The following is a 53,257-nucleotide window of genomic DNA, read 5'->3' on the forward strand; positions in this document are numbered from 1 at the left end:
ATATTTGAATTGGACTTTGTATTGTATTTCGCTAATATATATTGCAAAAAGAAATTTAAATAATGGTTATTGGAAAATACTTTAAGAAAAATTATTTTTTGAATATATGTATATTTTTAAATAAAGTTTTGATATAAATCAATTTTAAATTATTATTTTGATTTGATATATGTATATAAAGTTTAATATTATATGATTATTTTAGACAAATGATGTTTTTAGGTAATTAGATTAGTTTATTTTCGTATATTTTTAAACTGGTTCAAATAAATACTTTTTAATAATATAATAGATTTCCAATTTTTTTAGAAACATAAATCTATTATTATTTTTATTCTTAATATAATGATATTAATGTTTCAAAACTACACTATATTTCTTTTTTATACTACTATTCATGTTTCCAAACAAACATCCTTATTAAACTAATATTCATGTTTCCAAACAAACATTTTTGTTTAAACTGCTATCTATGTTTCCAAACAAATCTCCTTTTAAAAACTGTTATTCATGTTTCTAATCAAAACTAATTTGTACTTCAATTTTAATAATATGGATTACATACTTGATTACATAAATGTAGATTTCTTCAATTAAAAAATATTAAGATCTTCTACAACTTCAATTATCCAATAGAAATATGTACACTGTTAAGACATTGTCCATATGTACACTAGTTTATAAATGTGTACATGACACTTGGTAAATAAAATATTACCTACCTATAAACTTACAAATTACCTAGATTAAATTGTATGTTTCAACATTTATAAGTGTCCACATGTGCACTATATTTGTCAGTACTTAAATAAATTAACCAAATTTGTTTAATGAACAAGCTCTTAAATCACCTAATTCATTGTTATAACATAAAATATAAAACAACAAAAAAATAAAAATGTCTCAATATAATATTACAATGAGACGTTTCAAATGATTTTTATATTGATGGTGATAATGCAAAAAAAACACTTGTGGTTGTTGTATTTGAGAAATGAAAACACACAAAACACAAAACACATCAATGTTTGTGGAAAGGTTGTATGCATATGGGTGGATTAGCTGTTGTTGGATTGAAAGGATATTAATGGGAAGTCAGATAATGTGTTTTCATCGTTGAGATCAATAAGGTTCATGGGGTAAGGTGACAGTTAGGAGAGAAGGATGATGGATCAATAATGTTGTACATAGAATATAATCTACACGTGATGGTGAAGTTTGTACACACGGAGATGTACGGTGTACACATAGTGGGGTTGATTGGTTTGGTTGTAATTGTAGAAAATTTACTGTAGGATTTAGGCTGTAGAACTTTTTTGATTTAGCTTTAAGTGATGTAGATTTAAAATTTATTGCTACAGCAACATATTTTCTACAGCAAAATAATAGAGCTTTAGAAAATAAGGTAGTTACAGTCATTTTCTCTACATTTTTGTTGTATCTTTAAAAACCAATATAAAGCATGATTGGTGATTTTAAAGATTGTAAGTAAAAATTAAAGCTAAAACTAACTCCTACAACCCAACCAATCACATCCAGTAAACACACATTTTACACCTTTTAAATGTACATATGTTTAAACAAATAAAAGTAAATTACATATTTGATAACATAAATGTAGATTTTTTTCAGTTAAAAAATATTATGATTATCTACAAATTTCAATTATCCAATAGAATATGTACACCGTTAAGACATTGTCCATATGTACACTAGTTTTCAAATGTATACACGAAACCTTAATAAATAAAATGTTACCTACTTATAAACTTACAAATTAGCTAGATGCAATTGTATGTTTCAACATGTATAAGATACACAAAAAAGATACACAGAAAAGAAATATCTATACATTTTAAAAATATAGACATATATTATATCATAAATTACATATATAAAATTATTAGAAAAATGTATTTATCAACCTAAGAAAAAACTAAACAAAAAATAATTAAAAAATTATTCTTATTTTAGTCTAATTATAATCAAAATATGAATCATTTTAGAAGTTGATACAACCTGATATACCAAAATATAAATAATGAAACCAAATAAAACATGAACAATTAAATCAACCAATTATTATGATTAATCTATTATATTTTTTTTGTCATCAGCATAAACAAAACTCTCATCTAGACTCGGAAAACCAAGCCGGTAAGATTAATCTATTATATATATATTATCTGTTATATATATATATATATGCATTAATTTTGAAAATATTACAAGTCATGTTTATTAATGCATATCTGATTTAATATGTCTGTTTTCAATTTTTTAAAAAATATATACCAAACTATAGAAACCTTTATAAAATATATTTATAAATATAAGAAGATAAAGTTACTACCTATACTAATAAGCCAATTTTAACCTGATTCAAAAAAACATTGTCAATTTAAAAGAATAGAAACAAATCAACATAGAATAGTTAAACTAATATAACATATTATATATGAAATTACAAATTTAAATAAGATGTAAATATAATGCAGTTAGGCGTAGATCTTCAACATGGTGCAAATAAATTTGATCAAAAATTCTTCATAGGACGGCTCGGATGATGTAGTTAGGCGTAGATCTTCATAAGACATGTAGTATTGTTAGTTGTCGAATTTTTTATGTAAATTTTCTCATAATTGTAATATATCATAATAAATCAGCGTTATAAAAAAAAGATGGAAACATAAATGTACTTAATACAATTTTTTTTATCATTCATACAAATTACAAAATTATTTGAAACCTATAAACAAACCAAAACAAATATTTTTAATATTATATGTACTTATTTTGTATATTTTACCTAGTCTATATATATAAAAAAGAGTTGAATCTCTCCTGCTGACACATCAGCATCCACGTCATAAATTAGAAGTCTCACGAGTTGACACATCAGATACGCACCGTATCACTTAAACTTTGTTCTCTCGAAATGGGCTTCGCAGTGGGCTTCGTCCAGCGCAAATAAAATGCTCTTCGGCACTAGGCCCATCGACACTGTTCTACGGAATCTCTAAACAGATGTTCTCCTTCGTGTTCTTCGTCTGTTTTCATTTGGCGCTGAGACTTTCTAGATTCTGTAACGGTGTTTGTGATTTAATCTTAAATTGTCTTTATTCTCCATCCCACTACGAATCAACCTATTGCGCTCTTCGTCTGCTAGATCCTTATATATATAAACCTTCGATGCGTCGTTTCCGGCAAAATCTATAATCTTCCGGAGATCGCGATCTCTTCATCTCTCTGAAAAAGGCAGCGTCTTGTGGGGTTAGCAAGCTATTCGTCGGCGAGCAGGTGAGGCCAGCGACCATTGGCATTATCCGGAGCAACCACAACTTCAAGCTTTCTGACTATACAATGTCTATACGCTTATGGGTATTCTCAAACCTTGGATATATTATCAAATATATAAGATACTCCAATTTTTCTTTTTCTTTTCCAGCTTTAAAATACTCCAAATTTTGTGAGGCTCATAATCCGTTCGTGGAATATAATTATTTATTTTATGGTTATAGTTTAACTTGCAAATGTATGATTATAAATACCAACAAAAGTAATTTAAAAATATATATTATATTTTAACTATGTTTTCGCAAATGAAATTTCTATAAGTTCTATATGTATTAATGCTTTTAAAAATATTAATAAATTTTAATATAAATATAAATCACTGTTATAGAATAACTTACAAAATCCAATCAAATGACATAGAAGATTAATCTTATTTCTTCTAAGAATAGGAATAGATGAAGTAGAATAAAAAAACTTATATGATGTATAAATCTTTATAATTACACATTGTGAATGATATAGATGATATAAAAGGGAAAAACATTGACAATACAAGTTAGATCAAATATAAATAAACAAATAAAACATATTTGGATATTCTCATTTCTAAAATAAAACTATACTGTATAGGAAAATTGGTCAATTGTAATAAAATTATGTTTTCATCAAACTAAAAACCCACAACAAAAAATATAAATAATAATTATAATAGTATGGTCTCACAACATATACATCAAATAAAAATTAGAACACATCACATTAAAATAAGTATATATTAAATGTTAAAAAAAAAATAAAAATAGACATTTTAAACTAAATATTTATAGTATACATATATAGATATAATTATGTTTAAATATTTTAAAAATATATAACTGGTCCGGATCCGGATATACATGCCTAAAATTTCAGTATCCAGATCTTAATGTTTTTAATTTGTATATTAGCCGTTGAAATTATTTTATAGTTCACATCCCGTCCGTAGGGCGGGCCGACCCTAGTTAGTCATAAACAACAAAAAAAATCGTTTTCTCATCTTGAAAAAATCGTTTTCTCATCTTCAAAACATCATATTCCTCCATTGAAAATTCAATATGTTGCAATTCTCACCCAGACGATTATACTTCTCTACTATCGCATCTTCCGTTTCAGTTTATTTGTCATATCCGATGCTTTCTAAGTCGAGAATTATATTTTTGACTCTCTAAAGTACATTGCACTTCTTGGGATTGAAGCTCCTAATCCATGTCAAAGGTCAGTTGTATAGAAATAAGCTCTTAAATTACAAAAGTTTTTTTTATTAAAGCTTTTAAAATGGTTTATAGTCCTTGAAATTTCAGATCCATCGCTGCAAAAAAAAATTTGATCAAAATTTATACATTGACCATATAAGGTCTCTTGTTTCATAAAATCCTTATTCCCACATGTAAATATTAATATGATTTATCTTTATCCACGTCTAAATACTGTATTGATATAATATTACTGGTATAAATATCAATATAATATTATCCTCCCACATTTAAATATCCAAAACGCATTTGACGAAATTCACAACGCATTTTGAAGACGTCTCAAGAATTTTCCTGACTGGCAATCGCGTGAGACCTAGTAATTAAGGCATCCGAAAGTTTATAAATAGCGATTTCTTCTACCTGATCCTCCTACCAATGACTTCCCCAGATAGGAAAGGTAAGGCGACGACAGAAAAATCCTCCCCACTTCCTTCGCTCCCGGATGATTTGCTGTTGACTTGCTTCGCGCGCGTCTCCACATTGCACTACCCAACACTCACCCTCGTCTCCAAGAGATTTCAATCACTCATCGCCTCACCAGAGCTGTACAAGATCCGATCCACGTTAGGCCGCACTCAGAGTTGTCTCTATGTGGGCTTTGGTTCCGATCATGACCCTAACCCTCGATGGTTCACTCTCTGCCTGAAACCAGACCGAAACGTGACTAACGGGTCAAGTGGGAATGTTTTGGTTCCAACCGCGGTTCCCCATTCTGCTCCTCCGCACTGGTCTGGTCTTATTAGCGGACCTTCGAATGATATCTACAACATCGGCGGCCCGCTTGACGATGCGCCATCGTCAAGCGAGCCGGGAAACATGTGGGTGGACCCAATGGTCGACATCCTTGACAGAAAGATATATGTAACAAGAGGGTGCAATCCAAACACTCAAACTTGGGACGTCTCTGGTCCTCCCGCTTTTGTGAGCTTAGTGGTTAGAAAAAAAGTTTACACGTTTGGATCCTCTGGTGATTCGGCTTACAAACCCAAAGACGGTCAGTGGGAAAGGTTTTGGGGTTGGAAACCGAGTTTGGGATGGTTTTCTTGTTGCGTGATTGACAAGGTACTGTACCGTTACCGTTCTGGAGAGTTCAAATGGTATGACACCAAGGCAGGGCACTGGAAGAAGTTAAAGGGTTTGAAAGGACTGCCTAAGTTTGTCAGTTACGGTTTTCAGTTGGTTGGTTATGGTGGGAAGTTGGCGGTTGTGTGGGCTGAGCTTGTGCCTAACGGTGGCGATAAGAAAAAGGTTGTTTGGTGTGCGGTGATTACGCTTGAGAGGCCTAATAAGAGTGGCGATGAGATTTGGGGGGAGATCGAGTGGTGTGACGTAGTGTGTACAGTCCCCAAGTCTTATCAATTGGAGTATGCTCTTGATACTACTCTCTGATCAATCAGACAATCACATTACATAACAGGTTAATTTTTTATTTTATTTACTGATTGTTGATTCTCCTGCAATTAAATTCATTTCACTTGTATCTTCCATAGAAAAGAAGAACCAAAACAAGATATTCATTTGATTCAAGAGTGTTTTGCCTTGAACTGTACAACAAATAATTGTCTCTCTGTTTCTTTGTACTTCAATGAAAATTGTGACGTAATATTGGAGTCTAGATTGCTTCGTCTTACCATCTCACCATAAAATGCAAATGGTTTATATTCTTGTTTTTTTTGTGTGGTTGCTCTAATAAGTATGACCTCAGAGATTAGGTGTAAATACATGAAGAGGTCATCTCTACGGTTTTGTTAGTTACTGACATGAAGCAATGACTACATAAACATCACCAAGTGACCATTTTGTAAGCTTTGATTTATCAGAAGGATTTATAACAGCTTGGTCCATACCCGCAAGGCGATAACCGATTATGATTTCTTGTCTTTGACGAGCCCTTCTCATTATATCATAGAAGCAAACCTCTTCTTGGTCATATATGTAGAATTCTGCAGGTCTTATGCACAATTCGTTACCCTGCAGCAAAAAAAATGATTATATACTCATCAGAGAAAATTGACATCATCTGTCTACCTCTGCAGAAAGCAAAGCAAGTTCCAATACCTTCTCAGCGAAAAGCTCTTTTAAAACACGGTTTATTTGCTTATCTTCTGCGACCATCGCTAGAGCCATACTAACTAACTCGTTGGATAGTACGTAATCACTTATTCTGGAGACAGAGACAAGGTTCTTTGTTCTTGAGTCCAGAATTTCACTTATCACAATTGATTTATCTGAAGCTTGCTGCATTTTACGGATCCAACAGCTACTTGGGAACACGTTTGATTTTGTATCTTTGTATGGAAGCCGTTTAGACTGTTGATTAACATAGGAAAATATCAGCTCTCAGTAGTGACAGATTCAGACAGGCATACATAAAGATTTTCATATACTAGAAAAAAAAAATAACTGAAATGGTACATAAGACTTAGGATATGTTACCTGTATATCTCGAATAAGGAGAAGCGTGGCAAGAGATCGGGAGTCTGAATGAACAATAGAGTTTTCCAGTGACTGTTCTGCAAGAATTAAGATCTGCAATTTGATTTGGTAACATGGCATTTGTATTCTCAAGCTACATCAACCAGACAAAGCAAAAGAAACCAAACAACTTACCGAGTCAAAAGTTTCTAGGGGTAAACACTCTAAATGACGCCTAATTACTGCATTCCCCTGCCTATGCACAAGTCTTATATTCACCAATTTGGATATATTCAATCCTGAATCTGTCAGTTTTTTCTCTCTTTCCTGATCTGGAACCTCATTAAACATCCACAACTCAGATCCAGGTGCAAGCAGAGCTTCTAGCACCTATAGGGATAGAAAAGTATATAACACACAAGATAGTATATCTACCATCAACTTATTTATTATGCTATACTTCTTTTTTTTAATATAACATGCACCTTGATCATATCATCAATGTCACGGCGCCAACCACAAAATAGTATTTTCTCTGGATATTTTGGAGGATTCGGCATTTTTGGGAAGTGACACTTCCGCACCTATAATATGAACGCATCTCTATGTCAATGGCAAAGTAGATTCAGGATGTCGTATGCATATATATATTTACATAAGAGGAAGGAAGCAAACCTCTGGAAGTGAACCAGGAGCATAAGTGTCATCATCCTCGGCTATAACAAGTATTTCATCTCCTTCTTCCAAAACATAGTCGTCACTCGGATTCAAAACGATCTTCCCATCCACTGCAACCTTCACTCCGCAGGGAATCGCATTTGGAAAAGAAACGAGTACATCTTCAAAACGTTCACCATCAAGCTGAGGCCACTTCTTTATGTAAAATTCGGCATTCTCAAAGCCCAATATATCCTCCCATATCTGACAATGGTAACAATACAAGAAGAGTTAAAAGTATAAGTATGCATGCCTCATCTAGTTATAGCTTGAGAGGCTAACCTGCGCAAGGCCGGGCTGAAGAGCGCATTGTATCATTAAGCGTCCAATCACATCATGAGCTACAACTGTTTCAATGCGGTCCCCACCAACAAGCTTTACCAATGGCTCGTTGTCAAGATCACACATTTCAACCACAACATGCCCCTTCAAACCCTTTTTCACTCCTGTTAGACTGAGCACAACCCTTAAGGCACGTGCATCGCTCTGTTTTAAGTTATCCTAAAGCGATTAATAATACTTCACAAAAATTACCATAGTGATGGAAAACAAGAAAACAACCTGATCAGCGTTTTCATCAGATCCTAGTACAATGATAGCACGCGCGTTTGAAACTGAAACCTGTCAAAAAAAAAAAAACGTTTCAGTGTCAGATGTATCACCAAGAAGCATGACTTACTGCAGTTTTAAGCTTTTAGAAACTTGACCTTCTTTAAATCAGCGAGTATAAGTGGGCTACCACTTCTACATATAACTGATGTTCCCATCAAATCGAATTCGAGTTTGGCAATATCAGTCTCCATCTCTTCCTTGTCTCGTTCCGCTAGCACCACCACCACACCTCCACCAATGCTTTTATTTGCTATTGCCAGCTGCTTCAAAAGTGAACCCTATACACATGCATAAGGGCATGTTTATTGCATGGTTCTTAGGGTGGTAACCATCTCTTAACTTTTAAGTAAGAAAAACTAAGAGACGGTTCTTAAATAAGATAGGTAAGAGACGGTTCTTAATTTTTTAGTTAACACTAAGAGAGGATTCTTATATTACATTAAGAAATTCATCCTAAGAACCTGTAATAAATATGGCCTAATAATTTTGTCTGTTTTTTTTTAATTTATTTATTTATTTTGCCAACACAAATTACTAAATTGCAAAAAAAAAAAAGAGAGGGTAAAAAAAGGCACACACCAATTTGTCACTCCAACCAAGTATTAGTATATGATTGCTTTCAAGGACTTCGCTTTTGCCTTTCCTCAGGGAATCTACCATCTTTGAGATAGCATCCGAAATAAGTCCAAGCATTGTAGCGAATATCAACATCCCTCCTGCGCTTATAGCCACCGACACTATCCTTGCTCCGACCCCTACCCTATCAGCGTGGTTTCCCGAATCCGCCACAAAAGTCCACGAAAGCCAAAGGGCTTCATCGACCCCACAGTCGCTGACCGCATACAACGCTAAGCCACCGTATACTATAAGAACTACCGTTGCGAAGAGAAGGGCGAGTAGCTTAGCATATGGATACACCGAAAAACACACATCCAGTGAATAAGCTATTCTTTTCTTCAAGGGAACCTCTTCTTTCCTCTTCTTATTATTATTGTTTGTTCGTTTCAGTAGGTTCTTGACGTATGAGAGATCGTCAAGATACATGTACAACAAAATGGGTAAGGCTATAGTGATAATCACACTGTATAAAACAACAGCTCTGTTGTTAACATCTTCCAGCTGTAGATTTTCATTGTTGTCACTGCCTGGAACTCCGTTACTGCTTCTGCTACATTTTGTTAAAAGGATAGACTTCTCTGCCTGTAACAAGAAAACAAAATAAAACTCTTCTCTCTCTCTTCTAAATTTAATACAGAAACAAAAGTCTGAGGTGTTTTCTATAAAAGGAAAGAAACATTACCTCTAGTTTTGTAACTTTAGCTCGAAGAAACATCACATAGAGAAAAGAAAATGAACAAATGAATTTGAGCTGCAACAAGAGTTAAAAAAGAACATTAGAAAACTCCAACCAAGTCACTATGCAGGTATTATCAAGCAAGAGAGAGAGAAAAGCAGAGATCGCTATCAATGAATACAACCCTAAAGACAAGAAGATTTAGTCATAACTGAAGAAGACAAAGAAAAAAAAACATAACATACACAATGAGTAAGAGAGAAATGAGTCCACAGCCTAGTTATCCTTTGACTCGGTGATTGAGTCGCCAAAACTTGACTCGGCGCCGATTCAGAGGCGAAGTTAGTGGTGTCACTGTCGCAGCTAACACCACCACCGTCCTGTCGGAGATCAGTGGCGGATTCGTATCTGTAAGTTGGAATCAGAGGAGTTGTAAATCTTCGATATGATCCTGTCGGCAACGTTTTGGATCTTCGGAACAGAGATGACTTCTCCGAGCTTCTAGAGCTATGATTCGGCATGGCTTCGGGTATGAAAGTAAGAAAAGTGATCACTAACAATGAATCAAGGTCGCCATGGAAGAGATCTGGAGAGAGCTTCTTCAGTGTAGTTTTCTTTGTCTTTCCACTATTTTGTTAACAGTTTTTTTTTTAAACAAAGTAATGAAAAGGTAAATGGAGGGAGAAGGCTTTTGATACCCAATTTAGGATAAAATCTTGGCTTTTGAACTTTACTCATGCTGTAAAAATATCAACAAAAGAGTGCTAAAGTTAGCGTAAAAGAAGCTACAATAACATTGGTTTTACTCTATATAAACAACAGGTTTCATTCTATCAAAATAAATTTAGGGAAAATTGGCTTCTATGTCCATACGGAGACACCTAATTTGAGATGTACACATGACAAAACAGTATTATTTTTATTCTGAAAACACTCCTATCTTCCTTTCTCTTTCTTATGTTTCTCCTCCTTCTTCGTGTTTTTTCTTCTCTTCTCTTTTTCTGCAACTACATCTCTTCCTTCTTCAATTCTAAATTATTATCCAAATCACTATCCCTTTTATCAACCACTTAAATTATTGTTATTTTTATGACTACCGCAAAAATGATTTACTCAACCAACAACAACTACCTTTTCCACCATTACCTTGCCTTTGATTTTGAATCACAAGAAAAAAAAATCCAGATTTACGGATTGAGTTCTTCGCGTCGATATAAGTTCCTACATAATCTTCTAAAAATTCATTTTTGAGAAAACCTAATTGGTGAATTTGTCTGAGCCTAAAACAGAGAAGAGAAAAGTGAATCCGCAAAGTTGTTTTACAATTTGGATAAAAACAATGTTAACCGATATTTTCTTTTGTACCTGATAATAATTATGTTGTAGGAAAACCCTAATTTACATAGTTTTCTTTGAGATACATGTTTTGGTAACTGTTACTAAAGATTTCTCTTTACTGATGAATGATTAGTAAGATGTTCCACAAAATATTTTTCAGCTGATACATGATTTGTTAGGGATAAATAATATGATACATTGTTTGTTTGTCGTTTATTTGTTTGATATAATGATCTGTAAGATGTTACCAAATAATATAGCATCAGTTGATACATTCTTTGTTAACTGATAAGTAATTAGTTAGCTGATACATTGTTTGATATATGATTTGTTATCCGATACATGAATTGTTAATGATACATATTTTATTAGCTGATTCATGAATTTGTAGAAAAGAATAAGTATTCTTTACTATTTATGTTATTGTTTCTTTTAACATTTATACACATATGATAACATGTTAAGAAAATATGTATTATATTAAAAATTAAAATACTTTGATATATTTTTTTTCAATATTTTCAATCATTTTCATTATCCGTTACATTATTTGTTAACATGATAACAATTGATGTACCATGCTAAGTTAATCGTTAACTATTTTATTTCTAGATTTTTAACTGTTAACACTTTTTGTATCAGCCATTACGAAATTGTTGTCTCAGTGCCAAATATGATAAGAGGAGAAGAAGGTCCTCGTAAGAATGGTGTCGAATTTAAATATGGGCAGCTGGGAGATTCAAAAAAAAATTGATGAACCCAGATTTTTTAAAAGCTTTCAATATTGATGAATGTTGAAAAAAATTGTTGAGAATCCTATTTGTACGTGATTGAATTGAAGTTAAAGAATTATGTGAATTAATCTGTAAAGAAAAGAAGAATCTGAAACAATGAAGAAGAAGAAGAAAAGAATCGCAAGAGAAGAAGAAGAAAGAGAAATGAAAAAAGTTACAGTAAAGGTATTTTCGGAAGTTTGAGGTGAAAATACTATATGGATGTGTCTTTGTGTCTTGTCATGTGCATTCTTCTAATCCAACCCCCAAATAAGGGTATTTAGCCAAATCTCCCATAAATTTACTCCTTTTACCACAACTATAAAAATAAATTTATACCAAAAATATAAAAAAGAAAAAAGTCAAAAGCCAAGTTGATCCAGAATAGTCAATGATTTCTCTTTCCAAAAAATAATAGCACCAGGATTTAGTGAGATGATGATTTGTATCTCAAAGATTAATCAATCCTAAGATATGACAAAATTTAGATCGATCAGTTCGTGCAACATCACATATGAATTATTTTAAATTTATTATGCTAGTGCTTGAAGAAGATCTTAGTACTCAACTTCATATCTTAAACTCAGTTGGCATATCTTGCTGGAGAGATAGTTTATAGATAATATTTTGATAATTCAAAAAGATATTTTATGCGCTGTGAAGAATCCATGAGGATATCATAAGTGAATAGCGATAAAGACATACATGAATAAAGTATATGATATGATGGACTGAGATTTCACTTAAGCAGTAACGAAAAAGGTGGGATATTCACATTTGTGGACTCGTTGGATTATGGGATGTATTAAGTTTGTTAAGTACCTTGTGCTTTGAAACATCAAACCTAGAGGGAGTATATAACACCGAAGCGAGGATTATGTCAAGTAGACCCTTTATCTTCTTTATATTTATCTTACGCACAAAAGCTCTAGTTAACTTTCTAATCATGTAGAAATTTTGGGTAAGGTAACATGGATGCGTATTGTACGTGCTAATCCTCCAGTATCTCACCTAGTTTTTTTGCAAATGATGATAACATTTTATTTTATAAGGCAGATCCCAATGAATATGATAAAGTTATGAAATTATCCAAACTTATGAAAAGCATGGGGACAATGCATAAATTTTGATATATCATCTTTGGTCTTTGGAAAACGAGTTCATGAAACATCGAAGGAGTCGATTAAAACTGTTATATGGGTATTCAAAATGAGGGAGGTATGGATACTAATCTTGATACACATGGGAATATCAATGGATCAAAATTAAAGATCATTGCCTTACAGAAATATTATATAATAGAGTGAATGAATGGTCAAGTAGATGGTTGTCTGAGGGTCGAAAGGAGGTGTTGATAAAATTTATTGCTTTGGCTTTACCCATTTATGTTATGTCTAGTTTTCTTCTTTCTTTGGAGATCTGCAAGAAATTTGTTAGTATCCTTGCACACTTATAGTGGAGGCAAGCCCTCCCAAGAAAAAGGATTCATTGGGAGAAATGAGAAAAGATGTGTCTACCCAAAGAAAAAGGTATATTTAGGTGCTGACTGGTTTTCCCGCTACCACCCGCAAACGCAGCTTTTGCGGTTCATAGCGGTTGTTGGTGTTTCGAAACAATCATAGAAAACGCTACAAATCGCTTCAAACCGCTCCGAACCTCTTAAAATCAAAAGCTGGTTCCAGCTAGCGTTTGCGGTTGCGGGCGGTTGCGGGAGGGTAAACTTTTTTTCTTTAAAAACAGAATAAATAAAATAATACTAAAAATATCCAATAAAAATTTTAAATTGAAATAATAGAAATTGTAAAATGTATTCATATTATATTTCAATTTATATTATAAAAATTCAAAACTAAAATTTTTTCTATAAATTTTTAAAATTGAATAATATGATTTTATAAATATAAATTTTATATTTATCATATTATTATGATTTTTAATATTTTTATAATTACAAAAAATGTAAATATTGTTAAATTATTATTTAACAGATGTTGCGTTTGGTAGTTTACCAGTCATAAGAGTCCCGCAAACGCAACAATTTCTAACAGTTGTACCAGTCGTACAAATCTCTAGAAAACGCTTAAAACCGCAACCACCCGCACCCGCAAACTCCCGCAACCGCAACCGCAACCGCTGCGGTTACACCAGTCAGGCCCTTAGAATAATACATGAGTTTAATGTAGCTCTTCTGGCTAAGAAACTTTGGAGATTACTTCAGTTTCCAGATGCGCTTTTGACAAGGCTATTGAAAGGAAAATACTCTAGATTTAGCTTACCATTACAAACTACATCATGCAATAACCCTTCCTATGCTTGGACTAGTATTATAGCATCAAAGGCCTTACTCTCATTGAATATTTGGCAAAACGTTCATTTTGGCAATGAGATAAGAGCATGGGAGATTCCATGGATTCTTACGTTCCCAGCTAGATAGATTACTCATGTGGTCCATACTATGACACCAATTAGTTTGATATTAGGAGAGGGGAAGACTTGGGATGATATATTGTTGGAATCCGTTGTGGTTCCATATGATATCCTTTTAATCAAATTCCTTATCAATAAGTCAAGATAAGACATAGCGATGAAAACTGATGGAGTTGTAAATGACATGGTTGCAACACAATGAAATAGATATTGGGTGGTTTGCAACATTAAATAATTAATGGAGACTCAGAAATTTGCACTGATCCGAGTATACACGCGATTCAGTCTTATGCTTGTAAAGTTAGAGTTACAAAGAACCTAACATACAGAAACATGAGAGGTGATAATCATTACTCTAGATGTGGGAAGATGATGAACCAATAGACCATGCCCTTTTGAATGTCATCCAGCAGTGCAAACTTCAGCTTTGTCCTCTACACTATCAAAACTATCCGTCTTTCCTTCAGCAGGTGTTTATACAAATATGGAATATTTGTTAATTTAATACTCATATGATGGTTTCCCACTAAAAATATATTTATTGTTTAGAGATTACATTAAAATTATATAATTTAAATGATGAAATTTTTATTTGGAATCTTGTTGATATATATTTATATAGTGTATCTTATAAAACAATTAATTTGATAGTTTACAAGATCTGTGATAAAAATAAATTATAGTAATTTTATTTTAAAATACATTTTAAATTTTATATAACAATAGTTAACAAAATATAATCATTAATTACAGTTTTCATTTTTATTATAAGATATACATATTGTTTGGAATATGATTTCTTTCTTACATAACTATAAAAACATATTATAAATAAATACATATCTTAAAATATATATATTTCTTTTTTTTTTGTCAACATTATCATTTCATGAAAGCCCAAAGGGCAAGTTACAGTGATATCAATTTAAATAAAGTCCAACAAAGATTTTATACTAGACAAATACAGAAAAGTCCATTTTAAAGCGGTTGGTGATGATTCGGCTTGAACACGTGTCAAAATTCCGGGATACTAACACAACACGTGTTAGAAACGTGTCTTTCCTGCTGAGACTCGCTTTTCCGATCACCACGAAGCTTCTCCTCCGCATACTCCTCCGCAATCGCCTCGTATTGTCTCTTGTCATCCCTGACAAAGCTTTGATCCATCGCCAACAGAGATAACATCTTCAATTTCTGATATCATCTGTAGTTACTCTTTCCTCTGCAACAACCGTTGCTACCAAAGAAATATCTTGCCATTATCCAGATGTGAATACAACAAGAAGCTTGAGAAATATTGGAAGAGACTTCGTTGAAACACTTTTCCTTATGAAAAGCTTCAACTCTACTGAGTATTCCAATCGATTTCCAAACTTAATCAATCAACTCAAAGAAACTAATCTGGTTAGATACTCTGCCCATAAGCCAAACGGCTAATCGGAGAAAAGGTGTAATGTCTAGAGAATAACAATCATCTCTCAATAACAGACGGAATTTCACATTAAAATACAGAAGAAAGAGCCAAAGTATTATATAGTCAACTAAAATCGGAGAAAAGGTGTAAACTTCGCAAAGAAACAGCTCCGATATAGTTGAGATAGATACAGATCAAAAAAACTCGCCAACGCGAAAAGAGAGATCCGCTACCGGAAACTGGAATCGCCTAGCGAAGATTTATTTAACAGCAAAACAAAAAACAAAAGAAGGACTGGTAACCGGCGGCACAAGGCCTCCGGCCACTGTGACTGCAACTTTGATTTAGAGAACTCTCTAGAGAGAAGGTAGAGAAAATAGGAAGAGAGAGAAGTTGTTTAATAAAATATATATTTCTAAAATATGATTTCTTGGCATAGAGGTATTATCTTTTTATTAAAATAGAGAAATTTAGAATATTTAAATATACATTATTACACGTACATTTGTTATGGTTATAGGAAACCTGATTTTTGTTATAAATATTGATAATTATATGACATATTTATATAAATATATTTCGAATTTTGAAATATTCATATTTAAATTTTTTGTTTTTATATCTAAATATTAGTTGAAAAATTTAGGATGCTTCAAAAATAATCTAAAAAATCAAATATTAGTTTACAACTTAAAAAGATAATTGGTTATATAATACTTATATTTATGAACTTATGTTATTAAAGAGATCAATTTTAGTTGGACCACTATAACTATTTTGATAGTTCCAAAACATGTCAATAAAATAGGACTCTATTTTAATACCGTAGATTCTTACATACACTGCAACTAAAAAAATTATTATTATAATTTATAGCTTCTACACATGTAATATATAGCTCAAGTATGTTAAGGAAACGTAAAAAATTTGAAAACTACTAACATAAGTAGGTATAAACCAAATGCTTGCCTTTTAAAAATTTAACAAAATATTTGATAACATAATAAATATTTACCAATATAAAAATTAGAAATAAATTTGTACTATAATTTAGAGCTTTAAAATATAAGTAAAATTGATAAGAAGCGGGTTATATAAACTAATTTCATATTTTTACAAAATGATATTTATGTAAAATTTTATATAACTAAAAACAACTATTTATAAAACAAACATATGCATAAAATTTGTAATTTTCAGTAAATAATTTTTTGAATAAAAATTAAACTTTTGCTTAGTCTACCTTACTAAAACATGAACATTTTGTTGGACATAACCTTTAGTCAGGTATAATATTACATAAAATATAATTGATAGTCAATGGAAAACACTATATCTACGTTAAGGTAATTATGGAAATAACATTATACTACTATTTATGTTGACAATCAGTAAAATAATGAATCTTTTGTCCAATCAAAACACTCTCATCTTTTAATAACTATTTATTAATCTTAGTTTAAATGGATTAAATTAAATAATTGACTAAAACTTAAATAATTTATAATAAAATCAATAAGTATATCTAGTTTCGGGTTTTGATACTACAAAATAATTTTATTTATAAGAATCAGTTAAATTAATTGATTTTATTTACATTTTCATTAACAGAAAATTATATTCATCTATCTATCTATCTTATTAAAATAGAAGTACACTTTAAAATTAACAATTAGACTTCAAAATATTTACAACCTAATGCTACTAATGTAATTAAATGAACCTATTTTAAGTAATCTTTGTTTTTCCCCAAATTAATGAGGTAATAACTATTCCTAAATCTATGCTTTCTATCTTTTTCAAAAGTAATAAAACATTTCCTAAATTAAATTCAAAATAAATTTAATATAAATCTTTTAACTTACCTATTTCATATTAATATTATAAAAATTAATGAACATCAAAGTTAAAAAAAAATAATTAATGAACATCAATTATATACACAAAATATTTATGTAACAATATAAGTTATATTTTGTTTCATTCTCCCCCACAACTAACGTTACTTTTGTTTTATGTTATAAAATTATTTTTCTGTACCGATATAAATATATTACATGCACCGTTATAATTATTTAAAACTTACCATGTATATAAAATAATTTAGTAGACACTATCATAAAATTTTGAACTACAAAAAACCAATAAAAACATTTTATGGATGCACAGATCATATTCTAAAAATTGTAGTAATACAATTGACGGTTTACAAGATAAAATTAAAAAAATATAAACTATAAAATTATTATGCTTATAAATATTAGTTAGTAATTATTTAACACAGGTAAATTTTAAAATATATATTATCATTTAGACAAAATAAATATTTATTTAAAAAATAAAACAAACATCTGCAAGGTCGTGGTTTAGATAAACACAAATTTAATCTCATTTATAATTTCATATCAGATAGATCAAATTTATATTTTCATTTTACGTTCTTCCACATTTAACTATTAACTTTTATATATTCCAAATTTGATAGAAGTTTAACCATCATTTTATTTTCTTACAAATGTTATAAACTTATAGCTAATGTATCATTTATAAATAGCATGCTAATTTATAATTGTCTATTTTTGTACTTTTCATTTAAAAAGTTTGTTTGGTTTATATCTTAGACATCGATTTTATTATATTTTTTTTTTTTGAAACACAACTTTCATTAAAACTTAACTTCAAGGACTACAAAGGCAAGAGGGAATTGAGCATCCTCTTGAAGACAAATCATAAACTAATGAGATCAAACAGGATAAATCTTCATATGAAGTTGACACCGAATTCAAAACAAAGTTTGAATGCATCGAAGAAGCTACAACAAAGTCGGATAGCTGAGAAATAGTCACAAGTGACATTGAGGAACAACCCTCAGCAACGAGAAAAACCGAAGTAATCTCGATTCCAATGATGACAAAATACTATTAGAAATTAAAAATAATTCATTTTTTATTTATAAAAGAAAATTAAAAATTCTATAAAATATTTTAAATTATATTTTAATGATAATAAAATTTTAAATTGATTACTTCTCAAAATGCATCTTACTAATATTTTAAAAGATCCCATAAGAAAAAAAAATTCATTTTTATCTCAAATATAAATAAAAAATATTTTATTTATTAAAAGATAAATTATGATTTATTTCATCTGAGAACATCTTTTAGAATGGTAATCTCCCCATTGGCGTCGTTTTCCCTTCTGGTCTGGCCTTCTCATTGATCCCAATTCGGTTTATTAGCTCTTCCACACATTACCGGTGGCGAAGGCACTCCCCTTATGGGCGGAAATTGCAGCCCCTCTTTTGCTTGGTCAATTAGGGAGCCAATCAGTTCGGCTAAGATGCGAATTGAGCTTTAATGTGTTCTAATATGTAACGTCAAGCAGTTCCACTTTCTCTGTCCGAAAAGTACATTGTTGGAAAGAGAAAGTTTTGGATTCCTACTGTCCTCTTACGAAGGAAAATTGGATTTCTTACTTTTCCATCTATATAAAATGAAAAGAAAGATTTGTGTTTAGCTCGCCTACACAATCCAGGGATTCTACTTGACTTTTCAGATGTTGCTTATCCAGGCTTGGTGAATCTATTAAATTGACTTTTTATTTAACTAATAAAATCCTAACAGTAAAGTTTTATTTACCTAAATTTAATATAAATGAAGATGTTATACAAAATTTAAATAAATAAACTTAAACTTGAAATATCAATAATATTCAAAATAATCAATTTTATATACTTACAAATAGTCTAAATTTGACCATTACATTTAACTAGATTTTATAGTATTCCTATTTATACCTAACTTAATTATTATTAAATATACATTGTAGCCTAAAACTATGGAACTAAATAACTAATCTATTTTTATATAAAAAACTTCAATTTATATTAACACTAAATCTAAGTAAAAAACAATTTTATTTTATTTCTTATATAAAAAGAATTATTAGTGCCTACTAATTCCTATATATACAACTGTACTTTAATCAAATGCAAAAATAAATTATTCAAAACCCTCACCAAATACATAATAATATATCTATGAGAAATTACCAAAAATAGCATTTTCATAGTACCACTTTTCATGTTTACACTAACCACTTTTACCACCACTTTCAATGAAGGGTTTAGATTTGAAGGTTTAAGATTTAGGGTTTAGATTTGATGTTTTAGGGTTTAGGGTATATAGTTTAGGGTTTAGAGTTGAAGATTTAAGGTTTATAATTGATGATTTAAGGTTTATAATTGAGGTTTTAGGGTTTAAGGTTTAGAGTATTGAATTTAGGGTATATAGTTTAGGGTTTAGGGTTTATTGTTGAGGATTTAGGGTTTAGGGTTTAGAGTTGGAGGTTTAGGATTTAGAGTTTATAATTAGAATTTTGAAAAGCATATAAAAACAAAGATATAAGAACCTTTAACCTTTTAATAAATAAGGTATTTTTGAAAATGTGTATTTAGTGGTGGTAAAGATGAATAGTGGTACCTTAAAAGTGGTATTTTTGAAAATTCCCCTATATCTATTCTATTAATTTAGGGTCCTATTTTTATATACTATACAATAATTCTATGTTAGATCAATTCTACATTATTAATATGTCTTATTTGATATATTACCTTAATAAATCAAAAATCTAATATATTAAATGAACTCTGATATTTTGGAATATATTCTCTAAATCTACTCTTTAGAATTTAAATTTTCAAAAATAAACAAAATATTATTGTTTTAATTATTAAACCCTATAAATATGGTTTACATTTTATTTTTATAGATATCCAAAATCATTTTTAAAAGGAATGAAAAATAATTAAAAGTATGTTAATTTATTCTGCATAATAAACTATTTAGTAAACGTGATATAAAATCAAAGTATTTTATTAAGCTCATATTTGTCAAAAATGTAAAGTTGAGCGCCATATTATCAACATATAAACGCTAACATTTGAAATAATGTTTTGGTGATTTTGTAAATTAAAAAAAAATATCCCGAGTTTTAACGCGGATAATATCCTAGTAATTCTTTTAAATAGGGTATTAAAACTAGATGAATTTATTTGATAAAATAAATATTAATAGTTAGCTACTATTAGTATTTAATGATATGGTAGAACATTTCACTATTGATATTTTATGAATATAGTTTTACGGGTTATTTCAGCAAATATGTAAAATATTTATCAAATATAAAACTAACTGAACAAAACATATTTAAGTTAGGCTTGGGCGTTCGGGTACCCGTTGAGATAGGGTCGGCATTTTGAATTTTTGGTCTAATTTATATCACATCCTAAGTTTCTTTCTAAATTTGTAAGTATGGATCGAGTTCACATATAACTCATCACTTTCAATTCTAATCTGTATCACATCCTAAAATACATAAAATAATCATATATCATTAGGTGAACAAAAAAAATCATATATCTTTCACATTCAAGTTATATTGGTTCAGTTTAAATATATCAGAAGTTAAATCCAAAATTTAAAAAACAAAACATAAGAAATAAATACTTGTTTATATAAAACTGAATATTTAAGAACATATTTAAAGTTTAAATACTTTTTTAAAATATCATTTCAGAAGAAATACATAATTGAATATTTGACGTACATATTAGTGCTTCAAATATTTATATTTGTGACTAATTTGGATATTCAGATCAGTTTTTCAGATATTTTAACGTGTTTCGTTCGGGTTCGGCTAGTAACAATTTGAATTCAGTAGGTTTTGTACCATCATACAAGATTCATCGGGTATTTGTTGCATTTCGGATTGGGCACATATAAGGTTTTTTTGGTTTGAATTTGATTCAGATTTCCGATTACGGACTTTATGCCAAGATCTACTTTAGATAATGAGAAATGTGAACATATAAAGTTTTCAAAAATTATTTCGCGCTTCGAAATTAAGGATCAAAAATCTAGTATACATCTGCCATGGCATGGACCGAAAATCTTGTATCTTTTAAAATATTCATAAAAGCCAATATAATTTGAAGAAAAATTCTTGGATTTATCTCCTAGGATGAACATATAGGTTCACCAACCAATAGGATTTAGTTATTTTAGATTCAATATTTTTTTAAAAAAGAAACAGAATAATAATAGTTTTCAAGTTATATTATATTTTAAAATAAATAAAAATAGTATTAATTACAAAAAAAATTAATATTGTTAACGCCGTCAGAGAACACTAAACCCTAAACCATAAATCTCAAACCTTGGATCAATCTTAAACCTTAGAGTTTAGGATTTATCCAAGGGTTCATGGTTTACCCAATGGTTTAAGATTTAATGTTTAGGATTTATTGCTTATTATTTAGGATTTAGGGTTAATATAAAATACATAAAAACAGTAATAGTTTCAAAAAAATTAATATTTTAATGCCGTCAAGAAAACACTAAACCCTAAATCATAAATATTTGGATAAGTCATGAACCCTTGCATAAATCATAAATTCTAGGGTTAAGAATTTATCCAAGGGTTTATAGTTTAGGGTTAAAGATGTAGGGTTTAATGATATTAATATTTAATTTTTAATGTTTATGATCTAAAGTTTATGATTTATTCAAATGTTTAGAGTTTAGGATTTAGGATTTATAATTCAGAGTTTATGGTTTAATGTTTTGCTGACGTCGCTAACAATAATATTTTTTTGATAGTTACCACTATTTTTATTTATTTAAAAGACATAATATAATATGAAAAATTCTTATTATTTTGTTTTCTTTTGAAAAGATACTAAAACTAAAATAAGTAAATCTTATTGGTTGGTAAAAGGGAAAAAATGGCATTTAAATCATCAACTTTCAAATTTGGTTGAAATAGAGCAACAACTTTCGGTAAGCCAAAAAAACACTCAACTTTTATTAACGACCCATTTTAATCATAAACTTTCGTTGACTTTTAAAGTTGATGCCTTTTTGGCATAAAAATAAATCAACATTTTTTTCAAAATCTTTAATTTTAAATATTGAAAATATATATTTAATAACTATAACACTAATAATAAAATAAGAAATAATTCAAACCAAAAAGTTTTTTTTCATTTTATCAAAGTAAAAGTTTATGTATTTTCATTTATATTTTAAAATAATTAGTTTAACTTATGAGTAATTAATAAATTGGTTTAAAAATAATTATCAAGAACTTTTATAATTATCTACGATCAATTTTTTGTAACTGCTTATATAATCCTATTGGAATTATGTTTTATAATATTGACGTCAAATTTTTTTTAGTAAAGTGCTAGTTCAACATTTTATTTTCAAACGAAAATAATCATCCAATTTTTTTATATAATTCCTATAAATGTGTTACACGATTACTTCTGCATTTTAAATATAAATAAATATTGGTGTTCAAAATAAAAAAAAATCCACCGAAAACTGTTAAGATCTAAAATATAGCTACATAATTAGAATACCACTATTTTTTGAGAATAAAATTTATATTAATATTTTACAGACAATAAAATTATGAATCATAATCCAATTACGACTATCTGAATAGTTTAAAAGTGATATAAATATAATAAATAATTACAAAGTTCTTTTAAATTATTTAATAAAATAAGTATTAAACTAATGATATGTTACTAACTATTTTAGAATATAAAAAAAATTACATTTTATTTTGAAGAAAATAATGAAAATAATTATTTTATTTATAATATTATATTGTTACTAAATAATTTATTCTAAAATTTAATTTTCATTTTTTTGAAAAAAAAATTTGATTTATATTTGTGTCAAAAACATAACTGTAAAAACATTTTAGGCATACTATTAGTCAACTATAACTGTTGACTAACGATATGACTAAAAACATTAACTGTCGTTCGAGAGAAGGGGATTAGAGAAAGCTCTAAAAAGAACAGAGCTGGTACTAGTATTTTTTGTAATAACAATAGTCTCCAGTGTTGCCCGATGGGAGGGAGTTTGCAGAGAACTCAGACGTTACCGAGTTACATAGGAAGAGAAGATGTCAGAAATGAGTTTCAAGATCAAGAGATTGACGATTCAAGAATGGGATTCTTGATCCGTGAAGCCATCGCTAGCTCTTCTTCTGAGTTTACTCCGACGAAACACAACACACCAAAAAGTAAATATCTTCTTTTCTTGTATTTTGTTTTTTATTTTTGGTATTATAATTTCGATTTAAATGTTTCAAACGTGGTGCAGAGTTCAAGCATTCCAAGACCTAATTGTTTTTCTCCCGAGCTTCGGCGGTGAGCAGTCTAAAGCACAAAAATGAAAAAGAAGTGCGGGTTACCCGCTTACCCGCGTAAGCCCAACCCGCATAAGCCCAAACCCGAAATTAACCAGCCCGCAAGACCCGCATTTTCCTGGGCCTAAGTTCTTTAAGCCCAAACACATCCTGAATGGGCTTTTTAAGGGCTGGCCCGCGGCTGCGGTCCAAAATGCCATCTCTAGATATAGCTAACATAAATTTATGATTAAAATAGCTTGTATTGAATGTTTTTCTTGTTTACCAAAAAGTTGGTAATTTATTTCAACCAAATTTGAAACTTGATGATTTAAATGACATTTTTCGTTGGTAAACCTACAAGTTTACCCTAGGAGATTAATTCAAGAATTTCTCTAATTTGAATATAACAAGTATATTGTAGTGTTTTGGACACTTGATTAGAATATCAAAATCTAATATGTATACGCCATAGCGTGGACCGAAAAGCTAGTATCTTTAGAAGATTCATAAAAGCCAATATAATTTGAATACAAAAAAGTATATTGTAGGTGATTTGGCCAATTGATTGGAATCTTAAACTAAACAATTTAGATGATTAATAATGAAACAGAAACTCAAATATCATCCTTTGGCTTGTTTAGGGGGCCATATCTCAGCTGGACGGAGATACAGACACTTGTGCAAGGGAGGAAACACAATCTTACCAAGTCTCAAAGGGTAATCTCAGACCAAACCGTTGACTTTGTCTCTATTAATTGTTTATACTAACCCAAAGATATTTTGATCTAAGGTTTACCATAAGTCACTATAAAGACATAATGTGCACCCCGGCTTATCAAACCTAAAAGTCAGCAAACCAAAGGCACATTCCTCTTCTCCTCATAAGCCTTATTTTCCACATATTCAGATTCAAGAATCCATGGCGATCACGAAGCTCCTCTTCGCTTCACTTCTAATATGCTCCATGATCCAATCCAGTCATGGTGCTACCAAAGAGAGACTCTTCACCGACCTGGAGAAAGGTGCACTTGAGATCACCGCTACACCCAGCCGAACTGGACAAGGTGTCGGTAAGTAGATTCGTTCATCGCTATTGCTATTGCGCTGCTTTAGTGCGGCATATCTTTAGGTAGTTTTGTTGTTTTGCTGTCATATCTAAATCTAAACTACTAAAACTGAATTACAGAAAACAATTGACCCTAAGTTTTCTTCAATAATTACAATTCTATGGCAATGGAATTAAACGCTAGCATTAAAATACAATCCCTATCTAAATTTGCTTCGTTTGCCATTACATTCGCTCTGCCATTCTATTTCGAGCGAGATTAGTTAGCAACAATATTGTTTTGGGCTTATTATGCCTAGATGGTCCATATCAAAATCACTTATTATTCAAAAACCAAACCGAAGAAAGCTACGACAAATTTTTTTATTAATTAGCTAAATACGAGTGATCGTAAGTTTACGAAAACCTCAATCAGTATATGATAACTAGATATTCCTTTTCCGAAAATAAAACAACATTATGATTTTTTTTCTATTTCAAAAAACATTATATGGGCTTTGATTCATGTGTTATATCCTATTACAATTCATATTGTAAAATCTTTAAGTACCAAATTTTTAATGATAACAAAATGGATCAAACTGTTTAATTTAAATTAGTCTTATGTATAAAATTCAAAAAATCTGCACTTATTTTTGTATGTTTTTTCCGTAATTTGCAAGCACTATTTTTAATATTTGTCTAAGTAATTGATTTGTTTTTTGAAATATCAATATAAAATTTTATTAAGCATCTATCTTATTAAAACATAAACATTGTGTTGGACCTAACATTTATTTTGTCAGTTTTTAAACTAAATACACTTATCTATACTATTAAAGCAGGATTCTATTGGCTTTTTTACTAAAAATACTCATTTCTTTAATAACATTGCATATTTCATTAAGGGCAATCAAGTAATATTAATAACACATCTATATTGGGTCAGTTTTTTTATAAAATCCAGCACACTGCCCACATCATCTCTTTTGGGCCATTTGAGCCGATTAACAAATCAGATTCAATTTTTATTTTTTTCGGATCGGATTCGAGTCGGATCTTTCCGGGTCCGGGTGGGAACCTGAAAAATAACCAAAATATCTAAAACGGGTTCGGTTATTTATACTCAGAGTAACCAAAGTATCCGATTCGGTTCAAATTTTTGTATCCAAATTACTCAAAAGTAACCAAAAGTAACCAAAAATATTCATTCTATACAGTTTTTTGGATAAACTTTTATCCAAACTATCATATTTTATCCAAAAATATTCAAAAGTACTAAAAATGACTATTATAGTTAACTTATGATATTAATTTAAAATATTAAAATAATTATAAATATAATTATAACATATATTTTTAGATATATATTCACATTTCGGGTATCTTCGGGTACTCATTTGGTTCTCGATTCGGATCGGGTTCGGATCGGTTCTTCGGATATAGCAATTTAGAATTCATTCGGATATTTACCCCGGGTCTGACCGGGTTCGGAACCCTGATTTTTGGGTTGGTTTTGGGTTGGTTCTTCGGATCCGGATATTGTGATCAGACCTATACTCATTTAAAATGAAACACGATAAAGAAAGATAAAAAGCTTAAGTTTTTTATAAAAAAACAAATATATGAAAATATGACATTTATTAAATATTTGTCAATTTAAAAAAAGATAAAGGAAAATAAACCCGCGCTTTAAAAGCGCGGGTCAAAATCTAGTAAACTTTTAAAACAGAAGTACAAAAAAGAATTGACCCTAAGTTTTTTTCAATAATTACAATTCTATGCTACTGGAATTAAACGCTATCATTAAATACAATCCTTATCTAAATTTGTTTCGTTTGCCACTATATTTGCTGTGCCATTCCATTTCGAGCAGGATTAGATAGTAACAATATTGTTTTGGGCTTATTATGCCTAGATGGCCCACATCAAAATCACTATTTATATTATTCAAAAACCAAACCGAAGAAAACTACGGCAAATTGTTTTATTAATTAGCTATTCATTACAAACCAAATAGGATTAATCGTAAGTTTACGAAAACCTAAATCAGTATATCATAACTAGATATTTCTTTTTGAAAACAAAACAACATTGTGATTTTTTTTCTATTTTAAAAAAACATTATATGGGCTTTGATTCATGTGTTATATCCTACTACAATCCATATTGTAAATTTGTTAAGTACCAAATTTTTAATGATAACAAAATGGGTCAATTGTTTAATTTTAATTAGTCTTATGTATAAAATTTCAAAAAATCTTCACTTATTTTTGTATGTGCTTTTTCATAATTTGTAAGCACTATTTTTAATATTTGTCTAAATAATGTATTTGTTCTTTTAATACCAATATAAAATTTTGTTAGGCATATTTAACATTATATCTAAATATATTACCATTCCATAAAACTAACAAGTATACTTGAAACTTTTACATTTTACACTTTAATTTTAGTTTCTCAAATAGAATCAATAAAATTACTATAAATGAAAAATACAATCTTATATTTTCTAAATGGACGTTAAACATATCGAGCAGGACACATCATTGTCAAAAATTTATAAATCTATACTATTAAAGTACAAGCACATTTGGATTTTTACTCTGTTTACCCCTATTAAAGAGGCTTTATTTTGTATTCATTAATGACATTTTGGACATTTTGCATTGGTTTCTTTTTTAATTGTTTTTTGGTTTGTCATTAACCACCAGTTTCCTAATTCAATTTTGGTATGTGATTATTCCGTGTTTGATACTGCATCATTTTAATATTTTTCCAACCGGACATGTTTGAAACTGCATCGTTTTTTCTCAAACTATTTATTGGTTTGGTTTTAAACCGCTTTTTCCTAAATATAATCCCAACTATCTAACAAAAATTATTTATAAAAAATAAAAATTGTTTATTGGTTCAACCAGTGGTTCAACCGGTAACTGAATTTCGATTTTAGTAGTTTTTATTGGATTTTTAAATTTTGTTTTTTTTTCAAACCCGAACTGAATTTATCTTTGATCAACCGGTAATCCGTTCAACCGCAGGTCTCAATCGAATTTCAAAACACCGATCAAAACTATAAAACTGTTATATTGATTTATATTTAAAATATCTAATTCAAAATTAAAAACCTAAAAATACATGTATAATATAGTTTTACCGAACATAAATCTGGATATAAAATACATATATGAGACGGATTATATAAATACATATACAAGACGGATTATGTAAATGTGATTATATAAAATTTTCACCAAATATAAACCCGCGCTTTGAAAGCGCGGGTCAAAATCTAGTATATAATTATAACATAAACAATTATGTTTATGACATTGTTAAAAGTTAAAAATATGAACATATATCCGCACGGACGTGTGCATCAAAGCTAGTTTTGAAACATAAATTAAAAAAGTATGAATTGAAAACGTTAAGACGGACGTGTCCACGCACGGATTAATTATTATTATTATTATTATTATTTTCTTTTACAAGGATTAATTATGGCTCTCATATTTATTTTATCCCTATGTCGCGGCTTGATTTATAAACATATTTGCTCTCATATATTACGAGCATTCAATCCAGGTTAGACACTGTAAAAACCTTGAATATTTTCAAGAATATTCGGTGCACCAGAGGTCCTGAGTCTGAATTTAAGCACTGGTTGTGAAGGTTATATATAATAAAACACGTTAGTCGTAGTTACTTTAAAAAGTGATACAAAATATATTCTCTAACATTATTGATGTAAAGAAAATTGAGTTATTACTGATATACATCAAGGCTGATCAATTTTGGATGTGGTTTTTAGTTTTGGCTGCCGGAGTTGATAAGCTGAGCATTACATGGAAGGTAAGCTCGACGGCTACAAAGGAGGCTGAATTTAAGATCATTAAAGTAAAGCTATGCTACGCTCCGGTCAGCCAAGTGGACCGACCATGGCGCAAGACCCATAATGAGCTCTTCAAGGACAAGAGCTGCCCACACAAGATCTCTTCATTTCCCTATGACCCCACTGTCAAAACCGCTCAATCATTCGACTATACCCTCGAGCGCGACATCCCCACAGGGACCTACTACGTTCGTGCCTACGCAGTTGATGCCCAGGACCATGAAGTTGCCTTTGGACAGACCACAAACGAGGCCAAGACAGCCGATCTCTTCAGCGTTCAGGCTATTAGTGGCCGCCACAAATCCTTAGATATTGCCTCTGTCTGTTTCAGCGTCTTCTCCGTCGTGGCTCTTCTCGTCTTCTTTGTTAACGAAAAGAGGAAGGCCAAGATAGAGCAAAGCAAATGAGTCGTTTGCGTATTGCGACGTTGAACAAAAAGGCGTTGACTTTAAATTTTCATTTCTATCAGTTGCGTATGTTTGTTAAAACAAGCTTACTTCTTACTTTTTCTTTCCTTTGTACCTTTATTTACATGTTTGTATGGTTATATAAGTCACTCATATGGGACCAAAAAGAACTAACTAATCCTACGGTGATGATGTGTTATATGCTTTCTAAATTCTTACTACAAATTTGAAATATTCATATAAACTTTGTATTGGAAGAAGGTTTTACCTCACTTTAAATCCGATTCAAAGATCCAATCCAACAACTCAAATACCCACTAAAGAAACAATTAATAAACCTAGAAAAGAACCCAAGCCCATCCGAATTCAGAAGGGAGTCAATGCTGATCTGACCCAATCAGCTCAAAATGTAAAGAAGATCGGAACATTACAAGGAAGGGATTGATGATACTGGATGCACTTCGAAGATCACATGCTAGGATCTGAGAATACTATTTCCAGTGTTTTGACAAAAAAAATTCTTTCTCGTGCTATAAATTATTTTAGAAATCAATTTTTATTAAATCAGCAAAAACTAAATTCAATTCTAAGCATAAGAAATATATTTATTTGAAACCCAAATAATCCATAAACTATTAAAAATCTTTAAGGTAAGTTCAACTAATTAAGGTAAATACCTAAATAAATAATAAAGTAGATAAAAATTTGGAATATATCCAAATATTTTCACTGCATCATCATTTCTGGTAAATAATTGTCATGGCGCGTATGATAATGTGTTAGATTCCTAGTTAACACTAAATTTTAGGTTGTAGTATGTCATATAAGATGGTGTATCTTTTAAGGAGATCTAAATTTCCATGAAGGTTTGAAGTTTACTGATACAACTAGATCTTGACCCGCGCTTTGGAAGCGCGGAATATTTTACGATGAAAAATTTCACTAATAACTTAACAAATATTTTGGTAATTTTTAAAAGTGTGTATTTAAAATATTTTTGCATTTAAATCAGTATTTTTAAATTCAACCCGATTGTGATTATACCGGTTAATTCGGAGATCTGACAATTCAATTTAGGTTTTTAAAATATTCATATTAAAAAATTATTAAAACCCGAGACTAACCGATTGAACTGTTGGATGACCGATATGTAATCTAATTTGATTTAAATTGTAATAATTTCATAATTTGTAATCTTATACTCCAAATTTTAAAGTTCATTATTTTACATTTTATGAAATTATGATGTTTCTACAAAATTTTAAAAAGAAAATGATAGATATAACATAACTAAGATTAATTATTGTATTGTTTGGAAACATTGATAGTAGTATAAAAAATATATTGTTTGGAAACATTGATAGTAGTATAAAGAAATAAATATATTGTTTGGAAACATAGATAGTAGTATAAAGAAAGAAACATTAATGATTTAATGTAAGTTTAACTATAAAGTATAAAAGTATATTTAATTTAAAAACTTACAAAATAAATGTTAGGTCAAATATAATGTTTCTGTTTTAATAAGATAGATATTCTGAGTACATGGTCTCAAATTCTTGGTTTAAAATATTCTAACCACCCAATATTCCGATTTTACAATGTACTGATCATCTTTTATAAATTTTCAACAAAAAGTATCACTATGGGTAGATTTGCTAATAGCCAAACTTTGAAAAAATGGTATGTCCTCTGGTACCACTAGGATCTTTAGCATCTCCATATTCCATTCTTTAGACTCGCCATGAATAAAGTCACCCTGCATACTTTTAACACAATACTTTCTTGTACTTCGATATTTACGAATATATACAGTTTCATTGTATTACCAATCATTCTCTATTAAATCATACAACACAAGTGAATTTCTTCGTTTCTTCTTTTGATATACAAAATCAAAAACTCTAAAAAAATTCTGAGCGGATGCAAATTTTGAGTGAATGCAAGATTCAGTGATGACCTACTTGACTCTTACTCTCAACCTTACTCTATGATAAGCTTTCTATACTCACCCTCACCGGACAAGAAGTCATCTCCCACTCGCTTACAACATAAAGATAATCAATTCGATCGTTGTAATCGGACTCTATTATGGATTTCTGAAAAAGCACAGATATAATGTTAGTCCCTCCAGTACTTCTAGCAAGAGCCAACAAAGGGAGGTGCCAACACTGCTCGAAATAACAACAACTACTACACCATATCTTACTAAATTGAGTGTTTTTTGTCTGTCTCCACTTAAGGGATTTGCAAACAAACTCATTCTTCTAGAAGATTTGAAGTCTCACAGAATATTTTTTATCGATTAACACAAGCGCTAACCATGACAAGGAATAATTTTTTCGTCTAGTGGATCAGTTCTATTTTGCTAAAAATGATACAAGAGAAAGCATTTTATGAAAGGGTGAAAACTTTCTTATTATAGCCCTCTTTTAGTAGATTAGGCTTCTATTTTTCATGAATGTAAACATTTTGATGTTAATGAGTAATAGTTCTGGTTTTTTTGTTTTTAAAAATTATTTTTCTTATTTGAAAAGCCCTATCTAAAAGAGCACTTCTTTTTATTTAATCTCAGCGGCATTGGACTACCGCAGCTCCTAGAAATATTCAGAGGGGAGCACACATGGAGCTGAAGAGATTTAAGAGGATGTCTCCATTAACTTGTTAACTAGCACACATGGATTGGACTACCGCAGCTCGTATCTAAAAGGGCACTTCTTTTCGTTTTATGGAATTTTCGTGGAAGCACGATTTCTAGATACTTTCTCTAATAAACATGAAACTGCACACTCTCTTGTTTAAAAAAATGCTTAGAGGATCTCTCCAGTAACTTGATAACTAGCAACAAAATAAAACTTGATAACTAGCATTGCTATGTATGTTTCCGACCAAAATTCTTCTTAAAAAGGTGTCTTTCCTTCGAAAGTGTAGATCGCAGTCTGACCAAAGATCTTCCTCGAAAACCATGCCCTTTTGCTGAGGCAGAATCACTTTCTGAATTATCGCTCTGCTGCGTCTAGCGCGCGTGTGGATTCAGTAAGTTTATATGTCAACAAGATTCTGCCCCGTTCTTTAAATGGAGGATATATCTTTTGTTTTACATTTTTCTTTTTGAAATTTAATTTTTCGTATTTATGTTACATAAGAGTGATATATATATATTATTTTATCTTTAAATAAAGGAATTTAGGTCCTGTTCGTTTACTTGTCGAATGACTTACGACTAAGATCATGTTCACTTATGTGTCACGTGACTTACGACTAAATCTATGACCTGCGATTAAAATTATGTTTGTTTACGTGTCGCGTGACCTGCAATATGCGACTTGCGAGTAAATTGCGACATCAAAACGAACAACAACATGTGACCTACGACCAATCGCAGGTCGCAGATTACGAGACAACAAAACGAACAACAAACATACGGCTACTCGCAGGTCGCAGATTACGAGACATCAAAACGAACAACAAACATACGACTACTCGCAGGTCGCGGATCGCGTGATAGGTAAACAAACATGGTCGTAGCTGAACTAAATCTATATCTATTTTTTTAACGGCGATGTAAAAAAAACTTTTATCAATAGATCATGTTGGAATATATCCCCTCTATACTAAATTGCAAGTCACCTCTCCAATAATATCTTGCCACATAGATTGGATAATGAAAAATATTTTAAAATAAAAACAAACGAAAACAAAAATGCAAAAAGCTAACAGTACAAGTTAAAATAAAATAAAAATTATCTGGCCACTTCGACGGCAGTTTTGCATTCCACACCACGATCATTAACCAACAGTCTCAAGATAACTTCCTATGTTCTATTATTTATATATGCGAGTTAATTTTATAACTGCATATTGCTACAAAAAGAAAAAAAAAAACTGTATCTCTCCTTCACTTATCCGCAAACCAGATGTGGGATCTGCATGTTTAAAGAAATTGTATCCAGTCAGCTAATAAATAATGATCGATTGAAGATTTGGAAGAGCCGATAATCCAACACTACCCAAAAAGACTATCAACAAAAATGGATTTACAGCAGTGTTTTTAAAACCGGACCGGCGAGCGAACCGGAAATTATTTGGGTCACGGGTCATTGTGGTTCGACCTGGTTTGACCGGAGTCGATTAGATTAAACTGAATTTATTATTATATAAATATTATATATTTTTTTTCAAAAAATAGTCATAATGTTTAGAAAACTTTCAAAAATAACAAATTGAAATGTGATAAAGATAATAAAAAAACAATAGTTCAAATCTAAAGTCAATAGGAAAAAAAACATTTAAAGTTTATTCTCCAAATCTTTGTCCTTCTAAATCTTCATCATCTATAAAAATTATATACACATTAGTTACAAAACTCTATTTTGGTTGCAATTTGTGACAAACAAAATAGTATATATGTCAAAAAGGGAGAAAAAAATAATTATTTTATTAACAAAATTTTGATTTTTATACGAACCAGGGTTTCGTCGGTTCGTTGGGTCACTCGGTTCCCGGGTTTTTAGCGGTTTAACATGGGTTTTTAACCGGTTCAACTTTAGTTGGGTTTTGACATTAAACCAACCCGGATAGGTGTCCGGTTCGCGGTTGAACCCGGTCCGACCGCCGGTCCGGTCCGGGTTTAACAACACTGATTTACAGGTATATATATTTTGGAATTTAGTAATTATCATAAAGAGATATACTATCATGTTTTGTGATTTCTGTAGGATGTTAAATAAATACATTTTTGTTTATTTTACCAAATCAAAATTATGTATAATAAATAGTGAAACTAGAATTAGATTTTATTTTGTATAAGAAATATAATATCTTAAAACTAAATTCGTAGTTCTTTTTGTTTACATTCAGTGTACTAAATGAAATTTCGATTTTACAAAAGTATTTGCAGTCCAAAGTAAAAAAAAAAATTGGAGTTGGAACCTAAATGGATTCTCCATACTATAATGAATTTTTGGCACAAGAGCGAAAAAGTATGTACTGTTAGTCATATAATCCACTGTGGAAGTTTGTGGTTTTTTAAGAAAAATTATTAATTACTTTGTCCGACCAAAAATGCAAAGAATGTCATCACATCCTAACTTACTCACTTAATAATGTTTTTTGTTTGATGAAAAAAAATATAATGTGTTGGTTTACAACTATTAGCATGAATTTGGCAATACATTCTGCTACAAAACACACTATTTTTAACATAATAGATTAACATTTTTGTTTCCCATACGCAGTATGGGTAGAATACTAGTATCATATATTTCAGAATGTAGTTATGTACTTGTTTCACTAATTATATACTATTTCCATTTCCGAATAAGTGTTATTTTGATATTTTTCATACAGATTAAAAAAATAACGGAAATATATGTAAATTATTATTAATTACACATTTTTGATTAATAGTATTTGAGATAAATAAAATTATTTATAAAACCAATGTAGCTTGCAATTAATTTCCAGGTGAAAATAAGTACAATTTTCATTAGAATTGTAAAGTGATATTTTTTTATATAATAAAAAAAGGGAAATTTGGGAAAAGAGAACTAAAATACTAATACTTTGTCCCCTTAGAACTAAATCAATTTTTTTCACTTTTGGACTTCCACTACCCTTGAAGGTTATAAAAATTCATATAAAATAATCTGCAAAGCAAAAAAATAAAGAAAAATATGAAACATGAAGTATTTATGTATGTGTATATATGAAAAATATTATTTTTATAAAAAAATATTTGGAATAACAGTTTGCAAAATGGGCTAAAGTTGTTAATATATCAGATCTACCATCTACGGCGTTTCAGAATATACAATCTACTACAACCACAACGATCTACACATGGTAGACAGCGAAATACACCAAAACCATTTAAATCTACAAAGGTAGAGTACATAATCTATATTTTATACTCTTGTCTGAATAATTGGAAGATCATAAGACCTAATAAATGTTCTTATGTCTTCCTTCGAAGAATATACTTTCTTCTAAACTCTCATTTGTCTACTTTCTCTGTATTCACTATCTACCAATTCATCTATATTCTACCAGTTGTAGAAAGTATGTTCTACCGGATTCGTAACTAAATCCGAAAATCTTGGAAATAACTGTCACAAAATATTTTCTAAATCTATTAAATCTTTTTATTTCCTTTTTAAAATTTTTTCCCTAAATTCCAGTTCATCGTTGCCAACCACAGTTTAGAAAAAAACGTGTGGTTTCTTCTCCTTTTCATAATTCTTCTAAATTTTTCTCAATCAAATCTTCAAAAATGCACATATATGTCTATTCTGGTTTTTTGAAATCATCGGGAAGAAACGGTTGGAAATTTCATATTGATGAAAAAATGGAGGTAGATTACTTACTTTGGACACAAGAAAAACCGTTGAGCACCTTGGAGTTATGGTTTGTGAGGAGTTTGAAGTCGATTTAAACATGGTCAATATCGAGCTGAGTTACTTACCTTCTGATTTGGTGAGTGGAAATGACTCACCACCGATTTTCATCACCAGTGATCAGCAACTGAAAAACTTTCTTACATGTGTGAAGAACCAAGCTTCAAAGCGGTTATGTGTGTGTATTCGATCTAAGGTCGGATCTAACATGAATGAAGAAGCTGCTGAGTCGTCTAACAGAGAGGAAAAGGCTATGTCGTATGAACTTTCAGATGCTGCTATTGATGGTCAAACCACGCATGAAGAAGAAGATGACAAGGTTGATGAAAGTGATGATGATAACGAGCATGACAAAGATATGATCAGTGGAAAGTATGTCCGTTTTTCTCTGGTAGATGTTGTGAAAAAGGGTCAACATTTTACTAGCAAAACAGCTTTGAAGGCAACAATGGAGATATGTGCAATAAAACATAATTTCGACTACAAGCTTGTGAAATCGGATAAAAAGTGAAGCTGCTTGCAAATGAAGCTGTGGATAATCCTCCCTGAGAAAATGAGCTGGTTCTCTATGATAGCCAGAATCGGACCGAAGACAGGATCTTTCAAAACTTCATCATACTCATCTCCGAGAGCACTCTTGATGTCGTCAAGAATTCCACATCTACACATGTTGTTAATCTTATCTATTTGGGGCTCAGCTCCTTGTTGAAGTATGCATTTTGGAAACTGGTACACCATTCCTATAAATCATAAAAGCCAAAAATTCAAATGTTAGTGATGTCTCTAGGAAAATCGAGGAATGAACAACAAACAAAACATGGTAACAAAATCAATTTCACTACTCCATTATACAATTCAAACTACATAAAAAACGGATTCCAAATAAAATATAACTCAATCTCACAATGAACACAACCGCAAACTAGAATGACAACCATCTACATGAATTGAATGGTTTTTAAACAATTCAAACTCTTCCTGGTACATAAGGAAAATATAAGGCCATCTCATCCTACCCTCTTAGCCAATATCATGCATAATTGTTCACTTAATATATCAAAATATATGAATTTCAAACAATAAACTTGATTCACTTAGAGCTTCTACTCGCTATCAATTGACACATCAACTACAACCAAACTCCTAACATTAACAAGCTTTAATCGATTGAACATGTTAAATTGTATACAAAAGGATCACAAAAAAACCCCAAAATTGATCGACTTTATTGTAATTAACAACAATACATGCACATCACTATGTAACCAATACATGCATCAACAAAAAAAAAAACAAAATCGAAAAAGGGATCTCAAAAACCCTAACCTTCAATTTTGGGGAAAAGAGGGACAGAGATTAAAATAAAAGACCTTGTTGTTCTTAATGGTCAGTAGAGGCTTCGTCCTCCTCGCGCCAACTCCTATATACGCTGTCGGAGAAAACAAGGTGAGTTAAATGGCAAAACAATTTCGGAGAAAACAAGGAGGAGAAAAGGAAAAGTACCAAGGAGGAAGGAGGAAGGAGGATGGAGGAAGGAGTATGAAAAGATGGATCGCCGGCGTAGAATTTGTCGGCGAATCAAGACGCGCCGAAGAAGATGGTGGAGAAGGGAATCGCCTCTTCTCGAGCATGCAGTTGTCGAGAGAAAGACTAATCTGTTTTTTTTTTTAACTTTTATTTACTTTGTACTTTTAGTTTTTTTAATATTTTACTACTATATCGATTTAATTAGTATAGGATTACTACTTATTTAAGAAAATTAAATTGTTATTAATTCAAGGCTTAAATCAATCGGAGGACTAAATTGGGTTTTATTAAAAGTTTGTTCTAAGGGGACAAACATTACTAAAATTATTCTAAGGGAACAAAGTACTAGTATTTTAGTTCTCTTTTCCCAAATTTCCCAAAAAAAAATCTATAATATAATGAGTCAGTTCCTAGGCGACATGTCAGCATCAGGTTTGTCCCACCTCCTTTTTTTTTTTTTTTTTGAAAAAACGGAATGGGCTTAGCGAGTGGGCTGGCTTAATATGTGGGCTGTTTGATTTGTGACATGTTCTCCAGAAAAGCATACGTCGTTTAGCTTAGGGCATCCGCCGTCTTTCTCCTAATCTGTCTCTGGCGATTCCTCTTCGACTTTCTCATCTGTTATCATCGAATTTTTAAGTCTCTACTCACGTCCTCTGATGAAACAACGCTTCCTTCTCCTGTAACGCCTTCAGAAGTCTCTAGGAATGCGTTCGTCTAAGCCCCATCGGCTATGTAATTAAAATCAGACGGACCCACCAAAACTGATCAGCGAAGTAAAATAATCGGATTTCAAGCAGCCAACGTTACATCTCTATCCATCTCCCCGATTGCATCACTCTTAATATGAACCTATCAATCCCTACTATTAAATTAGACTCTTCAAATTTCCATACTTCACTTCAGATTCCCTCTCCATGTGTTCTAGTGATCCATCTCCCAACTATTATAAAGCTGTGGACGACCTCATCTGCAGCCCTCACCACAAATCTTCAAAAGAACACACTCTATCGAAATATCAATTTCCTATGTCTGTCATGGGTATTGTTTATTTCGTCGCCTTTCCACGCTTGAAGTTTTTATAGCCTTTTTCTTCTTTCAGACTTGAGGGATTGCCACTGATATTCACCACAATAGACAGTAGTAGATAGATTTCCCATGTAGTTAGGGTGTTGCAATACATTTGCTCTGTTTTTCCTTGTCTGTGTTGTTCTACAATCATCAGTTTTTTATTTTTCGCTGTTACCGTATCTAAATATAAATTATTATATATATGGTTTTATTTACCAATAAAAATATTGGTACTTTTGATCAAAAAAATATATATTGGTACTTGGGTGTGAAATTGGAAGGGCAATCCCATTATGAAAGTTCAACTTTATGTTGGCAGGATCATGTAAAGATGGTGGTAACTCATTCTCTGCGACTCTTCATGCAATATGTTGTCACTTTGTTCATCTGTGTTGGTTGGAAGTTTTAATTTCTGCTATTCAGTGCTTAAGAATGTTTTTTGGGGTGTGACTTTACCTTAAGAATGAGTGTGAATGCGGTTTAAAGGTGAGTCGGTCATATTGCGTAGTCGGTACCATCATTGAAGGCTAACTCCACACAGTACTTGTAGTATGAGAATAGATGTGGTCTTGAGTAATCCTTACAGATAGTATGTTAACTTTTGGTTTTGTTCACGGTACATGGCGATGTTGACGCATTGGTCGCACAACTTTAAGCCCACCAATGCTGCCGATGTGTCCCTCTTCTAACAGATGCCGGTGGTGGTTTGGTCGGGAGGCTGAGATGAAACAATGGATCATGGAACCCTGTTGAGAATAATATATTAGTTGAGCTCGAGTGTTAGTGAAACATTTATCCCGAGTAAAAGAAGGATGATAAGAAGACCAGAATAAGGGAAAAGGCAAAGACTCCATGCTATATGTCCCGTGTGTGACTTCACCAAGTGGCTTAAGAATCCTTAACAGCTGGCGATGAAGGCAAGAATTCTGTTTCAAGTAAATTTCAGAGATCTACCATCACAACAGGTAATTATATGTGCGGTATGATACCTACTGCTGTCTATATGTGAGAAATCAAACAAAATGGACACTGAACAATTTACACTCTTAATTGAAAATATATTAAATGATGAGGAAGTACATGGTAGTAGTAAAAAAGCGAAGAATGATGAGAAAAACGAACTCGAAAATGCAGACTCACATAGAACGAGTATTGAAGGGATGGTGTTTCTCTCATTTTATTTAATTAAGCAAACGGTGTAACAACAATTAAACAATTGCAAACGATAAGAAATTTGAAAAAAAAAAATTAAACACAGGGAACACAAACTCATTTTAAAAAATCAACTCTAGCACCTTCGACAAACATTACAGAAAAATCAAATATGAGAAAATTATACAATGTGACCAATCCACCTTTTCAGTAGTAAAAATTAAAATTGAGCAGAACATAAGTTCTAAACATGGAAGATGGTGTGAAGACTTGGTCAATCACACAATAACGCATAACGAATGTACAATTAACATTGCCCATACTTTTTACGGGAGAATGGCATCTTCTGTGCAAATAGATAAAGTGTAATACAAGATCCCAGAAAATGGAAAATAGCAGAATCAAAATTACTCTAGCATATAGAATGTACGAGACTCCACTAAACCCTTTCTCAGAATCTTAACTCTCTCTCTAGGAAAAAGCTCCCACCTCTCTCTACTTTCCCGAAGTGATCGTCGTTTAATCTGACCGGCGTCGGTGGGTTTCCTCAGCCACGATGTCGGTCGGATCTTCTGCCGCACCGTTACTCTCCTGTTCGATCTACTCATACCGGCTCTGTCTCCAGCGGTGCACCCTTCATGTAGTGGTCGTCTGGCTTTTGACTCCAGCGTCCTAGCTTTCTTCTCCGGCGATGGGCGGTCGGCTTACTTCCGCGTGACACCTCCTTCGGTGAAGACGGCGGATTTATATAGTTATATTCCGGCTGTAGTTAATTTTCTCGGGGTTTCTGGTTGGGGAACGCCTTGTTTTTTTCTTAGGTATCAAAGAGTAAGTGCTTTGCGGGTGAGATTTCAACGATTGTCGTTCGAAGCTCCCCGACAGTGGATGATCCTTAAGCATGTGATATTTCTTCTGTATGGAGATGGATTGAAAAATCTGGATGAGATCTCGAATTGATTTCGATGAATGCTCTCCGGGAGCAAAAGAAATTAGAAGAGGAAGAGGTTTGTCTTAATCTGGTGGATTCTGATGTGGTTGTACTGTTTTCCGGTCAGGTACCGGTGGTTGCCGTGTCTTTCTTCCGGCGACGATTTCTAATCTGGCAAAGACGGTGAACTCTCCAATCAACACGTGGCCTCATGCTGTTATGCGGTTTAACGCGTGGGTGAGATGTGTTCCCGTCTGCGTTCCTCGAATGTGGGATCTGTGGGCTAGTAGTGGGCCTTTGTTTAGTGTTGGTTTTATAGTGGACTTGTCTGTTTGACCTTATGCCCTTTGTTGTGGGCTTTTGTAGTTTGTACAATATTATGTTCAATATATAATATTAGATGGCAAAAAAAAAATGTACGAGACTCCGTGCTTGCACGGAATGAAAATATTTAGTAAATTAGAATAGGGAAATTAGGAGTTATACCAAAAGATTTCTACATATTTAGCAATATACCCATCACATATAAATAACTACTGTTCAAGCGTGTTATTTTACCCTACTATCCCTACTGCATAAAGCCTTATTGTCTGCTATACATAAACCAAATCTTTCATTAAGATACGCAAAGATCTAAGCTTATGTCACCATATTTTCTTCTGTATCTACTTGTCAGAATTAATAATTTGTCCAGGTCAACTAAAACATAGCTTAATTGTTACTCGTTAATTTCACATGTTATATTTAAGATCTTCATTCTTATAAAGTTATGCACCCGCAATATGAAGTCAAACTATTTAACCGGTCAATATTTACAACTGACGGTTAATTCTAATAATATCCGGTTAAGATGAACTTTAATACATTATCGTATATGATGAAATGACAAGTTATCCAGTTAATAAGATACATAACTGTATAAGAAATCAGTTTTTATATAATTTGTTTACATCTACGTGGAGGTTTGGGTTTAGGGGCTCCTATTGGCTTTAGGGTTTAGTATTGGGTTTATGGTTTAATGATTAGGATTTGGGTTCCAGGGATACTATTGGATTTAGGGTTTAGTGACTAGAGTTTGGGTTTAGGATGATCATTCCTATAAAGTTATACACTTGTAATATGGAGTCAAACTATTTAACCGGTCAATATTTACAACCGATGGATAATTCTAACAATATCCGGCTAAGATGATATTTAATACATTATAGTTTAGGATGAAAGAACAAGTTAGCCGGTTAACAAGATATATAATTGTATAAAAATTTAGTTTTCTAGATAATTTGTCCTTTGCCACGTATGTAACGCAACCCCAGACGCCAATAAATATACATAAGTAAATTGTCAAAACTATTGTCCAGCTAATATATATTGTAGTTGGTCTAAGAAAATTGTTATCTGGCTACTATTATATTTACACATCTAACTAATTATTTCACACTAACAAAAAAAATCTTCATTCCTATAAAGTTATACACTTATAATATGGAGCCAAACTATTTAACCGGTCAATATTTACAACCGATGGATAATTCTAACAATATCCGGCTAAGATGATCTTTAATACATTATAGTTTATGATGAAAGAACAAGTTAGCCGGTTAACAAGATATATAATTGTATAAAAATTTAGTTTTCTAGATAATTTGTCCTTCGCCACGTATGTAACGCAACCCCAGACGCCAATAAATATACATAAGTAAATTGTCAAAACTATGGTCCAGCTAATATATATTGTAGTTGGTCTAAGAAAATTGTTATCTGGCTACTATTATATTTACACATCTAACTAATTATCTCACACTAACGGAAAATATTACCTTCTTGGCTTTGTGGTTAATTGCCCCCACCATTGTTTTACATTCTAACAGATATCAATTGACATAGAAGATCCAATCCACCATAATTTCCCAATTCCATCACGTGAGGAAGAAGAAGATTATTTTTTGTCAAAAAGATCTAATTAAAGAAGAAAATTCTAACTAAAGAAATGTATATAAATTTATCGAAAACTTGAAACTTTTATTTTTAACTAGAACCAGTGGATCATCCTCTCATCTTCTTGCGAGTAAATGAGGTTTCCTTCCACTGTAGTCCACACCTCATGAACTCATGGAAAAAAAACCAGATGAACTCATTATTCAGAATTCATGACCTTCTTCATTTTTATTTAGATTCAGTAGGAAAAAAAAACAATGAAAGAAAGTGAAGAAATAAGACAGAGACAATGAAAGAAAATGTGGTTTTGGATTGAACAATCTACGACAATATATCCTTTCGTTTACAGAGATAAAGTTTAGCAAATCTATTCCAAATCTTTTTACAGCCTCAAATCTTTGTAAATCTCTCATGTCAGACATTAGCTCTATGATCCTATAATTCAGAAGGATATTAATGTCTTCTCGCATCTCTAGACTGACACAATTTCTCTCTCTTTCCTATTTACCTAATTTTGTGAAAGTTTTTGGTTTTTGAGCTAAATTGCCCATTAGAATAAGAAAAAATTGGCAAAATGGGCAAATCACAAGTTTGTAATTTGACAGTTGGGCGACCTCAAGTTTAAATTAGCCAATTGGGCAACTTTTTGAATTTGCCCATGTAAACTTATGTCTAAATATCCTTTGGGACTTTTGTCAGATTCATTATTTACATCTTTGCCATTTTAATTAAAATATATCTAAAATAAAATTTGTCACATCACCTCTCTCATTTTTTTTCTCTTTCGTTCTTTTTCTCTCTCCTTCTTTTTCACACCACCAACCATCATCTACGAAATCATCTCCCTCTCTTTCTTTTCCTCTCATCTTCTTTTTCTCTCTCATTCTTTTCTACACCATCACCTTTACAGTTAAATTAACTGAATAAGAAGAAAATATTTTCTTTAACTGAAGAATAAAAAACCATTACGCCCTTGTGCACTCCAAGCCCCTGTTTATGAAATTTATACATATGCAATTTCTAATGACACCTAAATACAATATTTATATACTAAAAATGATTAAAATGAATGCTTAATATCATACAAAAATACTATATATCATTTATTAATTACTAAAAGTATAAATACTAAAAAAATTATTAAAATTTAAAAATTGATTTCTTAAAAGTAATCTAGTGGGAAAAATTATCTAGGTTAGATTTCGATTTTATTGAAATTTATTGTAACTGTATTACATATTACATTCTCTTAATTGTTTGGTTTTAAGAAAAAAATCTTTCATTATATTTCATTATCTTTTAATTGTTTAAATTACATTTCATTATCTTTTAATAATTTAGTTTTTAAAAAATCTTTGAATAATACAAGATAATATAAAATGTCTATTTTCTATTAAAACATCTTATATCCATCTAAAATTCTAGTTTTCATGGCTGTGATTTTATTGAAAAAAACTAAACAATTAATAGAAAATGTCTTTTTCTATTGAAAAATTATCTAGATTTTATTTCGATTTTATTGATTTTTTTTTTGTAACTGTATTATATATTTCATAATAAAAATATGATGTATTTTTTTTAAAGAAATCTTTCATTATATTTAATTTTAGATGTCTTTAATGTCAATTATTTATTGTTTAATCTTTAATTGTTTAGTTTTTTTAATTGTTTAGCTTTTTATTATAAAAATATTTAATTGTTTAGTTTTTTTATTATAAGATGTATTTCACTTATTTATTTCAACATTTCATTTCTAAACAATCTTAAATTTTATATGAAAAATTATGTTGTCTAAATGAATGTGCTTCACATATATGAAAACACAATCAAACTAATATGTTAATTTATTTTATTGAATTTAATGAAAATATTTTGGTATATCAGCTTTCACAAATGAAATGTTGTTATAAATTATTTGATTGTTTTTACCACCTTTTAGTTAATTAGATCATTTATAATGAGATTGACAAAATTTTAGATTATAATACCAATAGGTTATTAGCAAAATATTTAAATTTTATATAGAGTAAAATGTGAGTTCTAAATAAGTAACGTATAATTGTTTTGGAGAGCACTGTGCTCTCGTTGTATTCGTAGATGTATTTAAATTTTATACTTAATATGTATTTAAACTCTCCAATGCCATAAGGGATATAAACAAAAGGTATTCATAGATGTTATGTATTCGTACACCGATGTATTCGTATACCTTAAATATATGTATACTTATGTATTCGTACACCTTAAGTATTCGATGGGTTATGTTGGTATTCGTACACCTTATGTATACTTATGTATATGTACACCTTATGTATTTGTACATCTTAAGTATTAGATGGGTTATGTTGATATTCGTACACCTTATGTATTCGTATACCTTATGTGTACACCTTCTGCATACCTTAGGTATTCGTACACCTTAGGTATTTGTACACCTAAGATATTCGTACACCTTATGTATACTTATATATACGTACACCTTATATATTCGTACACCTTAAATATTCGTACATCTTATGTATACGTATACTTATTTCTTGAGTTATAGTGAATTAGATTGTATTAAACGTTAGGCATAGGGTTTCGGATTTACCTAAGGGTTCCAGATTGTTTCGGATTCTGGATTTACCCAATGGTTCTGGATTTACCCAAGGGTTCCGGGTTTAGGATTCAAGGTTTAGAGTTTAGGTTTAGTGTTTTGTTGATGATTTTTAATATTTAAGATAAATGTAGACAAATTTGTTCTTCCTACCATTTTGACAAAAAATGAAAGATCCATGTAGGTTTCTAAGTTTATTAAATTTACCCAGATTTATGAAAATTACCCATAAATTTATATAATTTTATGAATAATTTATCATTTATTTGGGTAAATTTCATAAATATGAAAGTTTCTTTTATGGGTCAAAATGTATAATTTATTCGGATTCCGGATTTACCCAAGGGTTCCGGATTTAGGATTCATGGTTTAGAGTTTAGGATTTTAGGTTTAGTGTTTTGTTGATGATTTTAAATATTTAAGATAAGAAGTTTATGCGAGAGAATTTGGTCAAACTCAGGTTGAGTCTTAACTTCTTAAGACATAAAAATCACTAGATACTTGACATGGACGCACCAAATTATCCTATATTTTTTGGACTTATTCTTGGTTCACTCCTAGAGTGAACCTTAAGGTTCACCAACCAATAGAAATCACTTATTTTATAATTGATATCTTTTATAAAAGTAAACAAAATATTGTCGAGTTATATTACATTTTTAAAATAAAAATATTTAAAAAAATAAAAATAATAATATATGCAAAAAAAGATTTTAATTTCGTCAACAAAACACTAAACCCTAAACTCTAAATCCTAAACCCTTGGATAAATACTACACCCTAAATTAAAAACATTAAACCATAATAGTATTTTATAAGATTTAATGTTTTAGTGTTTAGTGTTTTTGATTTAGAATTTAGGATTATCCAAGTGTTTATGATTTATCCAACGGTTTAGGGTTTAGAATTTAGGGTTTCGGGTTTAGAGTTTAAAATTATCCAAGGGTTTAGGGTATACCCAAGGGTTTAGGGTTTAGGATTTAGGGTTTAGGGTTTAGAATTTAGGATTTAGGGTTTAGAGTTTAAAATTATCCAAGGGTTTAGGGTATACCCAAGGGTTTAGGGTTTAAGATTTAGGGTTTAGGGTTTAATGTTTTTTGACGATATTAAAAATAGTTTTCAAAAATTCATTTTTTGTAACGGCTATTATTTTTATTTGTTTTTATTTTATTTATTTTAAAAATGTAATATAACTTGACAATATTTTCTTTTCTTTTTTAAAAAATATTAATTATGAAATACTTGATTCCTATTGGTTGGGTGAACCTAAATATTCACTCTAGGGGTGAACCTAAGGATAACTCTATTTTTTGGGGTGAAATAGCACTATCGCGGATATCTTTTTCAATAGACTATAAGCACGGCTCTACCTATGACTAATCAAGAACTTGGGATGATTGGAAATCTGCAGGTTGTACTCAATATGGGATTATATTGGTTCTAGCAAGTAGATATGATCCTTGAAAATTAAAGCTATTAGATCACTTCATTGTGAAAGGTGTAGGGTTTGTCATTTTATTAACAAATTTATCATTTCATTAACAATTTTGTCATTTTATAAACATAAAAATTATAATGAATGCACTTTGCTGTCAGATCCCAATTTGTCATTTTATTTTTGGGAAACAAAATGTAGCATTTCATGAGTGTTTCTATTTTTGGCAAAAACAAAAAGTGTGAGATCAATTTTGACCAAAAAATGTAAGATTCACGTAGGTTTCCAAATTTATTAAATTTACCCAAATATATTAAAATTAAATGTAGACAAATTTGTTTTCCTGCCATTTTGGCAAAAAATGAAGGATCTATGAAGGTTTTCAAGTTTATTAAATTTACTCAGATTTATGATAATTATCCATAAATTTACATAATTTTATGAATTATCATTTATTTGGGTAGATTTCATAAATATGAAAGTTTCTTTTATGAGTCAAAATGTATAATTTATTGGGTAACTTTCATAAATTTTAGAGTTTACATCGATATTATATTAATTCGTATAGATTTATGTTGACTCTATATATGAAAAAACATGTATTATATTAAAAGTAGTTGCTCATATATGATTTTTAAATATTAAATATGATCCACAAGTTTAATTTATAAAAAATGTTTATGGAGTCCACAAAAGTTAGTTGTTAAAAGTTAATAGGAAAAAAAATTATTTTTTATAGGCAAAGTGGATTTTGGGTCCCACAAAATTACTTTTCCAGCTTGCCAAGTTTAATAGGCAAAAATGTTAAAAATGTCACAAATTTATTCTCTCTCTACTAGGTTGTCCAACAACCTAATAAAAACTTGGGCTTGCATAATTTTCTAATTCAAACTTAAAAGTTGACTAATTCCCTAATTCACCCTTCGAATAACACTAATTATAAAACATAGGGAATAGGGAGTACATGCTAAAAGTTACCTTATTTTTGGAAATAAATGCGATTATCCACATCCCAAGTAGTATTCGTGTCATAATCTCCCTCTTCACGTGTCGATATCTTACCATCCTACATCCTAATAATAGAAACCAAACTTAAAAAAAAAAGGTATTTTATTCAGAACTCTACGTACAAATGAGTAAATAAGATGAGGCCATGTGTCCATCGTCTCATAGCTTTAGGTTACACGTAAACTGGGAAGTTACAGACCTATGTGTCTGATACCTTTAATCGCACCGCAAATAATAGCCACTCCTCGCTCTGCGATTGGCCGCCACGCCCTCGTACCGAGTCTTTCTTTATGTGACACACAAAGTTTCAACCGCAAGACGCCACGTCTCTCTTCTGTCGTCCAATCACAAGGTTGCGCTGTTCACCGTCTGGTCTCGCACGTGTCTGTTTCTCCAAACGTGTCGACGGAACAAATTTTCTCTTTATATATCTACCGTCTTTCATTTCATTTGCTTAAAATCAATATTTTTGCAGAAAAAGAAAATCCCTAAAAATGAATTTCCGTGGAGGCTGTTGTATAGCGAGATACGGAGGCAGTGGTGGTGGTGGTGGAGCATATGATATGTCAAAGGTGGATAGGATTATGCTCCGGTACCGTCCGATTGCTCCGAGACCAGATTCCGGCGGATCTTCTTCGCCGCCGTTGGATTCCGTATCACCCAAGTCGCGGAGAGGAAAGAGAAAATACTCGAAAGAGAACAGTAGCAGCAGCAGCGGTGGCGGCGGATCTGTTAACAGTAACGGCAACAGTAGACGGTGTAAGCGACGGAGAAACGAAGAGGCTAAGAACGGATCTGAGATTGTGACGTTGCCTCTTCTTCCCGAGACTCCCGAGAGGAAGAAACCGCCTAGGGTATTGGTGCCTGCTGCGCCGGAGTTAGATGCGTCGTTGTCGTCTCTGCGGTTTAGTTTCCGAGATGACGAACGTTATGAAACGGCGAAGAGGGGTTTAGATCTGACGAAGGGGTTACTAACGGGGAGAACGGAAACGGTTGTGTCGTCATCGTTGTTAACGGTAGAGTGCTTAGCAGAGGGGGAGTACGAGTTAGGGCGTACGGACGAAGAGAAGAAGATGAATCTGGAGCGAGACACGTGTCCTGGTTTTATATCTGACGGTTTAGGGAGAGTTATTTGGACGAATGGTTCGTACAGAGATTTGGTGATTGGGAAGGGGAAGGCCAAGTGTTGTAGTCAGATGAGTGTGTGGCTGGTGATGAACGAGAAGCAATTGCTAACGAAACGGACGTTCACATGTCGAATGAGACTGCAGTACACGCATGGTGGTAATGAAGTGAGTTCGATTACTTTGCCTTGTGATGGTTCGAAGATGAATGATGGTGGCTTTGCGTGGCGACTTGATGTTAACGCTGCACTTTTTCTTGGACGGTGAGTTATGACCGTTAGATTGACATGATCAGGAGAGGAGGCTTACTTAACTAGAGGCTAGAGCCATGCAGTTCGAGATCTTACATCTTTTCAATTAAAACTCAAGGAATGTACATATTTTGCAGTTTTTTTTTTTTTGGAGCTTTTGTATTTCTTTTTTCACTCTTTTTGTAGTTTAATTTTTTGGTACTCGATTTAGGTATTTTTAGTACTTGGATAAGTGGCAGGTAGCTTCTGTTAATACTTAATAATAATAATGCTCAAGCAGTTATGAATTCTCATTTCGTTAAGGTCCAATAAGCAGAAGTACATAAAGTCTAGAGAGACTAGATAAAACTTAATTGATGAAGAGACAGTAACAGTTGTCTTCCACCGATATAATCCAGGCAACGTGACATAATAAGGGAAATGGATTTTCTCCGTCGCCGGAGACTCCGCAGTTTCATCATTTCTTCAATGTTTCTCTTTAGTACTACCTGAAGACTTGAATTCATATCATATCTATCTCAAATCGCTTTAGCTTGTAATGATCTTCAATCAACATTTTTTTTTCTTTTTTTTTTTGCGCTAGAGAGCTTGAAAGATCAAGAGGTGGATCATATGCGAGAGCAAGAGTAGACCTTAATTTTACTTAATCGAAATTTGATTCTACCGAAAATCTTCCATCTGTTCAATACACAACTAAAAAAACATGAAACCCACTTTTATTGGTCACAAAGTATGGAGATTTATAATCATATTATAATCAAATGGATGGATCAAGCAAATATACAAAAAGAAAAAACACAACACGTATTCTCAAAAACAAAGAACACAACGGGATTATAACTAAAGCAAATGTAGAGTCCGGAAAAAGTTGGAAGAGAAGCAGTCTCTCTGATGTCACCTTTCTCTGTTTAAACTCAGATTCATTAGCTAGAGACATCAGCCATGAACTCCCATCGAGAGATGATAGGAGAATTTAGTAAAACACCACAAAATCTCCTAGCAAAACTAAATCCGATCCAATGGAAGAGAAAGTCTGGTCAAAACATGATCAAAAGATCAAAAAAAAAAAAGCGTCTTCCATCTCAGTGAAAGTTTGGAGACAAAACAGAGAGGAGAGAGAAAGTTGGGAATATAAACTGCTGAACCGCTCTTGTCAAGCATTTTTTGAATTCACTAAAGATTTTCATCACGTATACGTTTTTCTTTCTTGGTTAAACAGCTCTCAACTAGCCAGACCTTCATCGGATCACCTCTCATTGCTGAAGCACTGGCAATGAGATCGGCTCTTTGCATGGCGCAAACCCGGAGGATTTCATCCCTTAGAGTTTTCACCGACAACTCAACGTTCGTAAAAGCAATCTCCGGAAAGTATCAGTCCAAAGAAATCATCGGTGTCGTTCACGACATCCGAGTAATCTCCTCTGATTTTGCTTCGATTTTGTTTTCTTACTTTTCTAGATCAAAAAACACTGTCACCGATGCCTTAGCAAAAGCTTCTCTTCAATTTCATCTCCTGTAATAACTCAGTTTGGGCTAAGCTTGGACCTAAACTTTTGATTTTAATTTCAGTCTTTCTGTGACCAAAAAAAAACAGCTCTCAACTGTATACATATTTTCAAATATTATTAGTTTCGTGCAGTGTAAAGTAATAAATATTCACTAGAATATTATGTTTGCATGCGTAGACAAAATACAGGATAATATACTATAGCCATAAAAGAGTTATTAAAAATATGTAAATAGTTTGACACTAATTTTTACTAAACTATAAAACTAAATTCAAGGAAATATACACATTAAATAATAGTGATGACCGGGACCTTATGGTCAAGTGGCAAACGGAAGAGTTTGGGATGTCACCGATTTTCAGGTTTGATCTATCTACCGTGCAAAACTATGTCACATTTTCCTGGTCATCTTACACAGATAACACAATATTAACTCCCAACATATAATTGAAAAATGGATGTTGGCTGGTTCAAGGTTTTTAAACCAAACTGCTTTAAATGTCTTATTCGCTTTGGGTGAACCAACAAACATCACATTCTCTATAGTGATAACCGATTACTTATCGAAAAAATCAACTGACAATATTGATTTGCGGATAACAAATATACATTACTTATCATATTGAATATGAATAATTTGATTAATAAAACCTATTATATCATTCGAATATAAAGCAGTATTGATCGTCCAATTATATATGTTAACTAGATACATGGTTAAGGTACACCCTTTGGAATATGATTTATCTTTGGGTTTAGGGTTTAGTGTTTATCTTTTGAGTTTAATGTATCATATGGATTTGGGTTTAGAGTTTATCCTTTGGGTTTAGGGTTTATCTTTTGGATATATGGTAAATCACATAAGAAAACTTATGATAACTTGTTGCATTATGATTTAACTACCATTTACAACTCATATTAAAATTAGTTATTCTTAAAAAGTCTTATCCAGTTAACAACCATTTCAATTGCATGTTAGCACTTGTTTATCCGTATTTTTACTTCCACACTATAAACCTTAAGCTCTAAACGCTAAATCCAAAGAATAAATTAAATCATAAACCCAAACTCTTAAATAGCCTTGGGCATTCGGGTGTTCGGCTCGGTTTCGGGTAAAAATCATTCGGTTTCGGGTGTATCGGATATATAATTACTATACGCAATCGGTACTTATGAGATTTCGGTTCGGTTTCGGTTCGGTTCTGCTTCGGTTTCGGGTCGCTTTCGGATATTCGTTTAATATGTGAAACAAATATATATATATATATATATATATATATATATATAATATATATAATATTTTAGTTAACATGTTAATCTAAGTGGTCTACTGGTTATATACTTATATAATCGTCAATCCAAACAAAGTTTGAGTTTCTAAGATGTCAATTTTATAATTTTATAAGTATTTACTCTATTTTAATATAAAAATAACATATATATTTATAATATAAGAGAGTAGATGAAAGACAATGTGGTCTCGTGGTAACAATGTTCTCACCCTTCCAATCCAATTCAGGTTCAATTGGTATTAATGGCATTTTACTTTGTTCTCACCATTCCTATCCAATTCAGGTTCGAGTGGTATTGATGGCATTTTACCTTATAGCAGAAAGCTTAAACTTAATTTTTTGGATATTCGGATATCCATTCGGTTCTCGGTTCGTTACGGTTTTTCGGATATAAAATATAGAAATCGTTCGGGTATTTTAGGATATCGGTCCGGTTTCGGTTTCGGTTTTGGTTATTTCGGTTCGGTTTTGGTTCGGTATTTCGGATCCTGTATTTTTGCCCAGGACTACTCTTAACTCTAAACCCAAAGGATAAACCTTAAACTATAACTTTAAATCTTAAACCCGACTGATAAATATTGAATGTAGTGGTAAATCTAAGCCTAAACTCATTGGATAAATTTTAAAACCTAAATCTCAAACCTAAAGGATAACCGTAAACCTAAATCATAAACTCTAAAGCATAAACCCAAATAATACAAATTATCCAGAACATCATTATTGTTAGTTGTTTTTTATCAATGTCGGATATAACTATAGATCCAAAGCAAAGATTATACATGTAATCAATTAGGCCTGGGTAAAGAAACCGGAACCGAAGAACCGAACCGGAAACGAATCGAAATATCCGAACCCGAACCGAATCGAGGACCTTTAAATACCCGCATGGTTCCTATATTTCTATATCCAAAATAACCGAACCGAACCAAGAACCGAACGGGTACCCGAATATATAAAAATATTAATTATATATACATATAACATAACTAAATATATATTTATAACTAAAAATTTTCTTTAAAGAATCCAAAATATTTGAAGATAACTACATTATTATAAAATATCTGAATTACCCGAATTATCCAAAAGTATCCGAATAATTTTATCCAAAATATTCAAAACAATCCAAAATATTCAAACTTTTTTATGAAAATCATCATAATTATTTCATAGTTTATCCTAAATAATAATATTTTATCCGAACTACCCGAACTATCCGAATCCGAACCGGAACCAAATGAGAACCAAAACTATTTCGGGTATTTTCCGGTTCCTAATTTTACTATCCGAGCCGAACCGAAACCGAAACTATCTGAACCGAATCGAACCGAAAAGAAATTGAGTACTCAGTAGATCCTCTAACCCCATATCCGAACTACCCAAAACCCAAAATACCCGAACCGAACCGAACCGATACCCGAAATCCAAGGCCTATAATCAATATTAGCTATCCAACATATAATTGAAAATGGATGTTAACCGGTTAAAGGTTTCTAAATCCAACTGTGTTACATGTATTATTGACTTTAAGTGAACCAAATAACATCATAATATCTACTCAAATAATCTTTGGCTTGAGATCTATAGTGATAACTGATTACTGATAGAGAAAACAACTAATAAAATTGATTTCCGGATAACAAGTATACATTACTTAAAATTTTAGATATGAACAATGTGATTAGTGAAACATATGTGATATCATTAATTTTTTAAAAAAAAAATTAGCTGTCCAATATATATGTTAACTGTATATTATTTATTTTATTCTTCTAATGCTTGTCGTGATTTATTATTTCTGATTTACATTAATCTAGGATTAGTTTTTATAATTCGATGTTTAAGGATTATCATTTTGGATATATGGTTAAGGTTCACCCTTTGGAGTAAATTTTATC

The 53,257-nt window shown here is 31.3% G+C and overlaps 4 protein-coding genes across 5 annotated transcripts; 3 read left to right on the top strand and 1 right to left on the bottom strand.

The window, feature by feature from the left end:
* Positions 1-4,789: 4,789 nt before the first annotated feature.
* On the top strand, positions 4,790-6,177 carry LOC108824695 (F-box/kelch-repeat protein At4g39550-like). Its single transcript, XM_018598096.2, has one exon. The coding sequence runs from the start codon at positions 4,968-4,970 to the stop codon at positions 5,979-5,981; it is 1,014 nt and encodes a 337-aa protein (XP_018453598.2). The 5' UTR covers positions 4,790-4,967; the 3' UTR covers positions 5,982-6,177.
* Positions 6,178-6,209: 32 nt separating this feature from the next.
* LOC108824679 (probable ion channel POLLUX) lies at positions 6,210-10,408 on the bottom strand. 2 transcript variants are annotated; one of them, XM_018598084.2, is made up of 12 exons: positions 9,876-10,400; positions 9,637-9,705; positions 8,916-9,536; positions 8,432-8,614; positions 8,286-8,345; positions 8,007-8,210; positions 7,683-7,928; positions 7,493-7,591; positions 7,203-7,397; positions 7,029-7,121; positions 6,651-6,902; positions 6,210-6,563 (listed from the first exon to the last, which is right to left on the bottom strand). In XM_018598084.2, exons 1-12 carry the CDS (start codon positions 10,149-10,151, stop codon positions 6,345-6,347), a joined length of 2,517 nt encoding a protein of 838 aa, XP_018453586.2. In that variant the 5' UTR covers positions 10,152-10,400; the 3' UTR covers positions 6,210-6,344. The 2 variants fall into 2 exon arrangements, with proteins under 2 accessions (XP_018453586.2, XP_018453592.2); XM_018598090.2 differs by lacking the exon at positions 6,210-6,563 and having other exon boundaries at positions 6,664-6,902; positions 7,029-7,105; positions 9,876-10,408.
* A 14,196-nt stretch (positions 10,409-24,604) lies between these two features.
* LOC108839990 (high-affinity nitrate transporter 3.1) lies at positions 24,605-29,340 on the top strand. The gene is made up of 2 exons (XM_056997295.1): positions 24,605-24,860; positions 28,647-29,340. The coding sequence occupies exons 1-2, from the start codon at positions 24,710-24,712 to the stop codon at positions 29,132-29,134; spliced, it is 639 nt and encodes a 212-aa protein (XP_056853275.1). The 5' UTR covers positions 24,605-24,709; the 3' UTR covers positions 29,135-29,340.
* An 18,177-nt stretch (positions 29,341-47,517) lies between these two features.
* LOC108827392 (uncharacterized) lies at positions 47,518-48,848 on the top strand. Its single transcript, XM_018600782.2, has 2 exons — positions 47,518-47,536; positions 47,660-48,848. The coding sequence occupies exon 2, from the start codon at positions 47,679-47,681 to the stop codon at positions 48,573-48,575; it is 897 nt and encodes a 298-aa protein (XP_018456284.1). The 5' UTR covers positions 47,518-47,536; positions 47,660-47,678; the 3' UTR covers positions 48,576-48,848.
* Positions 48,849-53,257: the final 4,409 nt, after the last annotated feature.

Source organism: Raphanus sativus, chromosome 2 (genome assembly GCF_000801105.2).
Source record: "Raphanus sativus cultivar WK10039 chromosome 2, ASM80110v3, whole genome shotgun sequence".
NCBI classification, from domain to species: Eukaryota; Viridiplantae; Streptophyta; class Magnoliopsida; order Brassicales; family Brassicaceae; genus Raphanus; species Raphanus sativus.

Excerpts from the sequence above, each read along its gene's own strand:
- LOC108824695 (XM_018598096.2), top strand. The coding sequence starts at position 4,968 with ATGACTTCCCCAGATAGGAAAGGTAAGGCGACGACAGAAAAATCCTCC.
- LOC108824679 (XM_018598084.2), bottom strand. The coding sequence starts at position 10,151 with ATGCCGAATCATAGCTCTAGAAGCTCGGAGAAGTCATCTCTGTTCCGA. Across the intron at positions 9,537-9,636 it reads CTAAAGTTACAAAACTAGAG|GCAGAGAAGTCTATCCTTTT; the intron begins GTAATGTTTCTT and ends TTCTTGTTACAG. Across the intron at positions 8,346-8,431 it reads TACTCGCTGATTTAAAGAAG|GTTTCAGTTTCAAACGCGCG; the intron begins GTCAAGTTTCTA and ends TTTTTTTGACAG.
- LOC108839990 (XM_056997295.1), top strand. The coding sequence starts at position 24,710 with ATGGCGATCACGAAGCTCCTCTTCGCTTCACTTCTAATATGCTCCATG. Across the intron at positions 24,861-28,646 it reads CCGAACTGGACAAGGTGTCG|TTTTGGCTGCCGGAGTTGAT; the intron begins GTAAGTAGATTC and ends TGTGGTTTTTAG.
- LOC108827392 (XM_018600782.2), top strand. The coding sequence starts at position 47,679 with ATGAATTTCCGTGGAGGCTGTTGTATAGCGAGATACGGAGGCAGTGGT.